We start from the raw sequence: 72,089 nt of genomic DNA, 5'->3' as shown, positions 1-72,089 counted from the left end.
ATCCTTTTCTGGGATGGATCCATCCTATGTTTTACCAGATAATGTAGCAATGATAACCCTCCAGGTACATATCTCTTGTCTTTTTCAATGACCAATTCCCCCCAACAAGAAAGGAGAAAGAAAAGCTTATAGAAGATACCACGGACTGCAGTTCTGTCCTTGGTGTCAAACTCTGCCTAATGCAACGGATATGTGGTTGAATAAGATTGTTTCAATCCTATTTGTACTACATCAATGCATCTCCTCCTTACCATGACTTGGAAAAGTTCATTTCATGCTTTACCATATTTCTTTGAATCTGCAGGAATTGGACAACGGGCAAGTTCTTCTTCGGCTGGCACACTTATACGAGGTTGATAATTTGTTTTGATGTATCATCTATAGAATTCAACCATTTCCTTTCTTTCCCTAACCTTTGATTTTGTTTTTTCTTCATATTGCAAGGTTGGGGAGGACAAGGATCTCTCAGTTATGGCAAGTGTACAGCTTAAAAAAGTATTTGCACATAAGAAGGTAAAGCAATGCAAAGTTTGCCAATCAAACTCGCACAAAATCTGTCCTCTTTGCCTTCAATTGCATTGAAAAATGACTTGTAAACCTTATTATAACTGTCCCTCATTGGTTCCAATATCAAGAAGTGTATCAACAGCTTATTGTGGCAATTTTTTGGGACATATTTCTAAGTATTGTTTTGATAGATTATCTGCATCTATCTGAATAATTGGTCATAAGTCGAGAGGAAGAACCGGTAATAGACATAAAAGCGTCATTCTGGTGCATGAAAACTCTTCATCTTGTGTTCGTTATTGACCAATTTACATCATTTTAATTTCTTATGTTCAGATAAATAAAGTAACAGAAATGAGCTTATCTGCTAACCAAGGAAGAGTGGAAATGGAAAAGAAGAGGCTGGTGTGGAAAGTGAAAGGCTCCCCCGAAGAAGTGCCAAAAGTAGTGAGAGGTGGACCGGTTGATCCAGCTGCATTGGTGGTTGAACTTGCTCCGATGGAAATCCGAACCTTTGTCATCGACTTCAATTAGAAGACAACAAATAAGTTACGTTCATTGTTCCTGAAGAATGATCAAATAAAATGCTACTGGTTTCATCGTTGGAGGCGAGCGAGTTCGGCGATAAGATTTGCATGAAATTACCTTTACTGTATTTTTCTGCCAATTCCTTTAGTTCAGGTCCCTCAAGCAAACTGCCAGTCTGTTGTAACATTAAATAAATCATTGTTTCTTGTGTATTTGATGTGCTTGTTATTGGCTTCATTCATTATTTTCAGTTCTTTGTCATCCGGCTCTAAAAATCCAACGACAAACATATAAATCTAAAGATTTGGTTGAATGAATGAAACAAATTTATTTGACAATGCATAAAATAATAGGCTCTTTAAGAGAAAGACCTAATTAATTGATTTTAATAGTTAACGTGATTAAATATGAAAACCATAATTAATTTTTTAGTTAATAGTGGAGATCTAATTAGCTGTGAATTTTGTGCAATGGTTGAATTGATTTTTCATTTTCTTTAAAGGCTTTCTAATCTTAAGCCAAAATCATATTAGAATTAAAGTCTTTCAATATAATTTGGATTGAGTTTGAAAAAATGATAAATTATTATTTAATGAATAAAAAGAATTGGTGCAACTCTACCATCAATAGCAAATTTAATCTCATGAAGTGAATATATATATATTTGGATAAGCTTTGTGATTATATTATAACCAAAAAGTAGTAAACTGTTACAAAGATCAAAGTTACAACAGTGGTATGATCAATACAAAAAATACCCTCCTCTATATCTATAACTAATACCCCAATTTATACACAATTTCTTATTTACGGCATCATTCCTATTGAATTTAGCATTTACCTATTTAATTCTCAAATAGTCTTTTATCATCTTTAGCAACTGCAATTTAATCCTCCTCTGATCCCTGAATTGCCTACAATTTCTACCGGCTCTTAAAATTCAACCCCGCGCTTCCGCATAACACATCTGCAAAATATCCTTTCATATCTTCCTAGAGTAGGGTCACTCCAAGAACAAATGATCCCTTGTTTCTTGGTTATCACAAAATTTGCAGCCACCATTAACATCCGTCCCCCAGCTACTTAGCCTATCTTTAGTAGGCAACCTCTCCATAAAAGCAAGCCAGCAAATAAAAGAACGTTTAGTAATTAGTCTGATTAGCTTGTCAACATCGATTCATTTAGGAACATTTTTTAGCATTTCATGTATTTTTGAGCAAAGGTCTCGAGAGTCGAGACATAGTGTGCCAAGTTTTGAGATGTAGTGGTTTTGTCTCAAGATATAAAACATTGCAGCTAAATTAGTGATCCTTCAACCCAAGGTATTGAGACATGAGACTTTTTCTCGAGGCATAGGAGTTAGTGTCTTGAAACATGGTTCCATTGTCTAGAGACATCAAACTTTGAAGCAAAAATAGTGAAATAGGGGAGACATGACTAGACGTGATCATGGGCCGAGCCACCTGCCTAGGCCCAAAGGCCCTCCCGAAAAGTGAGAGGGTTTGGGCAAAAATTGAAACACCCCAACCCGACCCAATTGTTGGGTCTGAGTTATAAGGTGTCACATTCGTTGCCGAAGCAACTACGATCAAATCACAGTTTCATTACAAAATTAAACATTCAAATATAAGTAAATTAGTTATATAAAATTATAAGTATTCATTTTCAGGTCTTATATGAGCTTACGAAAACTCTATAGCTAACTTGAATTTGAACTAGGACCAATTTGTAATGTTTTCAAAGTTTGGATTTGACATCACAACGTCTCATACAAACTTGGCCTCGTCGCAGCATGTTGGATCTAATGTCCTATGTGTAGCATATACATTTGTAGCCTTGTAATTTTTTCGAATAGATTGGTTAATAAAATAATTTATGGATTACATTAATATATTTTGTATAATGTCCTTAAATGGTTTTTGCATGCAAAATATAATAGAAGCAAATATTGACTCACTGGTTGTCTAATGTTTAAACTAATATTAAGTGGTATTACGTGGTCGGATTGTAAAACGAAAAGACAACTTATATTAGTAGACACATGTCCTTAGTCTAATAAAAAAGAGCAAACCGATTGAAAGACTAACATATTGTCTATCAAGTCCAATTGGGGAGATGCCTTATCTTAGGCATCAAAGCAAATGACTCTCACAAGATAAAGACATAGATGTGACTAACTAGACTGACAGTATATCAGACTAGACGCAATTAGAATAGACCCTGAATATGTTTATGGATTTATTCACTTGTGATGTTCAAAGTGTGACACACCTTAATCTTGAGTGGATGACGAACTATGTTTGCGTGACTCATATACTTTGATGTAAGTAAAAGGTCAAGTTCAAATCGATAAGGAACCGAAAGCTGGCACATTAGGCATACCACTTAGCATCATTCACAATAGTGGAATTCATATCCCGAGATATGAATAAATGATATCCTCTCATTGGCATTACATGGTTAATGAAAAGTAAACATAGCCATGGGTCGTTCATTCTTGTGATGAATGACTTTATTACTATTTGATAGTAGTAATTGACTTTTCATGAAGGAAGATGTAATGGTTACCATGAGATAAAATAGGATCATATTGGGAAAACGAATTTATACCAAAAAGATTAAAGATATCCTATGAGGGTAACACACTTATGACAAGGTCATTGGACGAGCACTGATCGATTTGCTTTTGTAATGGTATGGCATTAGGGAGAGCTCAGTCACGATATTATAGTAGAATGACTTCATGACTAAATGAGTTTATAATTAATAGATGAAAAGATGAAACTTAATTATAAATCATTTGAGACCTAATCACATATGTCCAATTTTCCCATTGGCTAGCTCGTTGAAACCATAAATAAATTGTATGTTGAATCAAATGAACAGAAATAGATGAAAATGGTAAAATTAGAGAAATGAGAAACATTTGGAATTGAATGTAGTTTTCTCTAAATGGAAATGACACGGAAAATGAATTTATAGTTTATTTATTATTTAATTAAGTGATTAAATAATTGAAGTTAAAAATGAAAATAAATTTATTAGTCATGGTGAAGCCATTGAATGTAAAAATATTAAATATATTTTCTCATAAATTCTTTTACAATAAAAGTCGTCATGAGTTTAATGAAATTAGAATTGGATCAAGAAAATTATTTAATTGAGAAATTAATTAATTTAATTTAATTTAATTTAAAATGTTTATTTTGGGAAATAGAAAAACAAATATCAAGTTAGATTGAATTATAAAGTATTTGGTTAAAAATCTAGGAAGTACTTGTAATTGGACCTAATATGGGAGAGGCCCAAAAGCCCCTCATGATTAAAGCAAGGGATGACAAACCCTAGTTTGTTTAACTAGGGTTGCCACACCCTACTCCTAGTTAGGCTAGGAGTTTGTTTTTCTATTGAAATAAACTTCTACAATTCAACAAGGGTTTCACATCTTCTTCCTATAAATATATGACACCAGTAGGGCTAAACACAAACTTTGAGATATTGTTATTATGTCCGAAAATAGTGAGAGTTTATTCTCTAAGTATTATTTCTATTTTCTAAAATAACAATTCTACCAGTTTCTATTGAGAGAGATTTTTCTTTCACATTGAAAGTACAGAAAACTATTTTTGGTTTTGTGTTTGATTTGAACCATTCGAGCCCACACTTGAAAAGTTCATGGTGCGAGAATAGCAGAGAAGGATCTGTCTAGCCGAAAATACAGGTGAGATTTCGATAAAGGGTTTATGCTATAAATATAACGAATTGGTTCAATTTTTAAAAATTTTATTTTCCACTGTGCAAGAAAACTATTTTCGAACCGAAATTTTTCCAACACAACAACCATTGCTCGACATCGTGGCATGGCATAAAGACTTGATCTCGTCACAATGACCAAAGCTTGACTTTGTGACGTGACATACTGTTTCTAAATGATACCAATTTGAAACCAACTTGCAAGCACCAAATCATCCCAAATACACAACTACAACACATTTTTTTGCCAAAATATACAACCTCATGATTCAAACATGAACAAAAACACCTTATTCAATGGTGTACCAATGTCACATTACCTAGTACAATTCATTCAAACCTTTAACATATATGCTTAATCATTTAAGCCATGAACACATCAACATTTTATACATTTCAACCATACATTAAACTCAATTACATATTACATTCACATGACCAATTCTATATATATTTACCATATCATCTTTTACTTGTTTTTCATTATCATTCACAAGTATACGATCTTCAATTTGTATTTACATATATGTATATACTCAATTCCATGTTATCATTTCAATCATTTCTGGGCCTATAAGCTCATTCATATTCAATCGCCCCCTAGGGATCATTTTCAATTTTTTTCGCATGATCTTTCCCATGTTGTTGTACTTTACAACTCAATATCATTTCATTACATATATCATTTAACCAATTTGCATGTTTATAACCCTATTAACCAGAAACGGGCTCAAAACAAATATGTGGATCTGTCACCTCAGGTTGCCCGACAACGATGATGCTATACATGTACATACTGCCACCCTAGGTTGCTTGGCAATTGTAACACCCCTAACCCGTATCTGCCACCAAAACAGGGTTATAAAGCATTACCAAACAAACGGAACAATAAACCATTCAATTCATACATCATTACAAATATAATCTAATTTCATTCAAATACATTTATAATGACCCTTAATCGATCCCCTGAGGCCCAAAAAATACTATAGAAACAATCCGAGAATAAATCGGAAACATTTGGAAAGTTTAGGAAAAAGTTGAAAATTTTGGATTGTAGGGGTCACATGGCCATGTGACTCACACGGCTTGAGACACATGAGACAAACGCCCGTGTCTCAGGCTGTGTAGACCCAAAATGAACCTTAAAATACAAGTTTACCATTTCAAGTTTGCTTGAACCTTAAGAAACTCAAATACCAACCAAAATTCCTATTCAAATTGACATTAATCAAGCTAAACACACACTAAAATCAACCTATTAACTGCCTAACCAATGTACCCTCATTGGTACCACAAGTATATATAATTAAGCATCAAAATAAACATCAATTCAGCTCATCAATTCATTCAAGCGAATACCTAACCAATATACCTATCAAAGGTACCTCAATCCCAACATTTCCTCAATTCAACCATTCATATTAGCATAGAAACTATACCTCATTCTCATATATAATATAAGTTGACCATTTACACAAAAGATCATCCATAATATTTACATAATTCAAAACATTAATAATAGCAACATTCAAACCTATTACATGCCATATAATCTGAAATAAACGTTTCAAAAACTACCGAAATAAGCTGGATGGTGTGAATTGAGTGTTGATCTGATCGTCCAACCTTCCAAGTATTTACAAAATCAAATATTAAAACTAGTAACCTCAATGAGGCTTAGTAAGTTCGACGTATTAAAATGATAAATCTTACCGAAGTAAGTATAACAATTCAAAAGTAATAACAACCATGAAAGTTTCCTGTCATCCATAATCCCAATTAGTAAATCACAAACGATCAATTCAAAGCTCAGATATATATAGATTTCATCAAAATTACTCAACAAGTTATCTTACATATTTTTAATCCGATGAACGACTTACGGATAATAGTACATCGTCAAATCAACCAAAACACACCAGATGATCACACGAGCCAATCCCTCCAAAACACACCAGATGCTCACACGAGCCAATCCCTCTAAAACACACCAGATGCTCACACGAGCCAATCCCTCCAAAACACACCGATGCTCATAAGAGCTAGTCCAACCGAAACACACCAAACATAAAGTATAACACGAGAGTTCGCAACAAATGTTGAACCTCGGTTTACTCGGGTAATATGCAAATATATCCTCTAATACCATCTCTACTCCAATCCCCCCTAACATACCAAATCACAATTGTACTCTATCTTGCGTTTAATCCAAACCGAGCATCAAAATTAATAATATATCTCAAATAACTATTTATTATCAACAATTAAATATATATATATATATATATATAAGTTGTACCATGTTAATCTACTCAACATTTCATATAAATGTTAAATTCTAAACCATACGAACTTACCTGGACTGAATTGTAGTAGTTGTAGAAGTTTAGAGACTATTCCGCTATTTTTCCTCTTCTACGCTATTAACTTACTTTTTACATTCCAATTCATTTTACAATTAATACCCTTTTATTTTTCAAATTTACACAATTACTCTAAACTTTTACAATTTTTACAATTTAATCCCTAAACTCAAAATTCCTCAATTTAACCATTTTTCTCAAGTCAATATTCCATCCAAATATACTAGGCCCTTAAACAGTCCCTAATCAATTTTAAATTCACTATCAAAATATAACTCCCCAAATTTTTGGGATTTTGATTTTGAGAATCTGTAGTAATTCAAGTTCTGTATTTGTGGTTCTATGCTCGGGTTTTGTGTTTAAGGTCTAGGGTTTAAGCCGCATCATTAAAAGTTTTATCATTTTGGAATAATCCCTATCCATGTGTTATGAAGTTAAATTCGATTCAGAATAAGTCTATGTCAAGAATGAGTCTGTTGGTTCACTGGTTAAGCATCTATCTGTATTCTGTCTGCTTCTGAGCTCGAATCCCATCATATGCAATAAAGAAATATTTTTGTTAAATTTTGGAAGGCTAGCTGGTGGTTAATTTAAATCCTTATAACTAATTCTATCGTCTTTTTTCTTTTTATTTTTTGTTATTTCCTTGTTCTTTATTTTCTTTACTTTTCTTCTTATATTTTTACCTTTTTGGTTGCTTCGATACTTGATTCTGCGCTAATTGGGAGCTTTTTCATTGCTTGTCAAGTCGATTGCACGAGTGCTGTGTAAGTTCAGTCATTATTTCTTTCTATTGTTTGTGAGTTTGTCTTGTTATTGTTATTTCTGTCGAAATGGGGTTGTAACTCGTTTTACTTGAATACGATGTTTAAACTCTCAATTGGCTACTTTTAGGTGAGGATCTCATGAGAGACGCTCCCAGTGAGATCTTCTTCGTCGTATTAGTTCGGTTTCTACTGTTGCGTGCAAGGTGAGTGTACAAAATTGAGTTGGGGTTTTTGTCGAAACCTTCGACATGACCTTTGCCGATACATTGATCTTAGCGTTGAATTCAGAATGATAATGAAATTGATTCTTGGATGGTCATATAAGGTTTGAATATACTCTTGCGTCGTTTTGACATCAAAATGACTTCAATTGCGTGCTAAAAACCCCATTTTTCGTGAAGTTTAGTTGCTAGAAAACATGGTTGTCGACGCCACACGGCCGGGCACATAAGCGTGTGTCCAGGCCGTGTAAGCTAAACGGCCGTGTGGCAGGCCGTGTAACTCACTGTTCATCGATTTAGAGCCACACGGGCATGTGTCCAAGCCGTGTGTGGCCATGTTAGTGCAGGGTTCACATAGACAAAGGACACGAGCATGTTTCTAGGCCGTGTAACTCACTAGTTATGACTTAGGACCACACGGGCAAGCACACAGGCATGTGCCCAAGCCGTGTGAGTCACACGGGCAAGGACACGAGCGTGTGTCTAGGCCGTGTAACTCTTTGTTTACGTTTTAGAACCACACGAGTGAAGGACATTGGTGTGTGCCCAGGCTGTGTGAGTCACATGGGCAAGGACATGCGCATGTGTCCAGGCCGTATGGCATATAAAAAGGGCCCGAAACCCGTTTTTGAGGCTGTAAATGTTGCCCAAGATTGATATTGACGTCCCCATTGTATGAATGATCTAAATTGACCGAACAAGAACTCTCTGCTACTTTGTGACAGACGTATGAATACCATAACTGTATGTGCATTGTGATACTTAATTTGATATTGAATTGTGTTAGTTATTTGTGAAACAATTTAGAATAACTGAATATATATTGTGGATATTTGTACTCTGCATCTGCATGGGTTGGGATATTGTGAACAAGGAAGTGATCTGCTCTAAATTAGTGGCTAAGCCACCATGTATATAATTCTGATTCTAGCTCTTTGTGGAACGACAAAAATGTGCAAGTGTACACAACTGCAACAAGTAATAAAGTGAAAAGTAAATGTCGAGTTATCGTACCCACAAGAACTGTAAAAGAATTATTTATGAAAGTAAGTTTAAACATTTTGGTGAGTGAAAAATATTTGGATTTGGGAAATGGTTAAAAACTAGAAAACAAAGTAAAATAAAATAAAATAAAATAAAGTTCTAATGCACGATTTCAAAAGTGATTTTAATCGAGATGATATAATTGTGTTGGATTAATTACATTTCGACCTTAGAATCATTAAACTTATGCTTATACTTATTACTAATAAATCATGACAACTCGGTAATTTGCTAACTTATGAGCATATTTACAAATCAAAATCCAATCATCTCTTGTACATATTCCTATGTCAATTCGACCGATAAAATAGATTTATAAAGATAAACATGTTATTGCACATACATACTTATTAGATTAAACAATCTCTCGCATATTCCTATGTCGACTTAAACAATTAATTCAACCTAATAAAAAAGTACCCTTACCTTGAAACAGTTTAATCACAATAATCTTGCAAGTTATGCAAGGCATATGTATCGCCAAATACAATGCTAATCTAATCTTCAGCTACCTTAGAAGAATTAAACATGCACTGATTAAGTACTTTTTCCATTAATTACAATTTCAATGCGTTTAAATAATTAATTCTTTAGTCATCTTACAATTGTAATGCAAGAATAACTTAATCATGATTTTACTTAATCAAACATTTTACTGAGGCCTATAACAGCATAAACATAAATTTAACAAATAAAAAGGACGGAATGCAATCAACCCAACACGAATTAAATTTAAGCTAAGCTGATTAAATTAACCATTCCAATAGCATAAATATTCATTGATATGTTCATCATAAAAACAACACAAATTAAAGAGATAAGGAACAGGAATCAAATCTGGTGGTTTTTCGTGGCTTGACTAGGTTGCTCCATTCTTCCTTCTTTGTTGTCCTCGCCGGTCAAGGCTGCTATGAACACTCAATTTCTACTCCAAAATGGCTGAAGAATACCCCTTTCCCAAGAGGAGAAATTGGCACAAGAGCAAGGAACTTTGAATGGGAAAATGAGAGAAAAAAGTGAGAGAGGAGAGAAAAGTTGTAAGAGAAGAGATGTGAATGACGGATGATTTGAATGGGAAGCAAAGGGGGGTTTATATAGCTGAGGATGGCTGCTAAATATAGCAAATTTTAGCAGCCAAAGAGCCCCCTCATGGCCGGCCATCCTACATGGCAAAGTTGAGACTTTCAACTTTGCTAAAATTAGCCTAGGGCAAATTCGTAAAGCCTTAATTTAATGTGAGGTTTGAATGCAATTTGGAAGTCTTCCAAGGGCCTTTTTGCAGCTCATTTAATCAGCTAAAATTTTGATTTGGGTCAGAATTTGAACAGTTCTGGGCTGCCCAATTGGTAGCTGGTTCGGTTCGCTCAATTTGGTCCAACTGGTGTGGTTCAACTGGGCCATTTTTCCATAATTAATTAAAATTAATTTATTTAGCCCAAACTAAATTGGAAATAACTTAAAATTAATTATATTATGAATTAATACACATATTTGGACCATCTTAGGCTGGAAATTATTTTGCCTTGTTACTTCGAATTGCTTCTCGGTTTTGTTGTTCTAACGGTGTCTACCGGGTCAATTTTCGCCTTTTGTACGAATCTGTAAAAAAATAATCAAAATTCACTAAAAATTAACATGTTCAAAATTTTAATACAATTTAATTATTTTATAAAAATTAATTATTTTATGACAAAAATTCTATCGAAAATGCATGATTTTAAGTAAAATTAGGTATGGAAAAGTATATAAATCTTTGTGTTTCCACTTTGTCGCATTACGATCTAGCAGCTAAGCTGCGTTTTTGTAAATGTGTTAGACAGACACTCCGTGGTGTGTAGAGTTGGCTAGGCATCGAACACCCTTAACGGTGTGTTGGGATGGCCGAAGATGGTGTGTAGCGGATGGGGGTTAGGAATATCTACATCTAAATCTGATATGTTCTGTATATGATACTGAAATTATTTTTGCATCTGTAATTAATCTCTCTCGAATCTGAACTAAAAATGCTTTTGTTACCAAATCGAATCTTTAAATTCGGAAACTATTCGATAAAAGTGTTTTAGTTGAACAAACTTCTTTTACGCACGAAGTTAACAACTCACTTTGTTATTAACTAGATTTCAAGTGGTTCCCAAAATTGAATGGGCCGCGGGAGCTCAGTCAAGCTTTTGTCTTTCTTCTAAATACTACTACTAGGAGTTTTGATATTCTAAGATATTATGATGTTTGGAAAGATTTTATACTCACTTAATTGTTGTGTTGGATATTATGTGTTAAATGATTTATTTTGACTGTGTTATAAATATGGTGTTTTAGTATCGTTGATGTAACTCTCTGGATTTGGTCTGGACGTCTAGGCCGGGTTTATGGCGTTACACAAACCCTAAAATTTTGACATTTTCACAATTTAATCCTAAAATGAAAATCTAAAAAAAATCACTTTACAAAATCATCAAACAACACAATCAAAGTTCCAAATACATGGTTTTCATAAAAAAAACATTCAATATTCATCAATGGCAACTTCCAAAATTTTTAACAAAATTAAAAACGAAGGCACGGGCTAGCTGGAACTAGTTGTAATGATATCAAAAACATAAAAATTATAAGAAATGGGCTAAAAAATCACTCACATGCAAAGTATTTGTGCTTGGTCAATTCTCCCAAGCTAAAAATCCATGGCATTCGGTTATCACAAGCAAAATTAAAGAAGATGATGATAATTTCATATTTGTTTTATTTTTTATTTTAACCTAATTACCATTTTTCCATTAAAAATCATCTTATTTTATCATTTTCTTTTGGTTTAGCTGTCCAAATAAGTTAGTTAGGGCTAAATTACACTTTAGTCTTTCCTCAATTAACCTTCAAGCTATTTAATCAACTAAATGCAATAACTACCAAGTTTTGCACCTTTTACAATTTAGTTCTTTTTCATTAATTAACTATCTAAACGTTAATATTTTTGAACCAAATTTTAATATGACCTTAGTGACTCATAAATATTCTAAAAATAATATTTATCAGTCAACATGACAAAAATTTGTGGTCCCAAAACCACTATTCCGTCACCACTAAAAATCGGGCTGTTACAACTCTCCCCCTTATGACATTTCATCCTCGAAATTGTTACCTGAAAATAGATTCAGATACTGTAGTTTCATTGATTCTTCAGTTTCCCAGGTAGCTTCTTCTGAACCATGACGATGCCACAAGACTTTTATTAACGGGACTTGTTTATTTCGCAGTTCTTTGACTTCCCAAGCTAAAATTCTCACTGGTTCCTCCAAATACGTTAAATCTGGTTGTAGCTCAATCTCATAATGCGGAATCACATGCGAAGGATCAGATCTGTACCTTTTTAGCATCTAAACATGGAATACATTATAGATTTTCTTGAGTTCAGAGGGCAAGGCTAATCTATAAGCTACAGGGCTGATATTTTCAACAATTTCATACGGTCCAATAAATCTCGGACTCAGCTTGCCTTTCTTTTCAAAACGTAACACGTTCTTCCACTGAGAGACTTTTAAAAATACTCGATTACCAACAACGAATTTTATATCTTTTCTTTTCAGGTCCACATACGATTTCTGACAATCAAATGCAGCTTTTAAGCAATCTCAAATAACTTGAACTTTGTTTTCAGTTTCTCGAATCAAATCAATTCCCACCATTTTGGATTAACTCAATTCAGACTAATACAATGGTGTTTTACACGTTCTCCCATAAAGAGCTTCAAACGGTGCCATTTTTATATTGGATAGATAATTGTTATTATAAGCGAATTTAACCAACGGTAGGTACTTTTCCCAAATACCTTCAAACTCAAGTATACAACATCTCAACATATCTTCCAAAATCTGAATCACTCGTTCTGATTGTCCGTTAGCCTGAGGATGAAACGCTGTGCTGAAGTTAAGTTTAGTACCTAAAGCCTCGTGAAGTTTGCTCCAAAATCAGACCACGATCAGAAATAATGGATGTTAGAATTTCGTGTAATCTCACAATCTTCTATACATATAATTCTACTAATCTCTCGAGTGAGAAATCTATTCTGACTAGAATAAAATGTGTCAATTTAGTCAATCTGTCAAGAATAACCTAGATCGAATCTTTCTTTTTCGGAGTTACAGGTAAATTAGATACGAAGTCCATCATGACTCATTCTCACTTCCATTCAGGAATCATAACAGGTTGTAGTAAACCTGACGGTACCTGATGTTCTGCTTTCACCTGCTGACAAATCAAATATTTAGCTACAAATCCCATTTTATGCTCGGCCACCAGTACATCTGTTTCAAGTCATAATACATCTTCGTACTGCCCGAATGAATCGAGTACGTACTACTGTGAGCTTTAGACAGAATATCATGTTTTAAATCTAGATCATTCAGAACGCAAATTCTATCATGATAATGTAATGTACCATCACCATCAACACTGTACTCAATACTCATATTATTTTGAACCATCTGTCGTTTCAACACCCATTTCAGATCTTTATCTTGCAATTCTTGAATTCGTTGTAGAAACAAGGGTTTGTTCTCAACTCTACTAAAACATAATCATCTCCATTTAAAACTAAATGAACATTCAACATTTGAAGTGCAAACAATGGTAACTATCGACTGAGTGCATCCGTAACTACATTAGTTTTTTCCATATGATAACCAATAACCAGATCATAATCTTTCAGTAACTCTAATCATCATCTCTTTCTCAAATTCAGTTCTTTTTGAGTCATCGAAACTTTTGTGATCTATGAACACGTGACATTTCTCGCCGTACAAATAATGTCTTCAAATTTTCAAAGCAAAAACAATTGCGGCCAGCTCAAGATCATGAGTAGGATAATTCTTTTAATGCGACTTTAACTGACAAGAAGCATAAGCTACTACTTTCCCTGCCTGCATAAGCACACAACCCAAACCGTTGAGAGATGCATCACTATAAACAACATATGCTACCCCATATTCAGGCTGAGTCAACACTAGGGCTTCCGTTAACATGTTTTTTCAATTGATCAAAACCCTGTTGGCACTTATTAGACCAAACAAACTCAACATTTTTCTGAAGTAGTCTAGTCATCGGTGAAGCAATAATCGAAAATTTTTTAACAAAATGACGATAGTAACCTGCTAAACCCAAAAAACACCATACCTCAGAAACATTCTTCAGAGTTTTCCAATTCATCACAGCCGAAACTTTACTCAGATAAACTCAAATCCCGTCAGTCGATATGATGTGACCCAAAAATTCAACCTCGCGAAGCCAGAATTCACATTTACTAAACTTTGTATACAGCTATTTTTCTCTCAAAGTTTGTAATACGATTCTCAAATGTTGAGCATGTTTGGATTCTAACTTGGAATAGATTAATATATCATCAATAAACACAACAACAAATCTATCCAAATGAGGTTGAAAAACTCGATTCATTAAATTCATAAAAGCAGCAAGGGCATTTGTCAAACCAAATGGCATTACCAGAAACTCATAATGATCGTAACAAGTTCTGAAAGCAGTCTTCGACACATCACAATCTTTAACTTTCAAGTGATAATACTCGGATCTGAGATCTATCTTTGAAAACACTATGGCACCTTTTAATTGATCAAACAAATCATCGATACATGGCAAGGGTATTTATTTTTTATAGTGACTTTATTTAACTGCCTGTAGTCTATACACAATCTCAAAGAGTCATCTTTCTTTTTCACAAACAACACAGGTGTACCCTAAGGAGATATGCTTGGTTGAATAAACCCTCTGTCTAATAGCTCTTGTAATTGTGCTTTCAGCTCTTTTAATTCAGCTGGTTCCATACGATACAATGATATCGATATCGGTGCAGTTTCAGGAACCAAACCAATCACAAACTCAACTTTACCATCAGGAGGCAATCTCGGCAACTCTTCAGGAAATACATCAGTAAACCCACTAACAACCAGTAACTAATCTAGCTTCGATTCTGAATCTCTAGTATCAAGTATGTATGCTAGAAACGTTTCATTACCTTTACATATCAATATCTGTGCAGAAATAGCTGAAATAACTCTAACAACATCTTTCAGACTCTCAGACTCAACTTAAATCATCTCTCATGTTTGACATTTCAAATCAATCCATTTCTCCCTACAACTTACTACAGCATCATGCATCGATAAACAATCCATAACCAAAATAACATCAAATTCTCGAAAGGGTAATAACATCGAATCAGTAGGGAATTCACAGCCTCTAACTTTCAGTGGACATTTACGAAAAACTAAGTTAACTATCACACTCTAACCTAGTGGATTAGTAACTTGAACATCATAATCAGTGGATTCAACAAGTAATTTCTTTTCCATTACTAATGCAGTGCAAATATAAGAATAAGTTGACTCAAGGTCAATCAAAGCATATACAATAACATCAAAGAGATAGAATATACCAGCAATCACATCAGGAGCAGCAGCTTCCTCTCTAGCTGGAATAGCATATGCACGAGTAGGTACTTTAGCCTCTGATCGAACAACGGTGTCTTTTGCCCCAGTACGAGCAGTCCCAGCAGTACTATTTTGACCCAGACGTCTACTTTTCTGAGATGTAGACATTTAATTTTCATTCTAATCTTCATCTTCTTTTGACTATTTAGGACAATCCCAAAGGAATTGAAAAGTCGATCCACATCTAAAACAGGCTCCCGACTTAGCTCTACCCTCGCCAGGATGATATTTCCCACAATTTCTACAATTGGGCTTCGGAGTATTTTGTACACTTCCCATACTATCAACTGGTTTAGTAGGAACTTTAAAATCATGCTGAATCAACTTATTCTTGTTTGGATGCTCAGACACTAAGGTAGTTCAGCTAAAATCTTATTTAGTCTTCTTTTCCAATGATGCAGAAAACAGCTTAAAAGAACTTCTCTTGGGAAATTCTCGAATTCGTCTATCTCGTTTTTTTTGAGGTTCTACACTCCTTCCATTTTTTGTGCACGATCAGATAAGATAACAAATTCTCAAATTTCATTACCTCCGATCATCATTTGAAGTTCATCATTTAGGCCATCTTCAAACTGAATACATATCTCTTCTTCAGTAGGTACAATTTCCCGAGCATATTTACTGTGATATACGAACTCTCTCTCTTATTCAGCCATCGATTTGTTTCACTATTGTAACTCAAGAAATTCTCTCTTTTTCTTATCCAAATATTTTTTCCCAATGTACTTCTTTTTAAATCCGGATTGAAAGAAATCCCATAAAATTTTCTCCCTCGGTACGACAGCTACTATCGTAATCCACCAATTGTACGCTTCTTCTTTTAATAATGAAACGACACATCTAAGAAAATTATTAGGAGGGTAAGCCATTTCTTCGAAAAATCACAAGATATTCTAAAGCCAATACTCAGCTTTAATTGGACCATCCTCTGATCTACCCCGAAATTCTTCAGCACCACATTTTTTGAGCTTTTCAATTGGAATACGTCGACTAGGCTCAATCATAGGAGTAGGTGGAGGTGCAATCGGAGGTATAATAGGTGGTATAACAAGGGGTGGAGGTCGTTGAGTCGGATTGTTCATTTGCATAAACTCGTTGAACCATTGGTTCATAAACCCAAAGAACATATTTTTAAGTTCATGTTCCTGAGCCGGATGAATTAGATCACTACTACTCTTCCCATGATCAAAGGTTGGTACGTTATTGTTGACCTCATCATTGTCAGCACGATCAAATTCATTGACATCTTACAATCTATAAGAAAACAAAGGTTAAATCAGATCAAACCATCACACTATCACAGATTTATATGAAATGTAATTCTAGACATTTCACACGCTATGTTTAGCCCGAGAATTGACTAAACCATAGATCTGGTACCACTAAATGTAACACATCTAACCCATATATGTCATCAAAACACGGTTACAGAGCATTACCAAAAAAACGAAACAATAAACCATTCAATTCATACATCATTGCAAACATAATCTAGTTCATTCAAATACATTCATAATGATCCTTAATTGAACCCCCAAGGCCCTAAAAATGCTATAGAAACAATCCGGGACTAAATCAGAAACATTTGGAAAGTTTATGAAAAATTTGAAAATTTTAGACTGCAGGGATCACACGACCGTGTGACTCATACGGTTGAAACACACATCCGTGTCTCAAGTCGTGTAACAATCGAAATAGGGACACATGGCTGCGTCCCAGCTCGTGTCCGTGCCCGTGTAACTCTTTGATTTCGATCACACAGCCAAGCCACACGCCCGTGTGTCAGGCTGTGTAACCATCGAAATGGACTCACACGCCTATGTGCCAGGCCGTGTGCTAGGCCGTGTAACTGTCTGACTTGCATTCCTTTAACCTACAGGGGACACACGGCCCTGTCGCATGGTTGTGTGTCACACGCGGCTAAGACACACTCCTGTGTCTCAAGCCATGTGGACCCAAAATGAACCTTAAAACACAAGTTTACCATTTCAAGTTTGCTTGAACCTTAAGAAACTCAAATACCAACCAAAATTCCTATTCAAATTGACATTAATCAAGCTAAAAACACTCCAAAATCAACTTACTAAGTGCCTAACCAATGTACCCTCATTGGTACCACAAGTATATATAATTAAACTTCAAAATAAACATCAATTCAACTCATCAATTTATTCAAGCGAATACCTAACCAATATACCTATCAAAGGTACCTCAATCACAACATTTCCTCAATTCATATCCTTCATATTAGCATAGAAACTATACCTCATTCTCATATATAATATAAGTTGACCATTTAGACACAAGATAATCCATAATATTTGTCGAAACCATTTTTATTTTGAAAAACTGGGTCTACTTGGATTTTGAAAAAAATGAAAATGGGAGTAGCCACCGATCCTTTTTATTTAGGTATGATCGAGTCACCTCAAAAAGTGGTTATTTTTAATAAGTGATTTGACTTTATTAAAAACAACGATTTTAGTCCACGAAATTTAGAAAACGGGTTCAGGAGTCGGTTACGTACGAGGAAGGATTAGCACCCTCGTAACGCCCAAAAACTGATACCTAGTTAATTAATTAATGTCTTAATGTCAAAAATTGAAAACTTTGAAGAGATTTAAAATACGATCTTTTGTTTTTTGTTTTTTAAAAACTTATATAAAACAAGTTACTTGATAAGACCCTCTCATTTTGAAAAGAGAAAATGTCACACCCAATGAGTTAGGGCATGATATTTCACTTCCTCAAAAACGAGCTTGTCCAAAAAAAACTAGTGTAATAAAATTTAAAAGGATATTTAATTGTTTAAGTCAGATGAAGAAATCGCAGCCCAATACATTAGGGCACAATTTCTCAAAATTCTAAACATTGAATATTACCTTTATTATATTTAGAAAAAAAAATCCTCATCTCGAGAAAACAACATGTCATATCCAATGCGTTAGGACAAAACGTATTGAATTCTCGATAATGAGCTTTTTATTTATGTTTTGAGTAAAGAGCATTCTCGATTATTCAGATTCAACGAAAGAGTTGGAACCCAATACGTTAGGGCTCAATCCTCTCGAAGATTCCAAATACTGAGTATTGCCTTTATTTTTCAAAATTTTCTCTTTATACGAATTTGGGTAAAAATTATATAATGGAGTAACAATTGTGATAATGTAAATATAAATAGCATGATCAAGAACAAAAATAATAATAATAATAATAATAATGAAAAGATAAATAAAAAAAATAAATCAATCATGTATACATAATATCAAATAAAATCGAAGCATTTAAAGAATATAATAATGATAATAATGCTCATGTGAATAAATAAATAAACATCAAGTAAAGCAATAATAATAACAAAGAAAATAGATAAAATTATAAAATATAAAAATATATATATGTACATATAAGAAAAATATATATGTGTGTGAATTATAAAAAATAAAAATATATATATAAATATACATATTTTAATGTGTAAAAATATATATATAAGTATGTATATAAAATTATGAAACATAGAAAATATATAAAAGTATGTGTATATATATATTTATAAAAAATTAAAAATGTGTACGTATATGTATATATTATAAAACGTATGTATGTATACATGCATATATATAACAAAATTTGAAATTTAAAGGTATAAAAATTAAATAATAATGATACAAGATTAATGATGCCACATAATAGTTTTAATAATATTAAAATAATTAATTTAATAAAAAACTAAAATAACAAATAGAGGATTAAATAGCATCAATAATCAAAGACCAATGAATTTAAAATAAAAAAATATAAGGCAAAATAAAATGTGAACAAATTTGAAAATAATGAATTTGAAAATGAATAATAAGGGAAAAAGAGATTTGAAATCAACAATATACAAATCAATAAATAAATTATACACAAATCAACAAAATAAGAACAAGCCAAAGAAAATAAGAACGCAAGAGAGAGAGAAATTTGAGTGAATACTCTTAATAATTATTATTACTCCCAACTCCAGTCCCCTACAATGAAGGGAGAGGCCTCTATTTATAGTTTAGCCTCCCCAAATCCAACGGTACAAATCAATTACATCAACGGCTAAGATTAAAGGGTATCTACAAATTAAATCTCTAAGATTACAAAATCATATCTTCTAAGATTGCATATCATATCTAAGATTGCATATCCTTGAAGATTATGTTTCCATAAGCTTGTAGATGGACCTTCAACCTTTTCAAGTAACGGGCCATTCCGATCGGGCCAAATGATAAAATTTTGTACTAGACTTAGACTTTATTTTATTATTTTGGGTTTATTATTTTTTTGTGAGTCCGGGCTAAAATTGGGTATTACAATATTTACATAATTCAAAACATTAATAATAGCAACTTTCAAACCTATTACATGCCATATAATCAGAAATAAATGTTCCAAAAACTACCAAAATAAGTTGGATGGTGTGACTTGAGTGTTGATCCGATCGTCCAACCTTCTAAGTATCTACAAAATCAAAGATTAAAACTAGTAAGCTCAATGAAGCTTAGTAAGTTCGACATATTAAAACGATAAATCTTACTGAAGTAAGTATAACAATTCAAAGGTAATAACAACCATGAAAGTTTCATGTCATCCACAATTCCCATTGGTAAATCACAAACAATCAATTCAAAGCTCAGATATATATAGATTTCATCAAAATTACTCAACAAGTTACCTTACTAAGATTTTCAATCTGACGAACGACTTACGGATAGGAGTACATCGTCAGATCAACCAAAACACACCAGATGATCACATGAGCTAATCCCTCCAAAACACACCAGATGCTCAAACGAGCCAATCCATCCAAAACACACTGATGCTCATAAGAGCTAGTCCAACCGAAACACACCAAATAGAGAGTATAACATGAGAGTTCACAAAAAATGCTGAACCTTGGTTTACTCGAGTAATATGCAAATATATCCCTTTAATACCATCTCCACTCCAATCTCCCGTAACACACCAAATCACGATTGTTCTCTATCCCATGTTCAATCCAAACAGAGCATTAAAATCAATAATATATCTCAAATAACCATTCATTATCAGCAATTATATATATGCATTGTACCATGTTAATCTACTCAATAATTTATATAGATGTTAAATTCTAAACCATACGAACTTACCTAGACTGAATTGTAGTAGTTGCAGAAGTTTACGAACTATTCTTTTATTTTTATTTTCCACAAGTATCTATAGGATCTTGATCTAAAATATAGAATTTCTCAATTATTAGCTTAAATTTCACATTCCAATTTATTTTACAATTAATACCCTTTTATTTTTGAATTTACACAATTACCCTAGACTTTTACAATTTTTACAATTTAATCCCTAGAACCGAAATTCCTCAATTTGACCATTTTCTCAAGTAAATATTCCATCCAAATATACTAGGCCCTTAAACAATCCCTATTGAAATTTAAATTCACTATCAAACCCTAAAATTTTGACATTTTCACAATTTAATCCTAAAATGAAAATCTAACAAAAATCACTTTACAAAATCATCAAACAACACAATAAGAGTTCCAAATACATGGTTTTCATCAAAAACATTCAAAATTCATCAATGGAAACTTCCAAAACTTTTAACAGAATAAAAACCGAAGGTACGGGCTAGCTAGACCTAGTTGCAATGATCTCAAAAATATAAAAATTACAAGAAACGGGCTTACAAATCACTCACATGCAAAGAATTTGTTCTTGGTTGACTCTCCCAAGCTAAACATCCATGGAATTCAGTTATCACAAGCAAAATTAAAGAAGATGATGATAATTTCATATTTTTTTTATTTTTATTTTAACTTAATTACCATTTTGCCATTAAAAATCACCTTATTTTATCATTTTCTTTTGGTTTAGCCGTCTAACTAAGTTAGTTAGGGCTAAATTACCACTTTAACCATTCCTCAATTAACCTTGAAGATATGTAATCAACTAAATGCAATAATTACTAAGTTTTGCACCTTTTACAATTTAGTCCTTTTTCATTAATTAACTATCTAAATGTTAATATTTTTAAGCAAATTTTAATATGGCCTTAGTGACTCCATAAATATTCTAAAACTAATATTTACGAGTCGACGCGACAGAAATTTGTGGTCCTAAAACCACTGTTCCATCACCACTGAAAATCAAGCTATTACAACAGTGATAGCTTTCAATCAAATAATCTTATCCTCTGGTGTGTCAATTATATCTGACTCGGTTTAAAGATCTAATAGGGTAACAAATTTCTGATTCATTATATATAGTTCAATTCACATTCTTCCGTTCTCAATTTATCAACAAATCATTATTTTATCATATAAAACATCATGCTTCAACTCAATTTCATACCATTAACACATATTAATTAAATCATACTATTTTCTATTCTATTCAATTTACTCCCTATCTTAATAATCAATCTTCACCATATCAAATCAGTTCAATAACCATTGGTAACTCACATCAATACCATATAATAAAAAATGACATGAACATGCAAAAAATAAATTGTTCCCGAATCATAAGAATACAAACCGAATTTCTGCGCTACTCGTCGATGACTTTCGATTTTCCTTTCCCTCTTGATGGTTCCGTGTCAACGCTAGCTAAATAGAATCACATAACATATAATACCATGAAATTTCATCCAAATTGCAATAAATTACAATATCAAACATATTTTATAATTTATTCAATTTAATCCCTAAAACTAAGGCACACATAACTTTCAATTTAAAACTTCAGATTGAAATTCGATTTTACATATATTTATTAGAGACCTCCTACTTTTTATTCCTACCAACATTTCAAAATAGTTTTGCATTTTATTTAATTTGGGACCCCAAGGTACGAAACTAACAACTAAGCTTTACAATTTAGTCATTTTCTTAATCTAAACTTAATTTCTAACAATTTCACACCAATTTCATCTAATTCTCAACAATGAAAACTTTCTAAAACTTTAACAATGCTACAAATTAGTACATAAGCTAGCTAAATCAAGCTACCATGATTCAATTTCCATAAAAATCAAAGAAAAATGGTTACAGACTTACTTGAATTAAAGGTCGAATAACTTAAAAACCTAAAACGGCGTCCTCCCTTGTTCTTTTTTTTTTCGATTGGAGAACATGATACACTATCTCTCCATCCACCAATTCATGTATATATACTTAGATTAATAGTTAATTAACTTAATTAAACATGTTTTCATTTAATTAATCACATTTTGCTTAATTAATCAACACACATCGTTATAGTCCACTATCTCCTATTTGTGCATGTTCTAATTGCTATTTTGAACCTTTGGTTAATTGCAATTTAAGTTCCCAATCCAATTCCTAATTAAAAATCTATATTGATTTGAATTTTACAATTTAGTCCTTGGGCCCTAATTAACCATAATTTTAGCTAAATTGGCTATCCAAATTTTAATTCATCTATTTAATAACTCTATAAATATCCTTATTTAATATTTATGGACTTGGTTTACGGAAATGGGGTACCGAAATCGTAATTTTTGTCAGTACTGGAAACTGGGTTGTTACAAAAATATAGGCCCAAAAAATGGGTTTGGAAAAAAAATAAGGCTCATTTTCTAAGCAGGCCGGGCGTTAGACAGTATTTTATTTTACCTGAGCCCGACCCAATTGCTTTATACTATAAAAACATATATTAATTAAATATAGTTATATATATTAAATCTCTAACCCAATTATAACTAAATCTATTCCTCAAAAGTCAAAACCCAAAAAACTACCCAACCTCCTAATCTTAAACCCAACCCACCAACACTCACCAACCATCACCATCGTCGTTCACCAGTTACCACCACATCCCACTGTCGCTTCTCTTAACACACACTACCAGCAGGTCAGGAAACACCATTCTCCATTGACATCTGTTGTGGTTCTCTCTAATCTCCACTAACACCTATTGGCCACCACCATCATCATTCACCAACTAGCACCACACACCCACTATTGATTCCCTCAACACACACTGCTAGCAAGTCAGGCAACACCATTCTCCATTGACATATATTGTGGTTCTCTACACTATACGAAAATAGACTTTTAGTGGCACTTTTAGCGGCGCTTGGACAAAAAATACCGGTAAAAATCAAGCATTAGCGGCGCTTTATGGAAATCGCCAGTAAAGATTGAGCATTAGCGGCGTTTTTTGAAAAACACCGCTAAAAATGAGCATTCGCGGCGTTTTTCAGAAAAACGCCGCAAAAAACCAAAGCCCAACGGCGTCGTTTTCTTACCTTTCAGGGCTTTAGCGACGTTTTTGAAAATGCGCCGCTAATGCTTGGGGTTTTAGCGGCGCTTTTGAAAAAGCACCACTAATGTTCGGTGTTTTAGCGGTATTTTTTAAAAAGCGCCGCTAGTGCTTGGGGTTTTAGCGGCGTTTTTGAAAAGGTGCCGCTAATGTTGGGGGCTTTAGCGGCGTTTTTGAAAAAGTGTCGCTAATGCTCGGTGTTTTAGCGGCGTTTTTTAAAAAGCACCGCTAATGCTCGGGATTTTAGCGGTATTTTTTAAAAAAGTGCCGCTAATGCTCGGGGTTTTAGCAGCGTTTTTGAAAAAGAGCCGCTAAAAACATTTTATCTTAATTGGTTTGTTTATATTAATTAAATAAAATTCAATTTATTTCTAATTGAATATTTAAAATCTTCAGAAAAAATAATAACACGTAGAAATAATTTGAAATAAAACACATGGAAAAATTAAAATACTATTATTTAAAATAATTTTAAAGTTTTTTGGGTACATGATTACTTATTTTTTAATTTATATATTAAAAAATTTCTTAATAATTGTAAAAGAGATAGTATTAATTTTAAAATATTGAATTAATTATCACTATAGTTTAGGGTTTTTAGTTTAGGGTATATGATTTATTTAAGATTTAAGGTCGGTTTAGGAGTTACTAGTTTAAGGTTTAGGGAGTATGGATTTAGGGATTATGGATTAAGGATTATGGTTTAAGGGCTGGGTTTTAAGGTTTAGGGGTTAGGGGTTAGTGGTTTAGGGGTTAGACGTTAGGGGTTAAGAGCTAGGGATTTAGGGTTTAGGGATTCAGGGGTCAAGTTAGGGTTTTGGGTTTAGATTAATTATTTTTTTAATTTATATTTCAAATATGTTCTTATATAATTGTAAAAGAGATAATAATAAATTTGTTTAGGGTTTTTAGTTTAGGTTATATGATTAATTTAAGATTTAAGGCCGGTTTAGGAGTTCATATTTTAAGGTTTAGGGGGTATGGATTTAGGGATTATGGACTAGAGATTATGGTTTAAGGGTTGAGATTTAAGGTTTAGGGGTTAGGGGTTAGGATGTTAGGGGTTAAGAGCTAGGGATTTAAGGTTTAGGGATTCAGGGGTCGGGTTAGGGTTTTGGGTTTAAATTAATTATTTTTTTAATTTATATTTTAAACATGTTCTTATATAATTGTAAAAGAGATAATAATAAATTAAATATATTGAAATTATGAGTATAGTTTAAATTATTCAAGAGATATATAATAGATAGACTTTATATGTATTGAATGGTTAATTTAGGGTTTAAGGTTAAGGTTTACTTGAGATTTGTTAAATGATAAAATTTTATACAATTAATTAATGCTTTTAGGAGTTACTATTTTAAAGTTTAGGGATTATGGTTTTAGGGATTATGAATTATGGTTTTAGGAGTTACTATTTATTGATAAATAAAAAAATGTAAGAGATTGATATGGATAGGTAACTATCTATTTTGGATAGGACCAAATTATAACAAATAAAAATGAAATATAAAACTAAAATCATTCCACATCGAACATCTAGCAAAATAATTATATTTTAGTTAGGAAGAAATATCTCTAATAAAATGGATATTAGATCGAAATGAATAATATAAAATCATGATTAACGTCTCAATCTTTAATAGAAATTTGATATGTGAGATATTAATTGCTTACATTGGATAATTCTAACTTAATAATTAATTACAACCATTTAATCATTTTTTCTTATTAAAATATACGATATTTATTTTGAGAGTACTTGGTTTTTTTTATAAAAATTTAATTTATAAAAAATAATAATAAATGTTTTATAAAATCACTTAACTAATAATTTTTAACAAACAAAATAAATGATTTTTAACAGAGCAAAACAACATCGTTTTGTTCAAAATGAAATGATTTTTTACGGCGTTTTTATAAAAAAACGCTGCAAAAAGTAAGCAATAGCAGCGTTTTTATTAAAAACGCCGCAAAAAATAATTTTACTTTAAAAAATCGCGCCATTTTATAAATTTTCCCCTAATATCCCCAACTTTCCCCCTAAAATCCCTAATTTTCCCCCTTGAAACCCCCAACTTTACAAACACACCGTCCTTTTCATTTATTATCATTTTCATTGTTTTTGGTTTAATAAATAAAAACTTTTAAATCCATGCCCATTGCTATTTTTTCTTCCTCAACCCCAATTCTTAAACGCCCAAATTTGGAACCCTAGATTTTTCTCTACAGAACTTTTCTTAACCCACAAGCTTTAGCTTCTCTATGCGATTCCATCACGGATCCGAAGGACTCGAGGATCTGCGAATGAGGTCAATCTTTTATGTTTTTGTGTTTTTTTTAAAAAAATTTCTTAAGTTTTCTTTTTTTAACGACTCAGATCTGATTTACTCAATTGATTGGTGGATCTTTGTGATTTTCAAATATACAGCTCCATTTTTCAAAAAGACAGTGCCGGATTCAAATGCTCCGGTGCAGGAGAAGGCGTTGGATGCTTTGATTGCATTCTTAAAAGCGACTGACACTAATGCCAGAAGGTGATGACGTTTTCTCTTTTAAACTTCTTTTATATATGAATTTGTAATTCATTGGTAAGAACCGCATAATAGAAAATGAAGCTAAACATAACCCAAGTATGTGGTTTCCACAATCTTTTGGGTTTTAGTGTCTAAAACTTTTGCATACCGAAACTTGGTAACGTATCAGTAAGCTACATTCTTCTATCGAAAGTAACAACCAAAAACCTAAAATATGAACACTAAAATAATAATAATAATAATAATAATAATAATAATAAGCGATACTTTGACTAGTATTGTATTAACAGTTATATTACAAAGTGTAAATGTGCCTTTCTAATCAAAGTAAAGCTTGCGTATTTGAAATTGAGTATTGGGAGCACACTGTTGCGTTGTTTTTATTAATCTGTCTCTCTGTTTCTTTTTCCTTTTTTTTCTGAAAGAAAAAGGAAACAAAGAATACTGAGTTTATCCGATTCTGGCAACACTTTTTAGGCATAATTTTACCAAATTCGACTATGCACTATTAATATATAAATATGTATGATTAATGAATTAAATTACGTTAAATCGTTAAAATATAATGTATTTTAACAACATTATATCATCATTTCATTTACAAATGCATTTCTATATATTTCATTCCATAAATGAATGCGCTTTAAAGAATCATCTAAAGTTATCCTGTGCTATTGTACCTAAAAAAAAGTTGTCCTGTGAATTAATGTTTTTTAAATTTAGCAAAAACACACATAAAAAAAGAGAGTAGATTTGAGTATTTATTTCATATTCATATATCTTATGTGTTTAAATTAATTATATTTATATAAAATATTGATATGTTAAATTGAAGCAAATCACTGCCCTCTATACACTATCAATAAGCAATCCAACCACACGACATTGGTATGTGGCTCATTACACTAGTTTAGTGATAATAACATTGGCGTGGATTTAAATTTATTAGTTTAATTTAGATTTCAAATTTAATCTTTATGTTTGTAACTCATTTTATGATGATTATAATGTAGTTGCTTGCACTCAAAACTTATTATTTTTATGCATATATATAAATATTATTTAGTCTGGAAAACTTTCCTTCATCAAATAAACAAGGGTTTGTCTTTGCAAAATTTGCTAGTATGAATGCTGTCATTTGTTTTCCTTTCCTTTATTTGGATAAATAACTATCTATTGTCAAATTTTGTTAGTCTTGAAATGATCCTTGTATGGTAGTGTCTTAGATTCTTATGATTGTTGCTGACTTCCTGAACTCATATCCATCATGCTATATTTTTCTTATTTCATGTTGAAGGCAGGCTTTGTAATTTATGATTTGAGGTAAACACTGCCCAACATGAAGTTAGTCATAGGTTCTGCTTTGTAATTATACAATGAAGTTAGGCTAAAACCAAACTAATTCCTTTATTGGAGTCGATATATCGACATTGCTTTTCTGCAGATCATTTCACAGATACCTTGTTTGAAAATTTTCAAAATATGATTTAAGTTTAATTCCCAACTTTAATTGACCATTTCTTCTTGATGTTGAATGATGGGCAGATTGATCTATCATATTATGAGTTGTTCGGGAGTCTTAAGTTAGTTCTATTAAATGGTTCCAAGCTTCCAAGTAAACAAGAGGTAATATTCTACAAGAACTGACTTTACCTTTTGACCATTAGAAATTATTTATATGGCTTCCTATGTACAGGCACTAAAAGAATCAGTCATTGAAATCTTTAACTGCAAAGAGGTATATATACAACTAAATATGGCTAATTTCATGCCTTCTTTTTCATTTGAATCTGAAAATATTAATAACAGATATTCACTTTTATCTACAGGGCGAATTTGCATACCCTTGGGTTGAGAAAGTCATTGTGGGACAGGTCTGACATGAGAGTTTAAGTTGTGTTATTCTATATTATTTAACTATTATCCATTCTTATTGTGATATTAATTATTTAACTGTCTTGCTTTTTCTTGATTTGTTATGCCGGTATCATTATATTTTGATGATGTAGTTTTCCCTAAACATAACTAACTTCTTGGAATAACTTATTTTCTAGGATGTGACTCCCAATAAGGAGAATTACTAGCAACCTGATAGTGTTTAGCATACCTAGTTATGTTCAAGTTATTGAATATCTAGTATAGTTACTTTTGTCTTACTGAGATAGCATGTATTCAAACTTATTTGATTCACAGGAGGCCTTAAAGCCAATGTTAAAGCATAAAGCTATCTTTTGCAAACCCTGCTTACCACCCTCTAAAAATGACAAATAATTAATAAATAGATAAAAACAAAAATAAAAATAGTCTTACTAAAGTTTCTTTGGACTTTGGTTTGATTCAATTATCAAATTTTTAGCTCAGCATTTGATTGGTCAAGACTCGAGTCTTTAATGTTCCTCAATCGTTTTCTTCCTTTTTTTCAGAATCAGATTTGCTTTTTTGCTTGAATCTTGACTTTATAGTCAATTTGGTGGGCCAGGTTGATTTTTGGTTAGGTTTCTTGAAGCTTTAAGGTTGTATGGTCGTGGCTGGAGCCAAATAGAACGTAAGTGCACAATGAGTTGAACTGATTTACTTATCTTTGCCATGTTCACTATGGTTTGAACAGTTTAAGTTACTCTTATTTTCATGCAGAGCATATGTAGGCACCAAATCTGCAATTCAAATTTGAAGCTATGCTCAAAATTTTTTCTCTAATGCTCATTGCTTTGAGTTCATTACACGATTTCCTTGATTAAGTAAATGTATTATATCTTTTATTACCAAGATTTACTTGACCAAGAAAATGCATTGTATGTTTTATTACCTTGCATATGTATTATTTATTTTAGTTTTGATTCTAAATTTTTATTTTTACTTGAGAGTTCTAACTTTTGGATTTTAATTGTGTTATTAATTTATTATTTTAAATTCTAAATTTAAATTCATTAAATTTTATATTTAGTTTTAAAGTTCAAATTTTAGAGAAAATTTAATTTAAATAATATTTTTTTATTTATCCTTAAAACATAATATAATATTTATCATAGAAATAAATATTATTTGAAAAAAATTATTTTTTTAAAGATATGCTTTTAGCGGCGTTTGTGTGAAAAGCGCAGCTAAAGGTTTGTCCTATAGCGGCGTTTGTACGAAAAAGCGTCGCTAAAGATCTGTTTTATAGCGGCGTTTGTGGGAAAAACGCTGCTAAAAGTGATGACCTATAGCGGCGTTTGTGGGAAAAGCGCCGCTAAAAGTGATGACCCATAGCGGCATTTGTGGGAAAAGCGCCGCTAAAGGTCATGACCTTTAGCGGCGTTTATTTCTAAAGACGCCGCAAACATTAGTGACGTTGTCAACAGCGGCATTTTTTGCGCCGCTTGCTTTTAGCGGCGCTTTTTATTTCAGCATAAAAAAAACATTAGCGCTTTTAAAGGCCTAAAAAAATGCCGCTAAAAGCCTGTTTTGGTGTAGTGCTAATACTCTTTATTTCAGCATAGAAGGTTAACTAAGAGAAAACATAAGCGAAAGAAGTGCCAATCTGAGACCATAATTAGACTTGTAAAACCTTTAATCTTACTATTATTTTTTGGTTTAAATTTGTTAAATATTTTCTATGGCTATTATAGAAATATTTATGGTCAATGACTCAATTGTAGTCTCAATATTCCAAATTCATTATAGAGAACCAATATTTGAATGATTCTTTTTTTTACCTTTAGTTAAAAGAAAAATATAGTAGGATTATGCTAATTAGTTAAACAAAATTGGCAACTTATGAGCAATGAGAGAGAGGTAAACTTATTTTCCATGGTCAATTTTGTTCTTGTATAGAATGGATTAGAATAGAGTATTTCTAATTTCAAACTTCCAACAAGAATTGTTTGTCTTTTATATTGCTACTATTTTGTTATCGTTTGGATATTGTATAACTATTGTTTTATTGTTAATTTTGCTACTATTTTGGAGGTATTTGCTTGCTAAGTTGCAACTATCTTAGTGTTATTTAAATACATTTTAATGTATTTTTAATTTGTTGGGAAACATTTATTTTAATGTTTTTTTGTGTATTTGATGTATTATATTTTTAATTTTTTTATATAAAAAATAATCTAAAATTTTTTAATATGGGCGGGCTTGAGTTTAACATTTTTAATCTAGGTCAAGCTTGGGCAGATTTTTTTGTCCATTTTTTAGTTGGGCCCGAGCCTAGTAATGGGCATAGACTCCTTGCATTGGCTCGGGCCGACCCATGATCAGGTTTAGACATGACTTCACTATCTCAAGACAAAGCCTTACATTTTGCTAGTTTGACCTAAGACTCAGAACTTAGCTCCGTGTTTGACCACCTTTGACATCGGGTTGTTGCACGTGGGCTCGGTTGATTTCATTTAAGTGAATTTAACACTCATGACATTCTTCAATTGAGATTTCCACACTAGTTTAATTTTTAGCTTCGGTGCTTGTTTTAAATATTTTCTAAGTTGCTTGGGTAACAAATGTGGCATCTTACATCCGAGTCTGCTGTCCAGGTCAAGTGTAAAGTGTTATACAAATTAAATATCTTTGTATGTAAGTAAATATTCCCTATGTTCAGCAATTTTAAAGCATATTAAATGATGGATGCTTCTGACATTAAACCTTTCAAAAATGTAGTCATTGCAACAATAATTCTCACACCTATTAGATTACGTCACTTTGAGGCAACCACAATAAATTAGTAAAAACATGGACGTCCATCCACTTAACATGTGAATCTAAAATAATTATAAGAATCAAAATAATAATAACTATTTCAATTTGGCCAATAATTATTTAACTTAGTAGAGATTTGTGGGTAGTTACTAATTAAATTAGTCTTTAGTGCATAATCATTAACTCAACAACCATCAATTTAGGTTCTAGTCACTGTTGGTAATCTTTCATACAAATGTATACAAATTGTTGACCTTTTAAGGAAACCCATCTAATGACCCTAATAGGAAAACACTTATTATTGGGTGAAGCTAGGGCAAAATCGGCTTGAAATGTTACTATTCTATCACTTAAGAACCATTAATGAAGGTCGAGGCTTTGTTTAAGATCCTTTTCCTACTCAGTCTTTAAAAAACCTTGCAAGATTTTTAATTTTTGGTTTTTAAGTATAATCAAAATGCAAATATAACCAAATGACATTCTCCCTAATCTGGATGAAATGTTATCTTATATGTATGACATGCTTATCTTGATTTCAACTTTCATTAAAAAGAAAGGTGATGTAATTTAGAGGTCCTTATATTAGTCCCAGACCAAATTAATATAGGGACTTGATCAAATTAGTCCCTCTAATATTAAATGGTCAAATTAGTCCTTATACTAACAAAAAGAATAAAATAAGGGCAAATTGGAATATAGTTAACATGTAATACCTTATACCCGACCCGATCGCTGGGTCCAGGTACCAAGTGTCACAATTAACCCGAGATACTTAACAACAATTCTATATTGATTTATTTCAACTTTTAATTGCCAAGATATGTTTCTTATTTACACATAACTTCACTCTAATCTCTTTAGTTAACAATAGGTTACAAAATATCACTACAGATAAATTTTCTATTGCTTCTAAAGTTCTTACAATCAAAATTTCCTTACTGAGCAGGTTTAAGTTTATAAGTATATAGTGACTTGGGAATTTAAAACTTCAATAAAAGCCTTCTTATTTGAACCCCGATGTATAGCCTCTAAGGGTGCCCCTTTATATGTATGGTACAACTATGGCGCCATTCGCGAACTTGGCGATGTCTGGCTTGGACCCTCTATGACCCTTAAGTCATTCCTTAATCTTGCATACAAAGCAGTACAATTGTAAGTTCATATGAACTTAATGAGATTCTATACAACAAAAATCAAAGGCTCTCAACTTTTAGGTAAATAAGAATAAGAGTACAAAACTTAAAAATCTCTGACAAAACTTAGGAGATTTTGTAGTAAGACTGGTGTAGCCAGCACTCACGCGTTCTTTGAACCGATCAATGGTGGACATGCCGATTGATCTGATCATAGGCGCATTCTTTCAAACGACCCCTTTTTGGGGCCCAACCCTATCTAGCTCCATCTTAGGCTCCCATTTTACCTTTCTGGCTTGACTCATCAAGGTACCATATACACGAATATGCGATTTGACGATTAATTTTGGTGGACTATCAAACATCTCACTACAACTGCGGATCCTTACCTTAATCTCTTCATTCCACACTGAACTCAAAATAGACTTATTGCATTACCCTAAAAATTTTCTTCTTATGACTTAGCGTGTGCATAAACCCTTTTTGTAAGGAAGACTCATTTATTGACAATCTCATTTGTTGTCTTGAATTTGAGTTTTGGTTGATATATGATCACCCTGTTCTTTGCGGACTTATACTCATAAATAGTCTTGAAGGATTTCTCCTCCTCAGACCGTTCTACTAAAATACTTCCAATAACAGATAGTTCCCTGTGGACTATCTCTTTCTTAGATTTCCCTTAGCGAGTTTTCACATTTGATAGTCCCAAGTGGACTTCTCCGCGCTATATAGTCCTGACGGACCTCCGTTTCTTCCATTATTTCCCGACAAACTTTCTACCCAAGATAGTCCTCGACGGACTTCCTTCTTAAGAGATTCCTTGATGGACTTCCCTCTTTACCTATGAATACTTAGGACTAATATTTGCATAATTACCTTGCTTTATTACAGCCAAAGTTGGTTTACTCATCAAACTTTGGCGGACTCTTATGACAAATACCTATTTGGTAATACTTTGAAGGAATTGCTCATTCCTTTCACATATACCCATGTTAAAACGTTTCTACCAATTTCACTTACCTTCACATTTTGGCGAATCCTCTTATTATGGCGTTTGCCCACATTTGTAGACGTGCCATGCTTATTTTGTCAGACTGCTCGCTGCGTGAGTCATATAGTGATTTCCTCTTTTTTTGTGCCTTAACAGGTTTTTTTAACCATCCTAACGGACTCCATTTCGCCATAAAGTGTACTTGTTCACAACTGGATCATGCCATGGCTAACCCTAAACTTTTGATTTTGAAGAATCAATAAACCCCTTTCGAGGTGTCGCCTCGAAGGACCTATATATTGTCGTCACGGTGTCACCCTAAAGGACTAGTAGATATCCGTTCCACGATATCTCCAAACTCCCTTTTATCCCATAACAATCCGCCCATTCCTCCATCATGTCAATTTTTCTTATCTTCATATAACCTATCATAATAACCCCCTCCATGTTCTGCATTTTAAAAACATGTTTTTCATAAACAACAATTCATTTATTATTATAACATATAGCATGCCATTTTTTAATACGTCAATCCAAAACCAAATTGTGCCTTCAGAGAACATACCAACAATCATATATATATATATATATATATATATATATATATATCTCCACGACGTTATGCATGCACAGTTTACCCATTCATCATAATCATATACAACCATGGATTTCAATCTGGACTTAGAACAGACACTCAAGTAGATCATTTTGGTAGCACAACAACAAATAGCACCCAAAATAGAGTATAAAAACTCAGATTAAGTCATTCGTCCTCGCCAGCTTAGCTTGTCTAAATGTCAGAGTTTCCTTCGTCTTGACAACTAGGCATGAAAACCATATATATCAGTTAAACCGAAAGTATTCAAACCTTAAAACCCATAATTCAATATCATTCAAAAGCTTTCCAAAGATTTTAGAAATCCTTACTCCCCTTTCTCAATCCACGAATACAGAAAGATAGAAAGACTTACCAGTTCCTTGAATCTTCTACTCCCTGACCTCAATCCTCATGATCATTGCCCCATACAGCGTTTCCTCAATTTTCTCTCCTTCGGAGCAACTAAAAAAGACAATTGAGAAGGAAAGTAAAACAAATTTGAGGAGAATTCTACCTTCAGAATAATCCTCCTCTCTCGTATATATAACCCTTCTTACGCACGGTTCAAGGCCTCAAGTAACCATCCATCGGCCATCATTTTGTCTCCCACTAAGGACCAGCCGGTTCCAACGTAATCGAACCAGAATTGGTTCCCAACTAATTACCAATCAACCACCAAAATTTTTCAAGTTTTTCAGTAGAGCCTGCCAACTTACTATTTTATTAAATTAACTCTCAACTCTCCATTAATTTTTAGAACTTAAAGAAAATTGAGTGTGACATAACATTTACTTAATAAAATGTCATTTACTGTTTCCTAGAGTTAATAATATTTCTGTAAATAAAATCTTTTGTTTTGAATTGAACCGCAATTAAAATATAATAATTTTAAGACATTTTTATACAATAAATGTTAAATTTGTTATAGCTTGGATTTATTTGATGCTTTTAATAATATAAAGACTAAGTTAGTATATTTAATAATAGAGAGACTAAATTTATCCAAATCCCTATAATACTGGGACCTCCCAAGTATACTTTTCCTTTCAATACGGTTAAGGATTCTTTTAGAGTTTTTATTATCAAGAGTGGTTATCTAATAATTATTATTTAGAATTTTCAACAAAATTATTGTATATAAGAAATATTCCGTCACCACTTTTATTTATAGTTTGTATAATTTTATAAGAATGAAACCCCCTTTTAAATTATGCTTTTAGTTTTTTTGTTTTAAACCAAAATGCAATTACTTTTTGGTAATTTTTGAAAAAGGAAAGAAGTATGAGAGAGAGAGAGAGAAGCAGAAAAGGCGGGTTATGTTTTGAATTGTCATTGTTTTTTAAAAAATAGTTACAGCCATAAAAGTTCGCGGAGGAAGTTCAAAGTTTCTAACTACAAAAATGAAAATCTCTTTTCACCATTCTTAATTTTGCGCCCTTTTCTCAAAGCCTTCCATACCTAAAACACAAATAAAATAAAATCCATTTCTCACTCTCATATTTCATAATTAGTTTCATTACACAAAACGAAGAAGATCCACCCAAATTCTGCGTTTCTCCAAAAATGCAGTTCACCAAACTCGAAGATACACCGATGCTTCGGCAAGAGGTTCTTCTTCTTGTTTAATGATGCAATTATTTGCCGCTAATTATTTCAGATAAAAATGAAATTTTCATTTAGATCGCATGCCTAGTTAAATCTTTTAAGAGAACTAGAAGCGGAATATAAGGTTATGTTACGATCTCTTTGTCTATTTCCATATGAATTCACTATTTATCAATCTGCATTTTCCTGTAATAAAATCTTTTAATGGTAATTTCATTCGTTTAGTCATCTTGTTTATTTTGAAAAAAAAGAACAAAAAATAATAATAAACGTTATCTTTCCAGGATTAACGATGAATTTGTTTCTATTTTTCGAGAACATTTCTTGCTCTGCTTTAAATGGAACCTTATACTTCTTTTAAGTAGTGTAATTTTTTATGGAAAGCTCAATGGTACTTGCTCATTTAACATTTTAAAATCAATCTTAGTATTATTAATAATTTTGCATTATGCTTAGGTTAGTTTGTCTTGTATATTGGCAGTAATTGTTGTATTGGTTGCTGAAACAGATGCAATGCTTGGAAGAGAATGCCGAGTTGATGCGAGGAAGATGTTTAAAGTTTTATAAAGGATGTCGAAAATACACGTAGGTTTACATTTTTGTTATTGTTTCAATCGTTTGCATACACCCTTTTTGAAGAGCAATCTCTTAACTGACGTTATTGTGGTGTTATTGAGTTGTTGATATCTAATGTTTGTTCTACGTTGATAAAGCAGAAGGCTAGTCTGTGGAAAAAGGGGGAAAAACCCAAAAAGAAGATATTTAGTAACTCATGGAGTTAGAAGCTGCTTATGAGTTTTAATGCATAATTGTTAATGGTGTCTCAAGCTATGGCTTGATATGCACTTGCTTTCCTATTTATGGTCGAGGAGATCTCCTTCTTTGTGCTGTTTAAGCCTTCTTAGACCTCAGACCACCTGAGCAGCCTTGAGAATGGGGATATAACGTGATAACATGCTATTTGTTAAATACTAATCTTCTAATTTAAGTTATATAAGAGCTAACAAACTGAAACTCATATCTTGTAACTAGTAACACAAGCTCAAGCTAATAGTTCTTCTGTTTATCTAAAAATTGGAAAGTCCACAAAAAATTCAAATAAGAATCGTTAATTTTTTTTCTTGCTGTCCAAGTTTTGTTTTTGCTTGAATTTAATATTACTATAATAGAAATTCTAACTGAGTTTAGGGTCACAAATCAAAGTTACATCAATTGACCACTTCAATCAAGGGTAGTTCTAAAAAACACTAGGGATATATATAAATTTTTACTTTAAAGAGAAAACTAGTCGTTTTATTTTACCTAATTCTTTCCCAAAAACATATATAATTTATATATAATTTTTTTCAGCCACATAACAGGTATTTCCAATTATATATTATTGAATGATCTCACATGGTCTATTCCTTCTAAATACCAGAGAGGGGCTTGTAGAGGGGTATGCTGGTGACCTTGCTTTCGTAAATGCCCTTGAAACTTTTGGAGGGGAGCAAAATGATCCTATATGTGTTGCTTTTGGAGGTACACATTCTGGCTTCCTAACCCTCTTTGAGTAATACCTTAAAAATGCATATGCTGCGATTTACTTCAAGACTAAGTCCGTTTAAGCATTGCATGGTGTTAACTGGATTTATCACGTCTATTTTCTGTGTTACTTTTGATCCGTTCTGTGTTGTCCATACATCCTGTGTCCTTATCACCTTGGGAACAGGCAAATGCTTTAAAAAATTTGTTCGAGGACAAATAAATGCTAATTATTTGAATTTGTCAACTTTTTATAAATTGGTACTTAAGAGGAGATGCATAAGAAGAAATGTTTGTTTCATTCTTTGATAAACTGAACAAATCAATGCTAATTACTGAATTTGTTAAGTTTCAAAAAAATATAATAAAACGGAGATACTTGAAAAGATTTTTTTTTTTTTGAACAATAATCTCGTATGGTCAACATTTTGTTTTACTTAGCTACTTATGCTTTTATTGTGTAAATTAGGCCATTTTGCTATTTTGGTGTTATGGTGTTACTTAAACTGATGTCAAGGTTGGTATACAAAAAGTAAGTCAATTTTTAAGGTCAGGAAATGCAATAAATTGCTCATCATATTAGTGCTGTTCTTAATGATGGAATTCAGGTCCAGTCATGACAAATTTCACTGTTGCATTAAGAGAAATTGCCTCATACAAGGAAGTTCTTCGCTCACAGGTAGTGACTTTTGTGATTTCAGAGATACACTGTTAAAAACATTGTGTAATATGTTTATATTTTCTGTAGGGTTTTGACTATTGAATTTGGTGATATTACTTAAGTTTGTGTATGATTTACTCTTGGAGTATAAATCTCTATTAAAATTTGTAGTTGTAGAACCGGTTTCATCTTGAGCATCTTTAGTGTAAATTATGAATAATTACAAAGAAAAAGGACAATGCAAGTCTTAATTATGCACCTAATGACCAACCTCAAGAATTCACAACAAGAAGCCTGTGATACAATAGAAGGAAGGTGATTGGGTTCTTCTCCTCTAGAGCAAGTATAAGTTTCCAAATCTAAATGTTCAGACTCAAATTCAGGCCTTAACTATTTAAATGATTTAATAAGTAGGATTTTTGTCTTCAAGATTTATTTACACCTAAAGTATCTATAGCATTACATTAAGGTGTGATCTTACAAGAATGAACTGGGTAGTTGTTCATCAATTATAATTTGTATGCTTATGTCAAATTTCTTTCACTTCCTTACACGACACATCACTTCCATTAAAATTTGCTAGCAGATTCAACTGCTCTATGGTAGGTCATTCTCTCTCTTTCAATATGCTTGACATTGTCTGCTACAATTAGAAGTGTTTTTTTTTTAAAAGTTGTTCCATCCTAGCAAAGTAGTTAATTTTTGAGGTATGGTGAAATATTTTTAATTAATTTACTTCCATCTTTTAACACATGTAATTTACCTTTTTCAGATAGAGCACATGCTAAATGATAGGTTGCTGCAGTTTGTCAATATCGATCTGCAAGATATCAAGGTACTTTTTATCATCTGAGATATTTCATCTAAGTTCTTATCATCTTAATGACGGGTGTTGTATTTATTAAAATAACTTGATATTTTGTTAGTTATCACTAGTTTCAGCTCCGAAGTTACAGTGTTTTCTTTGTTATGAAGCATGAAGTCGATATTGTTTAGAATTTCTCCCTTCTTTTACTTCTTAACTTATATTCACATGATTTAATGTAACAATATTGGGAGAATAGAGCCAACTTTTACTTTTAGCGGAATATTTCTCTTTGTTGCTGTTGGAAAGGAGAAAGTTAAAAAATGAGAATGTTGTGGGCACTTTTATGACATTTGATTTGCCTACATGTACCATTGAAAATTCCTAGGGTACTTTTGAGAACAGCAGAGTGTCATTAATGCCTTATTTGTCTGCATGCATAGTGGATAAGTTCAGTTACTTGTCATATTTGTCCTAGATGAATAAGGTCTATGGTTACCTTCTTTTACCGCCTTCTTACCTGGCTACAAATGGTGTCACCTGCTTCTATATCACTGCAGACTCGGGTGACCAGCTTCTATCTGAGTTCACTCAAATAATGAATCAACTTAATACTTGACAGTCTTGATGATGTGAACTGATTTCTTACATATTTTCTGACCCACTGTTAAACCATTGTTTCAGGATGCCCGAAAACCTTTCGACAAGGCTTCACTTACATATGATCAGGTGAATTTCAAATCAAAAAGTTAAATAGTTTTTTTCTTTACCTTCTTTATGATTCAGTTCTATAGTATTAAGGATGCCTCTAATCATCGTGATGATTATTGATTGTAAATTTAAATTTATTGATAATGAGTGGGTAGAAAATTTCTGGGCCTTTGAAGCATATGCAGATCTTATTGAAAATAGAAAATACCATGTTACCAACGACATTTTGATAAGTTATTCCACATTCTAGAACACCATTTGTAAACTTTCCTTGATGTTAATTTTTGATGACGTACTCAAAAACCAGAAGGGGAAGGGGAATGGTGGCAATAGGGAACAGGGCCAATTCAACATTATCATAAGGCCTCTGTTTGGTTGTTTCCTTAGCTACTTGCTTTTGGTTTCTGTAAGTAAATGGAAAAAGGAATGTTTCTATAAAAATAACCGATGATACTTTAAATAATTATAAATTAGAATGAAGGTTTATAAATAAAAGAATGGCTGGTTTTTTTTCTACAAAATAATTATATTTGAAAAGCATGTTCATTACTTCATTTAAATTAATTTCTTATATTAAGCAATAATGGTTTCCTTAGCAGCTTTGATGAAACAAATTGCATGTAGCTAAAGCAACAATCAAGGAAACCTAAATTGAAGCCTTTAAAAAAAAGAGTAAACCTAAATCTAGTCTTCTTTCCAATCAGCAGTAATTATTTGATATTCTTATGAGTAATGCATGCATAAGACTTCATTTAGATTGAAACAACCAGGCGTTATGAACCTGAGAACTGGTTTTAGTAAACTATTTTTCTAAAGTTAGTTCTTTAAAACATTATAGCTGGTATATTCTTTACGGTGGCCATTGGTGTTTTTGCCCATTTTGGCATACAGGCACGAGAGAAGTTTCTGTCATTAAGGAAAAGCACTAGGACTGATATAGCTGCAGCCATAGAGGAGGTATATACAATATTAACTTTTTCTTGACCCAAAGTTTATCCTACAAGTGCATAAAATGTTGGGCTATTTTGTAATGGTACCATTATCTTTCAAAATCTAATTTGGTAGCGAGACATTCCAGGAATTGCATACTGCTAAAACCTCATTTGAGCTAGCCCGCTTCAATCTGGTAAGTTACTTTTGCCAACAAGTGCTTGTTCTTTTTTATATTCGTTTACTTGAAGCTTCAAATGTGCATGTTCTGTGTCCAGGTTAGTACTCTCTCCAAGTTTGAAGCCAAAAAGAGATTTGAATTTTTGGAGGCTGTTAGTGGGATGATGGATGCTCACCTACGGTTCTTCAAACAGGTGTGGAACATTTCAAATGATGACAACTTGTTTTCCTGTTACAGTTGGTATCTTTTAAATATGTTCAACTTCTGAACCCTTGTTCCTTGCAGGGATATGAACTCTTACATAAGATGGAACCTTTCATTAATCAGGTTCGTCATCTTAACTTTTCCTCCTATAAGATGAAACGAAACATTAATTTTCAATACCTTTTAACATGCTAAAGGTCTTAAGATTCTTTCATCCAGTCTATAATTTGTTTAAAATAGAAAAGAGGTTGAACGAAGCTGCTAAAACTAGCTGCCAAAACTTGCGTAACTACAAAAAGTAACTGAGACATGCTATTAACTTTTTCTTACATTGCTTTCCTTACAAATTGAACCTTTGAAAGAATCTACCAACAAACCTCTTCTAGAGATGAAGGTTATTACTTTGTAGCTCGCAGAGAAAGCCAAATATTTCATCAAGCCATAGCAAAAATTAGAGGGGTGCAAAAAATTAGTGCCCTCAAACCATAGGGTTGAAATTCTTCTTATCCAGCTTATGCATGTATCGTTAATTGAAGCAAAACTTTTGTTGCCAGTGTCTGTGGTGACCAAAGGTAATAAAACTAAACAATCATCCTAATATTGAGAATATAGTTGACTTTATTCTCGATACGAGAATACAAAACAAACTTCACTGGACTAAAATGCTAAATTAGGAGCCCATGACGTATTAATGGAGCTATAATACAAGTTTTGTCATTGCCAGCTACTTGCTACAGTCAGATTGATTTCTACTTGAGAAAAAGGTATGATAAGAGCTCAGATATGATCTTTCTTATCTACTTTACTGCAAAAAGCAAATGACACTAGTCCACATTAGTATTTGATAATGACTCAAAATTCTTAAATCTATTTTTTAATTGATACCATGAGGGATGATACTGTTATTCTGGTGGAAATCACTAGCACAGTATCTTGGGTCAGTCCAAGTAGATGGAAGTCATAAGCCTGAATCACATTTTCTCCACAAACACTGCTTTGACAAACCTTTTTCCCACTAGTAAAGAGAAAAAACTTTGCCTCAAGAGAATCAGTTTTATTTTCCCTCCATTTCTACATCTGAATCCAGTTCCTTTACTGATTTGTGGAGTCCAACAGAGTTCCCATAAGCAAGCAATTCCTTGGGAAACTTGGAATGAGAAAAGAAGCCATTTCTACATCTCTCGAACTTCTGATACTAGTGCTTCTGGGTTGCAGGTCTTAGCTTACGCACAACAGTCTAGGGAATGTTCGAACTATGAGCAAGAATCTCTATGTGAAAGGATGCAAGAACATATTAGGCAGATAGATCGAGAAAGTAAACAGTTAAGCAATGCTGGTCTTCCTGTAGCCGATGGAATGCAACCTTTTACAAGGGGATCCCAAAAAGTTATTGAGGCAGTTATGGAATCTGCTGCGAAGGGAAAGGTGATGTCCTTTTGCATGGTTCTCTTAGATAATCTTTATCTTAGTTTTAATTTAAATGATTTTGTATTTTTAAAAGAGTTTCTTTGCATTTCATTCTTTTATACTACTTTTTACTCAGGTTCAAACCATACGACAAGGTTATCTTTCAAAACGTTCTTCAAACCTAAGAGGTGATTGGAAGAGAAGGTTTTTTGTTCTCGATAGTAGAGGGATGCTGTACTACTATCGTAAACCATTTGCCTGGTCTTCTGTAAGCCCCTAAATGAAAGCTCACCTACAATAATAATATGGGCCGTAAAATTTTCCCATACTAAATTGTACTCATTCAGGCAGCTGGAAGTCCGTCTACTATTCAAAGGAGTAGTTCTGAAAATGGTCCTGGGCTGCTGAGCCGATGGCTTTCTTCTCATAACCATAGTGCTGTACCTGATGAAAAATCTGTTACCCGCCATACAGTAAACTTGTTGACATCAACAATCAAGTTTGACGCAGATCAAACAGATTTAATGTTTTGTTTCAGAATTATCTCACCAACAAAAATATATACATTGCAGGTATTTGTTCAACATTTCAATTTTGTGGTAAATGCATAACCAATGCTTTCATTTCTGACTAGAATTTATTTCTTGGTAATGTTTTGTGGTTATTAAGTGTGGAAATGATTAAATTAGCAATAAATTGCTGAAAGAATTCACTTGCCAATGCAGGCAGAAAATGCACTAGACCAAAGGGATTGGATTGAAAAAATAACTGGAGTGATTACTTCCTTACTGAGTTCCCAAACACCTGAGAAGGTAATTGACTAAATTTTCCCCTAAACAAAATGTGGGAAAAAGCATTGAACTGTGCAATCTTTCTTCTTCCTCAGCCAAAAAACAAAATGAGATGCATATTTGTTTAATTTTCTTAAAAGTTTATTCTCTTGGATTGTGAAAAGGAGGCATTAATCAAGTATTCCTCACTACGTATCCTCTGATTTCTTTCTCCATGCAACGTTTATGTCAGTGTCTTTCTGCTTTCCGCGCGGGAAGTGGTGATTACTTTACTAGTGATAACAGTTCACTAGTAGGGTACCCTGATGGTTATCCGATGTCAATTGGACAGTATAAATGTAAGAATCTCTCACCTGGAAGTCTTTTAGACATACCTAGAAGTTCGCAGCATCAAGAATATTGCGGAAAGAGTGAAAAGCCAATTGATATCTTAAGAAAAGTAGCCGGGAATCATAAATGTGCTGATTGTGGTGCACCTGAGCCAGACTGGGCATCTTTAAACCTTGGTCTACTTATATGCATTGAATGTTCCGGAGTTCACCGCAATCTTGGTGTACATATATCAAAGGTATGCCGCATAAATTTGCTCTGGGAACCTTATGTCTTTCTAAGAAATGCTATTGGCAGATGTTCAATATTTTCTTGAAAAAGCTTTTGTTTGGGCGATTGGACCTTTAAAATATAGAAGGATCTAAATAGCTGAAGTAGCTTTCTTTTTCTTTCTATGTGAAAATAGTTACTTTTGACTCAAACCCTCAAAATGTTTTGTAGAAAAGAGAAGTAATTAGATAGAAAATTTTAGAGTGAATTACTTCTCACTTGTGTATTGGAATGAATGTTTACATAAGTATTTATACTAGAGGTACAAGTCTAAGGAAGAAATGCAAGTAAATAATAGAAAAATCCCACAAAATCAGTGATATGATTCCTATAATCATGTAATTCGTATAATGTTGCTAAGCTGTCAATTTGTCCACTGTTTGGTCAACTATGAAGCTGCCAACACTCCCCGAGTCGGTGCATGGATATCACACATGCCCAATTTGCAAACCAAATTATGAGAGTCCTATTGTTTAATCATTTACTGAACACCTCAACTAACTGCTCATCAGATACCACATGAACTAAACTCAAGACACCAATTGTTAATTTTTCTTTGGTGGAGTGCCGATTGATCTATTCGTGTTTCGTTCGATCATGTTGCATTGAATTTTGAGTACGCTGATGGCAGACTTCTTGTTACAATATAAGTATAATTTGTCTTTTCTTGGCAAATTTAATTCCCCCTTGGGTATTACAATTTTGTTAGTTTTGAGGATCATAAATAAATTAACTTACTAAATTAATCTGCCTACCAATCTTTGATATCTTTCTTTATCCACCAACACTCCAATCTTTGCTTGCAGCTTATGATTGCTTTCAGTCAGTGACTCTTTCGGTTTGCAACCTATCATATCGATTTTTTTCAAAAGATCTAAATATATTTCCTTTGAGAAACGAAAATCCCCTTTTTTTTATCTGGCAACTTCAATTTTCAGAAAATATTTCAGCTTCTGAAGGTCTTGATTTCAATTTCTTGAACCAACAGCCTCTTTAATTGAGTCATCTCCTCTTTGTCATCCCCTAATCTTACCCTTGTAATGTCTTATGAAGAGTATATGATTAGCATTGCTCTATTGATAGCTAAAAGTAATCGTGGTTTTACTGAATTTGTCAAACCATGCTCTAGGAGATTGCTTCAACGCATACAAGGCTTTGTTCAATCTATATACTTTTCCTTGTGTCTTTTCATCGTCAAAACTTGAAGGGATCTCCATATAAACCTCTTCTTTTAAGTCTCCATGTAAAAACTGCATTTTTCATATCAAACTATTACAAGTCCCAATCAAGGTTGGTTGCATAAGATAGCAAGATTCTGATGATGTTCATCTTGGTGATAAGGGCAAATATCTCTTGATAGTCCACTTCATAAGATTGAGTGAAACACTTACCTACCAGTTTAGTTTTGAACCTTTCAATCGAACCATCAGCCTTGTGTTTCACAGTAATCACCCGCTGCAACCAGCCAGTTAGTTTCCTAGCGGAGAAATAACTAGTTCTCAAGTCTCGTTCTTTGCTAAAGCCCTCATTTCCATCTTGGATCATTGAAAGCTTCCTGCTAATCTTTTGGAATAGACACAAATAAATATAAGGATAAGACAAAGGCTCTATAGAAAGACTCGAGGAATCATAATTAATAAAATTAGATATAGAAGGTTTAGCTCAAATCTTGACACCTTTTCTTTGAGCAATGGATAAATCTAAATCACTAGTTGAATTGGGATCATAAAATGACTCACTAGGAAAATAAGATTTTTGGTACTGAGTAGGATGCAAGATGGCTTCTTATGCCATACTCCTCTTTTGAGTAAGTTCTTAAATCCGGTTTATCCAAGCCCCCAATAGTCTCCCCTTGAATAGGATCTTTTCTTCGAATAAAATCTTCCAATGTAACAGAACTAGGCATAGTCATCATCCCTTCTCTTCCATTCTCTCCCGAAGAGGTGATTGGATTGTGCCAAAATAAGATTCATTTTCTTTGAAAGCAATGTTCATAAATACCTTCTGGATGGAGGATGATAACACTTTTAACCTTTTTTCTATAGGAGAACACCCAATAAATATGCATTTAAAGGACTGTGGATCCAACTTTCCAACACTCTCAGTATGAACAAAACAAATACATCCAAATACTTTTGGAGGAGCTGTATAATCTCTTTTCCCGTCTAAAACTTCTAAGAGACTCTTGAAATGAAGAGCTTTTGAGAGGCATTTTGTTAATTAGATACGCATTAAATGCATTACTTGACTTCACAAAATTAGATGTTGCATTGGAATCAATTTGGGACAGAAGATGCTTGAGATTCTGAATTTCATTTGAAAAAACATCTTAGTGTAAGCTAGAAGGTTGTAGGGATTATCTGAACTAATTGCAACAATTTTCTATTCTGCCATTCTAAAAGATTTGAAATTCAAACACAAAAGTTCTTTTAATAAGATACTTACAGTAGCCAAATATATTAGTTAAAAAAGGTGACTTTTGAATCAACACTACTTGGGCTCAATGGAGTAAAGGGTTGTAGAAAATATGGCTACAAGACTGGTAAAAGCAAGCAGAAGTCAGAATTTTGACGAGGTGGGCGCCATGCTCCGACGTGTGAAAGATAGCGCAAAATACTATTGGTGGTGTGTGAGACTCATGGGCAGGCTTGATAGACACCAAACTTTAGGGGTTCGTCGGGGATGGTGTTCCGACACTTCTAAGGGCGGTGGAGAAGAAACAGAGGCTAAGATAGTAAGTACCAAAAAACTCTTATTTCTAGGGTTTGAAGAGAAGGCTCTGACACCATGTAGAAAATGTAAGTAAAAAGATTAGAAAAAAATTAGAGTGATGGAATGAATGTTTACACAGGTATGTATACTAGTGGTCAACGATGAAGCTGTTAACATGTTTTGATGTTGAGAATCCCATAGTTGAGACTGAAGTATAGGAATAACTGAAAAGACTTTGTATCCCGTTAATGAATGTTTACATAGGAATGTTAAGAAAATTCCACAGTGGCATACTGTTGTTGAGCTTTTGAAACTTTTTAACAGGACTGGAAAATAAGAGCTAAGGAACGAAACTAAGCATGCCTTACACCTATAGGGAAGCTGAGAGAAGTATCTTGTTTTAGCTTTTCTATTCGGGTAAAGTACCCATTGGTAACCAACTTTTACAAGCTTTTATTTTGGGTGACGAAAAATTAAAAATTGCACAAAGGGCACCATTGTTACAAATCATTTTCATTTTCATTTTGATCACTTGCCATTAATTTGGGGTTAGGCAATGTTATTATACAGTATTTTAGTCACTTAACTCTTTAGTAAGTTTTTATTTTGGTATTTTTAAAATTTCCTTAATTTTTTAGAATTAAACTTGGGTCTTATGGGGAAAAACTTAAATTTTTACTTGGAAAATCTATTTTATCTTTTTAATTTCTTTTATTTTTCCTTTGTAGAATTAATTTTATTTTTTGTGGAATAATTTGATGTTTTACATGGAATTATTTAGATTTTATAGAAAAATTTTAGTTTTTACAAGAGAGTTATTTTATTTTCTAATTTCCTTTAATGTTGTCCTTTTTATGATAAATTTAAGTTTTTTCCAGTAAAAAGGAACCATGGGTTTTTAAAGGAAAGGAAAACTTTGAATTTTTGCAAGAAATTGAGTTATAGGAGAAATTTTAAGTTTCTACAGTTGAATAATTCAATTTTCGTAAATGAAATCAATTTTAAAAAATAAAATTAATTCTGAAAAAAGAAATGAGTGATAATTTCTTTTTATTTTGACACCTAAAATTAAAAATTATGAAAGTTAGGATAACAAAGTGTGTAATGTAAACACTTTATTTGTCGTTACCATGCGTCTCTTGGACATACATTTTGGTTTGGCCCATTTGTTAACTTTGTACTCAACCTAAAACAAACACACATTCCTTGAAGAAATTTAGGGATCAGGGAATATTTGTAGAGCATTATATATTTGGTTGCGTAAGTTAGGCAGATGTAAACAACAGGAACAGAGACTACTGTTTTAACCATGTTATCTAATTTGTCTGTAGAACAAATTTTACTCGGTCCAAGGACTTGAAATATTTTGTTTTCCCTCGGAATTCTTCAGGAGTTGGACTTGTTATCATTTTTATGTTATACTGTTAGGCAGATGTAAACAACAGGAACAAACTACTGTTTTAACCATGTTATCTAGTTTGTCTGTAGAACAAATTTTACTCGGTCCAAGGACTTGAAATATTTTGTTTTCCCTCGGAATTCTTCAGGAGTTGGACTTGTTATCATTTTTATGTTATACTCATGCAACCATTATTTGCTGTATGTATGTTTAATTGCCTAGTCATGCAGCTTTTATATAACCTTTTACCCAGGTAAGATCACTGACACTTGATGTTAAAGTGTGGGAACCGTCTGTGTTGGATTTGTTTCAATCACTGGGAAATATCTATGTGAACTCAATCTGGGAGGAGTTGTTGCACTCGGGACCTACAAGAACTGTTATACCTGCGGGGTAAGTCAGACTATTTGATTTGATGGGAGAACTCTTCCTATGATGAACCTTTTTACTTCTTCTTGTAGTTCTTCCAACTCTGAAGGACATAAGCAACTTGTGAAAATGAAACCTACTCACGATGACCCCATTTCAGTGAAGGAGTTGTTCATTCATGCAAAGGTATTGCCCCGAATTATCTAGTTTTTCCGACGGATGTAGAGTTGATGGTTTCCGATTATTTCAGTATGCAGAGAAAGCTTTTGTTCCTAAGATAACAGACAAACAGCGTCTCCACTCTGTAGCAGAAGAGGTGTGGGAAAGTGTTCGTTCTAATGACCCAAGGGCTGTATACCGCTACATTGTTTGCTATGGGGCTGATGTGAATACTATTTATGGTCATGCATCGTATTGTACATCCTCCCCCTCTGTCCACAACTCCAGATTAATGTATGTAATGGGAAAAACCAAAGAAATCCTTTAATTACAACTTTGATTGCTTTGCAGTTGACTCTCTGGACCCCTCATCAAGATCTTTGAACTCGTTAAATAAAAGCGAAGATCAGATCGAGAAGGAGCATTCCGACAGTTGTTCACTACTGCATCTTGCCTGCTTAACCACCGATATCTGCATGGTGGAGCTGCTGCTTCAGTATGGAGCAAATATAAATGCGTCCGATTCAAGAGGTCGGATGCCACTCCATATTTGTGTCATTGGCAGGAATTTTGCAATAGCAAAATTGCTTCTTACAAGGTGACTTTTTCATTTTCTTACTTTTTTGTTTTTCATAATTTTCATAAGTTTCCGATTTTGGGGTATGTTATCCTTTTTGGACAGATATAATTTCGCTTACACTGGTTATCTTTCCCACTACTATGAATGCAACTGAATTGCAGGGGAGCAGATCCACATGCTGTAGACGGAGAAGGTCACACTCCTCTTCAGCTTGCATTAGCATCAGGTGTCGATGATCATGAGGTTTTGCCATTCTTAACAGAATGATAGTATAGTATATCACAACCCCAGAAGGGAACGTCAAAGACCCTGAATGGAAGAAATCAACCATACATTAGGGCTTTTAGCATACAAAGTTGAAAGTTTGGCTTACCCCATGTGAAACCGCATCATAATTCATAGCTTTCTTCAAGTATACGACTATATGCAATTCCCACCACCATCTTGGTAGTTCCTTTGGATACTCTGTTTTAATAGCTTATATTTTTAGGTTCTATTTATTTCTTATATATATATATATAAATTTTATTTGAGGATTGGATAGCTCATGCATTTAAATGTATTATAAGTTTTATAAGAGAATGGTCATTTTTCTTTTTCGAGAGAGAGTGATAAAATATAATGTAATATCAAAATCTTAAATACAAAAACAAGTGCATTTAAATGTATTGCGACATATTCAGTCGTGTTCAATTATACTACATTCGTATTTATTAACCTTGTGTTTTTGTCGTAGTCTCATATTTATTACAGGGAATAAGAAGCTAAAAGTATTAATGTCATATTGAGAGACAAAAGCTTGCTTGTAATTGACGATGAAGGTATAAATTATCCAACAGCTAAGAAGAATGAAAACTAATACTAATAATACAGACCTTTGAGGCCTAAACAATGTGACAAACACTTCCACTCCTGCCGCCTACATTGCTTATTCAGCGTTTACATGTAAGTTAGTTACTATCACTGACCATTCCGAGTGTCCCGCTCACCTGAACCTTCCACTTTGATAGGAAGCATCCAACACGACAAGTTTCCAGATGGTTTCAAAAACACCATGATTTCTGAGCCTGGCTGAGTTGGTCTACTCTAGCACTAGCATGAGCCTGCTCCATTAGTGATTCAGGAAGTTTTTAACTGAAGTGCAAAGAAAGAACAGATGGTCTAACTTTTTCTCCCGTAGTTTTACACTTGACAAGCAACTCCGCATGTTGTTTGCTTGGGAGAATTGCTAGGGCTCTCCAAGTTTGCAACATCATTTTCTTTATCAATAATGCTATTCACAGTGGTGGTGTTTGGAATCCATCCGAACCAGACCAAGCTCTCAAGAATATATTCTGCTTTCTCCGGATTTCCCTTATCATGAAAACCATGAACAAGCTTGTGACATGTAATTGGACTGAGCTTAAGTCCTTGTTCTGCCATTTCTTCAAGTGACTTTGGAACTTCTGAAAACTCCTCTCTTTTGCATACAGCGTCCAGCAGCAGAAAAGCGGGATTTTTATCGAACACAACATCCTTCACTAGTATTTCGTCCAACAGCTTCAACATTCCAATCAAACTATTTTCTTCCAAGTAAGCATTTGCAATAAGACGATAAATAATTTCATCAGGTTCAACCCCTTTTGCAGCCATGGATTTGAAAAGATCAAACATCTCTGCTTTCCTCCCTAATCTGTAGTAACCATGTAAAAGCGAGCTGTAAGTTACAATATTTGGAACCAGATTCCTCCTTTGCATCTCCAAAAAGAGAATTTCGGCTTCTTCCATCCTTCCTGCCTTGCAGTTATAATCAATTAGGATTGTATAGGTTATATGGTTTGGTGTAATACAATTACTGGCCATGTCTTCTAACAGCCTCTTAGCTTCATTTGGTTTCCCCGACTTGCATAACCCATTGATCAATGCATTGAAAGAAGAGGTGAGATCAAAGCCCTTCTGCACCATTTCAGAAAACAAAGAGTGTGCCTTGTCCAATTCTCCTCCTTTACAGCATCCGTCAATAAGGGCACAATAAGTAAAACTATCAGGTGGAACACCCTTTGAAGGCATTTTATCCAGTAACTGAAATGCCTGAGTTAAATTTCCAGATTTGCAATATCCATCTATAATTATAGAATAACTCTTGACATTAGGTGCCAAGCCTCTCTGTGAGATTTCATTAAACACCCTCCTAGCTTTCTCAGTGTCACCTAACTTACACAGACCATCAATTATTGCGTTATATGTAACAATATTAGGAGCAATGCCCTTTTGACACATCTTATCATGAAGGTTGAGAGCAGCCTCCATATCACCAAGCTTAGAAAAGACAGAAATGAGAGAAGTATAAGTGAATACATCAGGCACTATACCCTTTTCATCGAGTTGAGAGAACAGTTGCATTGCATCATTAATTCTACCATTTGCCGCAAGGCCGTGGATGAGCGCAGTGTAAGTCTTTACATCCGGGAGCACACCTTTTTCAGACATGCGCCTAAATGTCGACAGAGCCTCAGTTACATTTCCCACTTTGCAAAGGCTATTAATCAATATAGTATAGATAGCATTATTAGGAGCTATACCATAACTATGCATCTCTCCGAAACACCTTTCTACTGCCTCCATTTCCCCGGCCTTAGCATATCCATGGATTAAAGTCCGATAGGTAATTCCATTAGGCTTCAACCCCCTGTCAACCATTTCGACTAAGAAGCTTCTTGCTTCGTCCATCTTTTGGGCCTTACATAAGCCACTTAAAAGAGTATTGCAACAAAAGATATCAGCCATTTGTCCATTCTCCATCATTCTATTGAGAATCTTTCTTGCTTCCTCGAATCTACTTTTCTGAATATGACCTTTTATCAGATTTGTATACATAACAACGTTGGGCTTCAACCCTACCTTAATCATTGCCTCAAAAACATAATTAGCTCGACCAAGATCTCCACAGTGACATAATCCACTAATCATACCATTATAAGTGTACATCGTGGGTGTAAACTTGTGTTCCTTCATCTCTTCAAACAATTCATGGGCCTTGAGAAAATTCCCTTGTAGACAATAACTCTCAATCATAAGACTAAATGTTTGATCATCAGGTCCGATGCCAATCAAAACCATCTCATCGAACAGAGCTTTTCCTTTCTCCAAGTCACCAGCCTTAGAAGCCCCACGAATAAGCACATTATACGTGAACACATTCGGTTTAATTCCACAAGCAACCATCTCATCCTTGACTTGGAAAGCCTCGGCCATGCTCCCCCGTTTCATGAACCCATCAATCAAAGCTGTGTACGCAAAATGGTTAGGATTTAAGCCTGCACAACGCATTTCCTCCATCATCAATTTCGCTTCCTGAAATCTGTTATGCCTACAAAACCCATCAATAACCGTATTGTAAGTATATGCATCAGGGTTGAAACCCTTCCGGCTCATGGAGTTTTTCAACTTCAATGCTTCATCAACAGCACCAGCTTTACACAGTCCACCAATCATAACATTATAAGTAACCAAACCAGGACTACATCCCTTCTCCTCCATATCCATAAACACCCTTTTTGCCTTCTCAATATCCCCAACTCGACAATGAGCATTAATCACACTGGTAAAAGTATAAACATCAGGCACCAATTTAGCATCTATCATCCCATTGAAAACCTTCCAAAACAAATCCAACTTATTTACCTTAAGCAAATCACCTAAAAAGTTATTACAACAAACCAAACCAGGCAAAACCCCAACTTTTTTAGCACCCAAAAAAACATAAACAGCATCGTTCCAAGAACCCATTTTCTTATAACAACCAATCAAAATCTCGAAAACCCCGACATAATTCTCTTCATAGCCCTTCCAGCACCTAATAATTGAACCCAAAATGGCCTGAACGGGCCTCCTAGTCCTAACCATGCTGTCTAAAACAATATTGGCTTTACGAAACATCTTCGAATTACATAAAGTAACTGCTAGAAAAGAAAAAGAATCCAAATTTTGAGGGTTCGGGGATCGGTGACTTGCCCAGTTGAAGAAACTGAAGAGGCGTTCGGGATCATGAACCGAGTTTTGGAGAAGAACGGAGTGAACCATGTCTGGGTTCAGCTTGCTTGTCAATTCTGATGATGTTTCAAGAAGTCGTTTCCAGTCATTCTTACTGAGGATAGAAGCGATTTCCACGGCTTCGTCGTCATGTGAAGCTGATGTACAAAGGGAAGCCGATTTGAGACGAGAGAGCCTTGATTTCGTGAAACAATAGACCGTTTGCTTTGAAGATAAACGCATTGTTTTGAAGGATTTTCAAGGTGAAAAAATGGGGACGCGTTTAGTCTGCAAAAAACAGAATAAGAGAAGAGAATCAGCGAGTAAGGAGAACGTTTACAGCACACTTTGGTGGGCTTTCGGCTTCACTTTTCTGGGCTGTTTGGCCCATGTATTTGTACTTTAATTAAGATACCGGTTTAAACTTTTCAGTCAACGAAATCGAACACCTCAGCATTTTAATTTTAAATTTATAAATATCTAAAAATAAACTTCAAATTATATTAATTTATGTTAAAATTAAGACATTTTAAATATAAAATTTTAAATAATTTATTTTAAGGTAATTTTAATTAATTTATTGAACTTTAAAATTAATTAAACTAAATATAAAAATTAATATAAAAGTAACTAAAACCTTTAGTATATTTATCAATAAGTATTAAGTGTTGTGATAAATTATTTTGCATTCTCAATGAGAACAAAACAAATTCATACATTGAAGAGGATATTTTGGGAGTGAGCTATATACCTTGAACATGAACTATAAAACGGAATAGAGAATATTAAAAAATTTTAATTTTTTTAATTTTTAAAGCTAAGTTAATAATTAATATAAAGTAAATAAAGTTAAGTTTTTATTTTTATTATTCAATACTTTGTTTAAATCAATAATATTTGGCAGCACAATTTTTTAAAAAATTGTTTAGTGTTATAATTGACAGAACTAAAATAATCTATAAAAATCAAGAGTATTATTTTTGTTAGGTTCGAAAATATCAAGAGAGAGATGAATTAGTATTTTAAATTTTTATCGCCTATAAATGAGTTATCGTTTAGAGTAATAAAATATAACACAAAAAATATATAAGAATTAGAACGGCGGTGTCCGCAAGTGCATGGATTGAATTGTAATATAGTTAGTAAAATGAAATACTTGAAAGTATTCTGAGGATCGTACCCAAGGGGAGATAGAGTAAATTATGGAAATATTTTTACAATAATAAGTCCAAGTAGTAGTAATTAATTCTTATATTATAATAAATCATAAAATAGATTAAAAAGATAATTTAATTAACTAAAATAAATAAATAAACGACTTAATCAATAAACCAATAAGGAAGATTAGCTCGCTTCAGGGTTTATAACTAACTTCGGATTAGGGTTTTAAGGTAGATTAGCTATCGATTAACCAATTATTACTTCCTGGCCTTTAATTAACTAATCGATTGATCGATACTTGCTTATATCCAGACATTACTTTCTCAACCAGGATAAATTTGTTAAAGAACGAAATCAAAAATCCGAGAAAGATAAGAGAATAATGGAAAATAGAGGAGAGAACAATGCATATGAGAAAGGGGTGTTGACAGTTTTCAATTTTCATATCCAATACTATCAATTACATGCTAATATATAGGAAAAACAATCGAATTGTCTAACAGTCAAAATAATAGAAAAACAAACAAAACAAATTGTACAATTGTTTCTATGAAACGCTTTATTTTATTTAACCTGATACGCATTGTTTTTATAACCTGCTCTCGGCCCAACTAATCCACCCCATTTATTTCATAATTTAACCCATAACAACTACTCCCTCCTTGAAGAAGATCCTTGTCTTCTAGGATCTATATGAAGGTAAGCATCCTTCAATTGCACCAAGGATTCCCATGTGGCATCCTCTAGAAATGAATTCACCCATTCAACCAAAACTTCAGTTGTGGCCACATTCCCATGCTTTACCATCCTTCTATCTAAAATTCTAATAGGCTTTTTGGCCCAAGATCCCTGGTTGTCCATTACTGGCAGAGAGACTTATACATGAGCAGCTCTAACATGTTTCTTAAGTTGTGAAACATGAAAAGTAGGGTGAACTATAGATCCATGGGGTAGCTGCATCTTGTATGCTACCTTCCCGATCTTACCTTCCACCATGTATGACCCAAAATACTTGGGAGCTAATTTTTGGTTAAGCAACCTTCCATAGAATACTGTCAGTAAGGTTGAAGCTTCAAATAAACCCAGTCCCCTACTTTAAAATGTCTGTCTGTTCTGTGTCTATCAGCTTGTTGCCTCATTCTATCTTTTGCTCTTTTCAGATGGAATTTTAGCAGTTGTCTTGTAGCTTTACAGTGATGCAAACATTTGTCTATAGCAACCACCAGTCATGCCCCGGCTAATTATGGTGTATGATGAGGAGGTGTCTGGCCATATGGTGCCTCATAAATTATGCTTTGAATAGCTAAGTGGAATGTGGAATTATACTGCCACTCAGCTAATTGAAGCCAACTTACATAGTCCTGTGGTCTCTCCCTTGACATGCATCTCAGATAGCCTTCAAGACACCTATCCAATACTTTTGTTTACCTATCAGTCTCAAGATGGTAAGCAATGGATAGGTAAAGCTTAGTTCCCACTCGTCTGAACAAATCCTGCTAGAAATTACTTACAAATATCTTATCCCTGTTAGATATAATGAAGTCGGGCATCCCATGTAGCTTGTACACATTTTCCATGAACAATTGAGCTACAGTCATAGTAGTATAGGGATGGGATAGGGACATAAAGTGGACATATTTTGTGAGACGATCTACTTTGATCGGAACAACACTCTAATCTGTCGTAATTTAGTGTAGTAGATTAATCTAATTTTTGCTCTTTAGGAGCTTGAAAGCAAGCATTTTCATAAGGTTTTAATTATGTTTTTGCAAGATTTCTTAAAGTTAATAAAATGTACAAATTGAGTCTTTCATTGACCTTAGGGGCCGGATGAGGCCTAAGGGGGAGCTAATGAATTGTGTAAGTGTACAGAAGACCATTAAAAGGTGTAATAAATAGATGTTGGTCACTATGTCGCAACAAGAAATGACATGACATACCCTTGAAGAAATCACGAAGTTGCTTTCGTTGTCGCGACATAGACTACAGGTGTCACGACATGCCCTTGAAAATATCCCACGATGAGTATACTAAATCTTATGTCGCGACATCGATTTTGGACGTAAACTAACACAAGCCAGGGGGCCTTTTGGTTTGCACAATCGAACTTAAAGCTCAGGAACGTCAACTAACCTAGGGTTAAGGACGACGACCACCTGAAATCTATAAATAGGCTCATTTGTCATATGTTATGGACATAGATTACTTAGTTTAGAATTTTGCTTTTAATTTCGATTTAGCTTTTCTTTCTTTTTAGGTTTTAGATTTATTTTCAAGTTATTCTTTTTTACCTCGAGAGATATGATTTGTGGAAGATGATCAAACTTGTAGATTCATATTCATCTTTAATGCAAATCAGGCATTTCCTTAAACTCTATACTTTCGATTCGTTTGTCATGTCTATTCTCTATATCGAATTTATACTGTTCATGAAAACCATGAGGAACAAATCCATTTATGGGGGATTAGCAAGTTGAGGTATGATCTATTGACTGTCTTGTAGGGTTACTCAACGAATCAACTATTTGGGAAAGGAAGAACCTAAAACCCTGGGCCTGACAACCTTAAGAAGTCATCAAGGTGGAAATTAACCCAAAATTAGTATGAATTATCCTTGAACACCTTCACCTCAAACTAGTCTGGACTGTGAGGTCAGAAGATAAGTAGTCCTTATTGACTCGTTATTTGAGTGGAAAATTGGAAGATTCTACTTGGATAACAACTAGTTGATTAACAAGGAACCCGAAGCGACAGCTGATGGGAATTGCCAAAGAAAACTAATCATCCATAACTAGATTTGATTTATTCTATTCTTTGATCTCTTGAAATTTTATTTCTTTATGTTATTTTGTTTTATTATTATAAAAATATTAAAAACTCCTTTAATTTTGCCTTTGTACTATAACTAAATTAATGTACTAATTAGATCTTTCGGTGTTTAGGTTAAAATTGATCTAGCACTCGCCTCCCTTGGGTATGATCCTTGGAGTACTCACCTACTCTGTTGTAACTATATTACAACTGGGCCCGTATGCTTGTAGATACCGTTTCATATATCCATATCGTTTACTGCAGTATTTACACTCTGGACATTAGTATATTCAGAGGCGATCACACTCCTACCTTTAAAACATGGTAACCCTTCTATAAAGTCTATAAAAATAGAAAACCAAGCTCTCTCTGCTATTGGAAGAGGTTGTAACAGTCTTAGAGGGGCCACAATTTCTGCCTTGCGCCTTTAACAAATGGAACATTCTCTTATCCACTTTTTAATATCCTTGGGAACTCCTTTCCAATACAACAAACTACTTATCCTCATTATGGTTGCATGAATTGTAGAATGGTCACCTATAACATTGACATTGTAATTCGGTGTAGCAGATTAAACTAGTTTTACACTTAAATAGCCTAGATACAAGTATTTTCATTACATTTTATTTAAGTTTCTTTAGTTTTACTTACATTCAATAAAATGTGCAAATTGAGTCTTTTATTGACCTTAAGGGTCGAATGAGACCTAAGGGAGAGCTAACGTACTTTGTGAGTGTGCAAGAGACCATTAGAAGGCATTTTAGGCCGATACTGGATGCTATGTCGCAACACGGGAGGTCTGATGTCGCAACATAAGGAATAGAATGAAGAAAACTCAAGTCTGCCTTTGATGTCGCGACACAGACTGAGGGTGTCGTGACATACCCCTAAAGATGGCTACAGATGAGCATACTGGTTGTTATGTCGTGACACAGGTCCTGGTGTGTCACGACATCGACTTTGTGACAAAAACTAAACACGAAGTAGGGCGTTTTGGTCTACACAATCAAACTTTAAAGCTCAAGAAAGTTAGCTAACCTAGGGTTAAAGACAACGGCCACTTGAAGGCTATAAATAGGCTTATTTATCATTTGTTAGGGGACATCATTCCATTAACCTAGATTCTCTCTTTAGATTTAGTTTCGTTTTCTTTCTTTCTTAGGTTTTTTAAAGTTTAGTTTATATGTTTGTTTTTTTCTTTCAAGAGATCTGGTTTGTGAAGACGATCAACTTCTGTGGATTCGTGTTATTATTTATATAAATTAGGTTTTTCTTATACTCTCCCATTCGATTCATTCACCATATTTTATTCTTCCATTTATTCCATATTTTTTATGAAAGTCATGAGGAACTAATCCTTCTATGGGGGATTAGTTAATGGAGGTATGATTTATTAACTATTTTGTAGAGTTACTCAACGGATCAGCTGTTTGGGAAAGGAAGAGGGTGAAACAAACCCTAGGCCTAACAACCCCGATAAGTCATCAAGGTGGGAATTAACCCAAAATTGGTATTACCCATCTATAAACACCTTCACCCTAAGCCAGTCTGGACTGTGAGGTCAAAAGATAAGTAATCCTTGCTGACTCATTATGTTAGTGGAAGATCGAAAGATCCTGCTAGGGTAGCGACTAGTTGGTTGATGAAGAACCCAAAACGACAGTTGAATTGGATTGTCATCATTCATCATCAGATTTGATTCCTTCTACTTTTTCCATCTCTTGAAATTTAGTTTTCTTTTATGTTATTTTCTTTTATTATTAGTATTATAAAAATTCCCACAAAACTCTTATTTATATTTCTGTACTATAACTTAATTAAAGTATTAATTAGATCTTTTAGTGTATAGGTTAAAATTGATCCAGCCTTTGCCTCCCTTGGGTACGATCCTCAGAGTATTCACCCATTCCGTTGTAAAACTATATTACAAATAGACTCGTATACTTACGGATACTGCCTCGTAGTTTTATATTTTATTACAGTATTCACACTATTGACGTTAGTATGTCTAGAGGCGGTTAAGTTGTTGGCGTCGTTGTCGGGGAGACAATGTCACTAGATTGATTTTAATCTTTGCATTTCAAAGAATGATTAGGAAATATGTAGGTTATAGTTGTGACTTTTAATTGATTTTTTTAATTAACACTTCTAAAATTTGTTTATTTTTAGGAAGCCTAGACACAAAACAATCAGTTGGCACACAGTTATGGATGACTTCTATTATATGTGGTCCGATGAAGACTTCGATTATGACGAAGATATTTATGAAGAAGGAGTTTATAAAGATTGGGAAATCCAAGAGAATGAACGATTACTAATATCAAATTAAGTCAACTCCAAGGAAAAGCCCCAAGTTGTCCACAAGATGATAACGACCATAATGATATGCCATCAAAAAGGTACCATAAAGTGCCGAGTTTGAAATTGCGTAGAGAGGAGAATGTCATCATAGGTGCTTGCGAAGAAAGAGAAACCCTAGATCTCCAACTATTTTTAGCCCTTCCTATTTTCAATCACTTTATTGTTAGGAAATGTGCCCATATTGTAGTAAAAATGTAATTGTTTTCTATGTATTTGGACAATGAATAAATAAATTTCAAATTTCACTATTATGTCTTTTGCATTTTTGTCTTTCATATTTTGCATGTATAGAAAAATTGTGACAAGAAAATATTAGCTTATTGATTGTCTAAGTGTAAACTGATGAAAAGTGGCACTGTAAGAACGTTTACATTGCGAGAAAGATAACTTACTTTAGTAGATAATCTAAATGAGTCCGTATTCCCGTAAAAGAATCAAAGTAAGTATTTGATTCTAATACTGAGAAGGATTGTTATGTCGTTTTCAATTCCAATTGAAGAGATGTCTAGTCTTGACTACCGGAGCAGTTGACTCCACGGGTAGAGACATAGATGTATTCATTGGCAGAATGATAAATTGGACTAGACTCAAGATGAATTAATTCTTAATCCATTTTTGAATTAATTGATTTGTGATATCATTGTGTGATTTACCTAAATCCTGAGTTGGTCACTGACCATGCATATGTAACTCATGTGCTTTGATATAAGTGGAGGCTTATGCTCTAAAGATGATCGAGCAGATAGTCGGTATGTTGGGTACATGACTTATGTATGACATGGTTTTACTAGCAATAGTGGAATTCATAACTCAATTAAAGAGTTAACAATATCCTCTCATTAGCATTGTGTGGGTTGATAAATAAGAAACGTAGGCACAGGTTGCTCTTTCTCGAACGAGAAATTTATCACAGTCATTTTTTGACAATGACAAGAGTATACAATAAGGAGTTTTCAATCATGGTACTTCTTGTGGACTGACTTCATGATTAAGTAATTGCAATTACTAGAGCCTAATTGTATTTGCCCGATTGGTCCTCCGCTAGCTCAATAAAAGCTCAATCAAACTGCTTTTGAATTAGAAGAAAATGCTACGACTTTGGAAATAATTTAATTCAGTCGATTTATTCAATGTTGAATTAAATTGGGCGGTCATAAGAATTATTTAACTAGAGAATTTGATTAAAAAATTTTCTTGAAAAATTAATTTAAAAAATCTAAGTGATTTTTGGGAAAATTACTTTTGATCAAGTAAAATTAAATTAATCAAATTAATATGATATTTTTAGAAATTAATTTTTGAGTCAAAAAATTGGCCCAATGGGTAATTGAATTTGAAAATTGGACTCGAGATTGTAAATTGGTCGAACTGGACTTGGTATATGAACCTATCGATGGTTCAATCGGTGGCTAGACCAGACCGATTGAGACATCACATTGGCCTGGGTCGGATCGAATGAAATCAAATCAGCTTGGGGTGCTAGTAGTTGGGACAGCAGTATTCCAGTGGTCGAAAAATGGTCGGCGACGGTAGGTCTTTGGTGGTTGAGCAGTGGCAGAATTACACTCCTACTGGGACTCTACCAGATAATTTGATTTTAGATACTACTCCGAAAATAATAGTATTTTATTAATTGAATATTAAAGTGATTATCTTAATATTAAATTAAATTTAATGTTTATCTTGTAGATAAATATTATATTAATTTAATAAGATTTAATATTAAATTAAATTAAATATTTATCTTCATAAATATTAGATTAAATTTAATATTAAAGTGATAAAATTTAATCATAGTTGAACTCTCTAAACTCTCCCTATATAAAGAGAGTCTTGGGACATTATTTTTCTCACACTTGAATTCAGGAGAAAGTTGTAGAGAGAAAATTATCTGAAGAAATTATTTCAAAAAATTTCTAGAGATATTTTTCTTATTTACAACTTGGCCCAAAAGTTTAGAGAAATTACGAAATTACCCTAGTGATAATTTTTGTGAAAAATTTTCTAATTCGAAGCGAGTCCACACTCAGCAGACGTGAGTTTGAGGATGGCGAAGAAGACTATTCGGTCGAAGCGTTCATCCTAGACAAATCGAAAAGGTACAATTTTGATTAACTGTTTATTACTTTATATATCACAATCAAATTCTTATTTTGGAAAAAAAAATTAAAACTCTAGTTTTTCCTTAAATTTATTTCCTGCTGCATTTGCCAAACCTAATTTTCCAACATTTATCCCCTACTAAAGGACTGGCTGGTTCTAATCCAACCGAATCAAAATTGGATTTCAATATTGTCCAATATTGTTTCTAACTTTTCCTATTTTTTCCAATAGAGACCATCAACTTACGATCTTTTTTAATTTAACCCCTGATGTTCTTAATTTTTCAGGTTTAAAGGAAATCCTGGTGTAACAAATTCTGGTGTATTTACCGCCATTCCACTCCCAAGGCCTTTAGTAAGAACCCATGCCACACTGGCAGACTTAACCCTATTTTATATTTTCTTCTTCTACCCTACATTCGGGTTGAAATGTTGTTTGAATTAGTCCCTTGTAATCCACCCTATTTGCGATAGCTTGTTTTTAAGGTGTAACATGTTCATCTGCAGTAGACCGTTTTGGCCTACAATATCCAGCAGACTGTTACCTAAGTGACTATTCAAGTTTATGACTGCAACTGGACATACCAACGTCCAGAGTGTGAATACTGCAATAAAATATAGAATGACAAGGCGATATCTACAAGTAAACAAGTCGAGTTGTAATATAGTGTTACAACGAAGTAGGTGAGTACTCCGAAGATCATACCCAATGGAGGCGAAGGCTAGATCGATTTTAACCTACACACTAAAAGATCTAATTAATACTTTAATCAAGTTATAGTACAGAAACCTAAAAAATAGATTTTTGGGTTCCAATCAACTTTCGTTTTGGGTTCCTCACCAACCAACTAGCCACTAACCTAGCAGGATCTTTCAATCTTCCACTAACATAACGAGTCAGCAAGGACTACTTATCTTCCAAGCTCTCAATCTAGATTGGCTTAGGGTGAAGATGTTCACGGATGGGCAATACCAATTTTGGGTTAATTCCCACATTGATGATTTCCCGGGGTTGTCAGTCCTGGGGTTTGTTCATGCTCTTCCTTTTCCAAATAGCTGATCCGTTGAGTAACCCTACAAAATAATTAATAGATCATGCCTCCACTAGCTAATCTCCCTTAGAAGGATTAGTTCATCATGGTTTTCATAAACAACATGGAATAGATGGAAGAATAAAACATGGTGCATGAATTGTAGTGTAGAGTTTAAGAAAAGCTTGATTTATATAAATGGTAACACGAATCCCCAGCAGTTGATCGTCTTTACAAATCAAATCTCTTGAACGAAAACAACAAAATAATAAACTAAACTTTGAAAAACCTAAGAAAGAAAGAAAACGAAACTAAATCTAAAGAAAGAATCTAAGCTAATGGAATGGTGTCTATAACATGTGCCAAAAGGAGCCTATTTATAGGCTTCAGGTGGCCTTCATCCTTAACCCAAGGTTAGCTGACAATCCTGAGCTTTAAGTTCGATTATGCAGAAAAAAATGACTTTGTTTCATATTTTCTATCCCAGGGTCGATGTCGCGACACAATAAGACCCGTGTCACGACATAGAAGTTATTATGCTCCTCATTGGGATGTCTTCAGGGGTATGTTGCGACACCTTGGTCAGTTTCTTATGTTACGACACTAAACCTCCTGTGTTGCGACATGGTGTCCAGTATTAGCCTAAAATGCCTTCTAATGGTCTCCTACACACTCACGAAGTATGTTAGCTCTCCCTTAGGCCTCATTTAGCCCTTACGGTCAATAAAGGACTCGATTCGTACATTTTATTAGATATAAGTAAAACTAAAGGAACTTAACTAAAATATAACGAAAATGCTTGTATTCAGTCTCCTTAAGTGCAAAAACTATCTTAATTTGCTACACCAAATTATGACAAATCAGTTTATGATCTCCCTTATATGATGATTACCTACGGAACTAACTCTATGGCGGGTATACTCGCAATAGATTCCCCTTAAAGAGGAATAGTCTTGACAGACATAACTGTCACTCGAATAATCCTTATTAATACCTCTTTTTATCAATAGGTTCGAAGTAACCTCATTACATATTAGACTATCCATAGTACATACGATTTAACCTCCTCACCTAAATTGCAGTTTCAACGAAGCCTTATACTAGGAGAAGGGGAGGTTGTAGTTTAGGTTTAAAAAGCTCTTTAGTTTAGGTTTAATGTAGTTTTCTTTTTAATAGCTTAGGGTTTACTTTTCCTGCACATTTTCTTGTTCTTTTTAGTGTTAATGGTAGTTAGTCAGGTCAATTATTACTATTTTTAGGTTTATTTGTAGCTTTAATCCTTTTTCCTTTCTTGTAACGACATTTTCAGCTTTAAGTTTGATGCATTTGAGTTTCTTTTATGTTTAATCATTTAAAGGTTGTTCATTCTATGTTCCTAGCTTTAGATTTCTCTGTTAGATACTTCCATTTATCTTTCTTGCAAGTTTTAAAGAGTAAAAATCCCAAATTTTATGTTTTCTTAGGGTTTTTGTCCGTGGCTGTTAAAGTTTTGATTTTTATGTTTGTTTACTCAGTTTTTAACATGAATAACTAAAATCCAAAGGGAGTTGGTCAATAAAGATGTGAGTAAGCTGATTTGTAGCTAAGGGACTAAATTGTAATAAATTGGATTAATTGAATGAACCTAAAAACTTAGGATGGACAACCCTAAAGGAACATCTAGGCAAGTGAGACTGAGAGGAGATCTTGTTGGGCACCAATTCGTTAGTCTCAGGTTAACCGATGAGATTGAGAGATAATCTGGATTAATTTGTCTAGCTTTGTAAAACTGAGTTCGAGAGTTAAAATGGAGTCATTTTGGGAGTTCAAGCAATTTAGAACCTTAGTTCAAATATTAATTAACCGCATCAAAGTTAACCAACACCCGATTGTTAGTTATTTTTAAATTTTTAGTACTTTTAGAATATTTAGAATTTAGTCATTAGGATAGTTAATTTAGAAATTAGTGTTAAAATTATTTGTTTATGTTTTGTCGTACTATAGCAATTAGTGAGTAGCTAGCTAGACTCATTTCTTGCGTGTATTTTGTAATAGAAATACTTAAATCTCTGACTCCTTTGGGTTCGATCCTTGGAATACTATGGTGTTCCATTGTAATTGTATAAATACTACAATTGACCTGTACGATTGCAGTAAAAATGTACATTAAAATTTGTCCTCTAAAATCATTGTTTTATTTGCATATGTGCAATGTCGATCGATCCCGATAGACTACCCTGCGTTAATTGTCCCAGTGGACTCTATATGCTGCCATCACTAAGTTATGGTTTTACTCATCATACCCCATGTTTAATGTCCTGGAAGACTCTCTATGTTGTCATAGTCGAGCTATGGTCTTACACTTTATACCCGATATTTAATGTCCTAGCGGACTTTCTATGTTGCCATAGCCGAGCTATGGTCTTACGCATTATACCCCATGTTTAATGTTCTGGTGGATTCGCTATGTTATCGTAGCATAGCTATGGTCTTACACATTATACCCCATGTTTAATGTTCTAACAAACTCTCTCTGCTACCATAGCTGAGCTATGGTCTTACACATTATACCCCATTACAGCCTATCCATTCCACCTCACTACTAACCTTGATACGTAAACACCATAGTGTCCCCTTCGCAAGGCTCAGAGCTTTCCACATCACAGCTTGTACCCAATAATTTCAGATTGCGGTAAATAAAAATTCCATTTCCCAAAACCATGTACCCAATCCTCCACATTGCCAAATCCTAACTTCACCTAACCCATCAATAACTTTCCCTTCGTACTCTACCTTTATAAACGTGCAATACATGCATATCATAAACATATTATCATGAAGCACGCTACTTTTTAGGCATGGAATCATAACCATTTCATCCATAGCAGAATACATTTGCGGATACTCATATACCTACACAATCTTATACATGCATAACATTCTCAATCAGTAGAGATCATACATCATCACCGTACTCTCTCTGAGCTTAAGACATATTCATGCTAGCCATACAACAACCCAGGAATGGAGCATCGGAACTCACTTAATGTTTCTTTGCCTCCTCAACTTAGCTTTTCGAACGCCAGAGCTTCTATTCTCCTGGACGTTAAGCAATACAACCAAAGTCATAAGTTAAAATCAACATTCCAGTTGAAAAACTCCATTTCCAGAAACATTCAGAACCCCCTCAAAGGTTTTAAAAATCATTAAATCCATTTTTTCAAATTTATGAACACCAAAAGACTTAGAAGCTTTCCAATCCTCTTGCTTATCTATCTTCTCGACTCAATCTTTGCGAATATTGCTCCATACAAAGCTCTCTTATCTTCTTCTTTAAAGTAACTAAAAAAGATGACAGAGAGAAAAAAATAGGGTTAAAAAGAATTCACCTTTCAATTCTCTACTATTTATAGCCTTTCACACCTGGTTATCAACCCTATAAAAATCATCAATTGGGAATCATTTTGTCTCCCACTAAGGAACCAATTAATCTTAATCCAACTAAACCAGAATTGGAACTCAATTATGTCCAAATCATCCATTAAATTTTTCCTGATTTTTTAGTAGAAGCTGCCAACTTAAAGCTTCTTTCAGTTTAATCCTAAATTATTCCTAAATTACAGACTTAAAGAAAATCGTGTGTGACACTATCCTATCACCAAATCGGTAGCTTTTGGTCATTTTGAACCTAAAGTTGTGGCATGTATATATTGGATGTCTTAATGTGATTCTAATGTATATAAGTGTTTTGATATATGTATAAAAAGTATAATTGCCATGTTGAGTTTTGATAACTTGTGATGATCTTGGCATATAATGAATTAGATGAGTTTATATCATGAAATTGGCTAAATGCATGAATTTGAAATGTTTAGTAATTGATGGAAATAGAAAAGCTTGAATGACATGTTTTAGGTATGCATAATGAAATGTTAATAGCATGAAAGTGATCATGGTTGAGAAATGTTGAGATTGGAATTGAAAGATAGATCTCGATAGCTTGATAAATAAGTGAATGAGTTGAAATGTATTTGAACATATGTACTTTGGAATATGGTGTATTATATTGTCTAGTATTTGTTGATGATGGCTTATGTTAATGTTTAATAACCATATTTGAATGAATATATACTATATAGGTGTTGAAATGATACTAATTTGGTATGTTTGGTGGGATTATGCATGTGTTTTAACCTGAATTTGGCAAGTTGATTGGTTATTGAATAGGTTGTCTGAAATTTTTTGAAACAAGTACTATTTGGTTCATATTTTTTTACCTAAATAGTGTCATGTTGCGAAGTCGTGCGATGGTCATCACGACGAGCTTTAGACTCCAAGCCATGATGAAATGAGGAATCCCATCATCGCGGCGAGGGTAAAACATTATGTTACGTCACGACGAGGAACCCCCTCATGTTGCAACATCAATATGAAGTTTTGTAATTGTTACAAATTGGTCCTTGTTCGATCTCGAGTTAACTTTAGAGCATTCGTAGGCTCGCATAAAACCCAAGATAGATTGTATAATGTATCTATTACCTGTTTGCATGCATAATATTTCAGATTGAATATTAAAAGATTCTATTTGCTTTGGTATTGACTGTAGCATCCTATAGCTCGAGCCCAGCGATTGGGTCAAACGAGGGGTGTTACACAAATTTTCCATATAAAGGGATTATATGATTTATGTAAATAGAGCCTAGTGTAGGGTCATGTCAGAGTGGCCTAAATCATTCAATGAGTGAATGATTATTTACACCATGGTCACTATAATAGGACTTTTAAAAAATGTGATAAAATTTGATGAATGGATAAAACCTATCGAGATTATAAGTACCATGTAAAGTTGTATACATATGATAAGGTTAGTGGGTATTTTCTTGTTAAATTTTATAATGGTATATAATTGGGAGTTCAATATTGAGTCTTTAGTGATACGACATAAAATGGCGTCGAACATTATTATAAAATAAAATAATTTTAAAGCTTCATTTACCACAAATTTATGCTTGTTGTTCAAGTAATAAATTTACAATGAAATACTCATGTGGTGAGTATTTCAAGAATTAAACTCATAACATTGATGGTAATTGATGAGTCATCATCATATGATTATTTTGGACTATATCTTATTTACATTTGCTTGGTTTCTGAGCATTTTATATGTTTTAAATTTATTTTAGTGATTTGAATTTTTTATTGTAAATATTGTGTATTTTTAGTGTTTTTCATGTATTTAGTTTTAACAAAATATTCCATGTGGAATTTTCAGGTAAAATAGGTTTGGGAAGAAGATGTCAATACATGGAACTATGAGATTAAATGCAATAAGCTTAAAGTTGATCCAATATGACGATTGAAAGTTCAAAGCTCAAAAGATTAAATTTTTTTAATTTGAACATATTCAGAACTTTCAGTTGGAACACTTCTTAGTGTTTCGATCATGTCTTGAGCTTCAGGTGTAACACCTCTAACCCGTATCCGTCGCCAAAATAGGGTTACGGAGCATTATCGTAAAATGTAACATAAAAACATACATTTCTTACATTAATAAAATCATGAATTAAATCATTCATTCACATGCTTATCGTCCCTTAATTGAGCCTTCGATGCCCTAAAAACACTTTAGAAACAAATCGGGACTAAATTGGAAACATTTGGAAAGTTCAAGAAAAAGTTAGAAAATTCACACTGCAGGGGTCACACAACCGTGTGGCTAGGCCGTGTGAGTCACACGGTTGAGACGCACGCCCATGTCTCAGGCTGTGTAATATTCAAAATAAGAATGCACAGTCGTGTCCCAGTCTGTGTCCGTGCCCGTGCCCATGTAAATGACTGACTTGGGTTACACGGCCAAGCCACACACTTGTGTACTAGGCCGTGTAACTTTCAAAATGGCCTCACATGCTCGTGTGCCAGGCCATGTTCTAGGCCGTGTATCTTTTGAAAAATAACCATTAAAACCTATAGGGGACACACGGCCGTGTCACAGGGCTGTGTGTCACGCACAACTGAGACACACGCCCGTGTCTTAGGTTGTGTGGAGAAGAAATTGGTCAAATCAAGCCATTTCTTTCACCCATTCAACCATGAATCTACAAGTCAATCTCATATATAAACAAGGCTTTTAAACCTACCCAAATCATGCATAAAATGAGAAAATCTCTATACCAACTTTCTATACAACCAACATGCCAAAAGACACCTCAATCACAATTCATCAAACCTATCAAAACATGTGCATTTTTATCCTTTTATCAACCATTCACAACTAACCTATTTCCATATCAGAACTACCATATATGACCATAATTATACCATTACAAATAGCTCATATCTATCTCAAAGCATAAATCAACTTGGCCACATTAACAACATACCAACGCATACCAAATATGATCATTCCAAACATACATCAATTTGACCATACAACACCAACCATTAAGTATCAAAGTGCCAAAAGCATACCAACCATTAAGTATCAAAGTGCCAAAAGCATACCAACCATCAAGGCATCAAAATACCATAAGTACATCAACCAAAATAACATATACATGCTAAACTTATCAACTAACATTAAACATAAGTCCACCTATACATGTCATTACAACCTTAGCCAAAAATGCTTAAAAGCTACTGAATAAACTCCTGGATAGTGTGATAGGTCTCTGACGAGCTTCCAACCAAATCGAGCTTTCCGATGACCAAAAGGAAAAGAAAACAGCTAACTAAGCAATAATGCTTAGTAAATTTGTATCAAGGTAACCTAGCTACTGAACATATTAGAATAAACAACTATGCATAAGTTTTCATTATATCATAAGTTAAATTTCACTCTTATATTCAATACACCTTTCATGGACACTTAGTGTAGCTTTGCATATACACAAACATATATTTTTTCTTATAAGCATTTCATATAACTATTTTGCTTAAACGTTTCTCCTTACCATAATACTTACATATTTAACATATAATCATTCGTAATTCATCTTTCATTTCAAAGTTTCATATAAGCATTGATCATACCTTTTTATTCATTCATGAAGCACTTATAAAATTAGTCTTGAAAGTGGTTCATCGTATGCTTCCTATACTATAATAATTTAATCCAAACTCATTTATATATGTATATAAATATCTAACTTTAACCATAAAATCATCAACATAATTATACTCACGTATGATCAAGTAGATCATTGAACATTCAACATTTACTACTATCTAGTCTATACATTAGCTTTAAGCACAAATAAATTTATGAATTCCATTAACCTTTAGTCCAATGAACTAATAACTTGACTCGGATACTTGGGTAACTACACCACACCAGGGGCATCATAGATGTATAATAGGGGCACTGAAGTGCAATCAGGGGCATTCAAATGCAATTAGGGGCACATATGTGCATTCAGGGGCATCGAAGTGCAAACAAGGGCACAAATGTGCATTCAGGGGTACCGAAGTACAAACAGGGGCACTTCTTCATTTCCATATACATACTTAAATTCATCTCATTCGCATATAACTTTAATACAATCCCATGAAAAACACTACTATTAATCTCTTATCAATTTCATATATACATAAGTATTTGCACCGCTCATCGTTATATAAATAACCGAAGTAATTTCACATATATATAAATCAATTAATTAGAGAACAAAAATAATAATCACAAGTGAATTATATTAAATAACAAATCACTATGAACTTACCTAGCTAAATTGTAGAAATGAGAAGTAATTTCACATATATATAAATCAAATAATTAGAGAAAAATAATAATCACAAGTGAATTATATTAAATAACAAATCACTATGAACTTACTTGGCTAAATTGTAGAAATGACTAATTATAGAGGTTATTTGGAAATTTTCTCTTCTCCTCGATTTTCATCCTATTTTTAATCTAAAATAATAATTCCATTCAATTCATTAATTTTGATAGTAAAGCAAATTCATTTTATGCAATTTATTCATTTTGAAATTTTACAAAATTACCTTCAACTTTTCATTTTATTCAATTTAGTCCCTTTGTCCTAATCATGCAAATAAACCAATTGTATTGAAAATTCATACCAGTGAATATTAATAGCATCCATTACAGCCCAAATTTGTAACAATTTCACACTAAGTCCTTGTATTTTACTATTTCAACAATTTAATCCCTAATCATTAAATTCATCAAAATCACTTAAAAAATATTTAAAATAACAAAAAATACCTAAAATTCATCATTTAACATATAAAATCACAAATATTTATTAATGGAAATATTCAAAATCTTTAACAGTTTCAAAAACAAAAGTACGGGCTAGCTGGACCTAGTTGCAACGATCTCAAAAAGATAAAAAATATTAAAAATAGTGCCAAAATCACATACCATGCTAGCTTTTTAGCTTGCCAAAATTTAAGGTTAAAAATGGCTTCTTTCTCCATTAAAGTCCATTTTACCCTTAAAAATTAAACCAAATTTCACCAAATGCATCCACTATCCTTTAAATCAGCTGAATTAACACTTTAGGCTCTTATTTCATGCTTTTATATCCATTAGATACAAATAGTGCTATAGCCATTAAATTTTACATCTTTACAATTTAGTCCTTTCTAATTAATTAATCACTTAAACATCAAAATTTCTTAACGAAACTTTAATACAACCTTAATAACACTCCATGAATATTTAATGAAATATTTATGGCTCGGTTTATAGAAACGAGGTCCCAATACCTCATTTTTTAAAACTACTTGACTTTAAGGTCTTACCACTTAAACTTAATTATTCATTCAAATAACATAATTTTCCGATTCAAAATTTATTTTAATACAATAATCGACTCGTAAATATTAAATAATAATATTTATGGGCTCACTTGTCGGATTTGTGGCCATGAAACCATTGTTTCTAACACCACTAAAAAACGGTTTGTTACATCAGGATTCCATTTTGGGTGTACCTTATATCTTCGAAAAGGGGATATGAAGATCTATTCAAAAATTGGAACTCTAAAACCAAAATACATCAGGAAGAAATCCAAAATTAAAGATAACGTTACAAGTTTCACATTGTTAGACAGTTTTGACACAATTGGATTTTGGAGTTGAAATTTTTACAACATATAGACAAGATGAAGACCATCAATCAAATATCTTAGACTATTCCCATTGAGAGCTGTTAACTTGGACAAAAGGAGTCATCTATTAACATGTGAAAAATGCCTCAAAAGATGACAAAGAAGTAGGCCTAGAAGTTTATTATTAGCAAGTCCTTTGTATTGTCATTTTCCTCTTCACAAATCTCTATAAATAGCCTTTGGTTTTAGCATCGGAGGTATCTTAAAGTTGAGTTCAAGACCATTTTCTTGTTAAATTTTTGTTTGTTTTATTATTAGTGTAAAATTTCAAGTTTCTTATTTTCAATATGTTTATTTCATCTAAGTTTTAAGTTTTCAATACTGAGGTGAAAGGGTGAAACCCTTGGGAAATATTAAGGTAAACTTCATACTCATCATTTGAGCTAAAACTAATTATCAATCACTTGTTATAATCATACTTGTAAAGTAAGATATTTTATTTGTGATAAACAATATATGACATAAGGAATGCTTGGATAAATTAACCTTGATTTTTGTAGACATAAAATTGACATAATAAATATTTGAAATCTTTATATAAGTCTTAAAGTTATTAGGTGATTATATGGTAGGACTGAACTTAAACAGTTGAACTGTCATATTGCACCATCATTTGCTTATGGATTCATTTGCTAAACTCTTGGACTTATTGGATAATCATTTTGGACACTCCATTGATGAACATACCTTTGCTCATGGATTCGCATGCTTAATTAGTGGACGTACATTGCTAGATCATCCGATTGAGACCTCTATTTATGTGTGGATTCTAATTGAGTATTAAAATTTAATCTTAATATGACGCCAAGAGTTGATCCTCTAACCTCAATATATTTTCTTCCATGTATTTACTTTTTATTATTTTTAGTTAATTACTTACGTTGACTTTTTATTTCTAGTGGTTCTAGCTACTACTTTCGTCATCAATG

The 72,089-nt window shown here is 33.3% G+C and overlaps 3 protein-coding genes and 1 long non-coding RNA gene across 4 annotated transcripts in view; 3 read left to right on the top strand and 1 right to left on the bottom strand.

Annotated features, from left to right (window-relative positions):
- LOC105788641 (probable alpha-mannosidase At5g13980) overlaps positions 1–1,272 on the top strand; it is a 9,331-nt gene extending 8,059 nt beyond the window's left edge. The window contains exons 26-29 of the mRNA XM_012615600.2: positions 1–64; positions 305–352; positions 445–513; positions 844–1,272. The exon at positions 1–64 is cut by the window's left edge and continues 32 nt beyond it. Coding sequence (XP_012471054.1) covers positions 1–64; positions 305–352; positions 445–513; positions 844–1,041 — 379 coding nt within the window. The 3' untranslated portion in view covers positions 1,042–1,272. The remainder of the gene's footprint in view (positions 65–304; positions 353–444; positions 514–843) is intronic.
- Positions 1,273–27,621: 26,349 nt separating this feature from the next.
- Positions 27,622–28,895, top strand: LOC105788640 (uncharacterized). The gene is made up of 3 exons (XR_001132108.2): positions 27,622–28,159; positions 28,230–28,271; positions 28,363–28,895. It is a non-coding gene; the product is annotated as an uncharacterized LOC105788640 (long non-coding RNA).
- Positions 28,896–36,055: 7,160 nt separating this feature from the next.
- On the top strand, positions 36,056–49,146 carry LOC105788639 (ADP-ribosylation factor GTPase-activating protein AGD1). The gene is made up of 19 exons (XM_012615598.2): positions 36,056–36,119; positions 36,955–37,055; positions 37,667–37,737; positions 38,492–38,554; positions 39,209–39,253; positions 40,127–40,192; positions 40,314–40,361; positions 40,444–40,539; positions 40,632–40,673; positions 41,766–41,975; positions 42,094–42,225; positions 42,305–42,529; positions 42,683–42,769; positions 42,981–43,316; positions 47,713–47,852; positions 47,921–48,014; positions 48,079–48,244; positions 48,339–48,585; positions 48,729–49,146. Exons 1-19 carry the CDS (start codon positions 36,073–36,075, stop codon positions 48,832–48,834), a joined length of 2,322 nt encoding a protein of 773 aa, XP_012471052.2. The 5' UTR covers positions 36,056–36,072; the 3' UTR covers positions 48,835–49,146.
- A 205-nt stretch (positions 49,147–49,351) lies between these two features.
- Positions 49,352–52,886, bottom strand: LOC105788638 (pentatricopeptide repeat-containing protein At5g61990, mitochondrial). Its single transcript, XM_012615597.2, has one exon. The coding sequence runs from the start codon at positions 52,819–52,821 to the stop codon at positions 49,750–49,752; it is 3,072 nt and encodes a 1,023-aa protein (XP_012471051.1). The 5' UTR covers positions 52,822–52,886; the 3' UTR covers positions 49,352–49,749.
- Between the last annotated feature and the right edge of the window lie 19,203 nt (positions 52,887–72,089).

Source organism: Gossypium raimondii, chromosome 2 (assembly GCF_025698545.1).
Source record: "Gossypium raimondii isolate GPD5lz chromosome 2, ASM2569854v1, whole genome shotgun sequence".
NCBI lineage: Eukaryota > Viridiplantae > Streptophyta > Magnoliopsida > Malvales > Malvaceae > Gossypium > Gossypium raimondii.
This window is presented reverse-complemented; position numbering and strand designations above follow the sequence as displayed.

Coding starts and splice junctions, on each gene's coding strand:
- LOC105788639 (XM_012615598.2), top strand. CDS start 36,073: ATGCGAGGAAGATGTTTAAAGTTTTATAAAGGATGTCGAAAATACAC. Junction 47,853..47,920: donor AGAACTGTTATACCTGCGGG/GTAAGTCAGACT, acceptor TTCTTCTTGTAG/TTCTTCCAACTCTGAAGGAC. Junction 48,245..48,338: donor TTATGGTCATGCATCGTATT/GTACATCCTCCC, acceptor ATTGCTTTGCAG/TTGACTCTCTGGACCCCTCA.
- LOC105788638 (XM_012615597.2), bottom strand. CDS start 52,821: ATGCGTTTATCTTCAAAGCAAACGGTCTATTGTTTCACGAAATCAAGG.